The sequence below is a fragment of the Theobroma cacao genome, chromosome 3 (assembly GCF_053813885.1).
Source record: "Theobroma cacao isolate CCN51 chromosome 3, ASM5381388v1, whole genome shotgun sequence".
In the NCBI taxonomy this organism is placed as follows: Eukaryota; Viridiplantae; Streptophyta; class Magnoliopsida; order Malvales; family Malvaceae; genus Theobroma; species Theobroma cacao.
The window spans coordinates 2,615,104-2,687,018 of record NC_142641.1 but is presented as its reverse complement, the minus strand read 5'-3'; the positions used below and the strand labels follow the sequence as shown (position 1 = coordinate 2,687,018).

Below are 71,915 nucleotides of genomic sequence, written 5' to 3'. Positions count from 1 at the left end.
TTTTTTGTAAGAGAGGATTAACTTGAAAAGCTGCTATTTCTATAACTAAAAAAAAACATTGACGCTTCAAATCTAGATGTTCTGATTCTAAAAGAGGAAAACATTAGTTTTGTCTGATATGTTTTAGTGTAATCAGTTGGTTCTATATTACATATTTTCACCTCCTGCGCTACACAAGTAATGCTTTCATTTAGAATTGCTGGTCCTAACATTTTTCTCTGACTTATGCCCACAACTAGTCATAAATGCTTTCAATATATTGTTGCAAATCCAACAGGTCATTTTGATAATTTTTAGCTCTTAATTTCCAGTAGTGGGCTAATTTTATTTTCATTTTTCTTGATGCAGGTTAAACTTTTGACTGACACCTTATCTAAGACAATGGTTGAACCTCGCCGTCAATGTTTCTCTTTACCTACTGTAGATTTAAGGAAGAAGGCTGTTGGTGGTATTATATATGTGACAGTCATTTCAGCAAGTAAACTTTCTAGAAGTAGCTTGAGAGGAAGCCCAACAAGAAGGCAACCAAGTTTTGCTGTAGATGGTTTAGAAGATCACTTTGATGATAAAGATCTACAGACATTTGTTGAAGTTGAGTTAGGAGAGTTAACCAGAAGAACATATGTCAGGCCAGGCTCTAGTCCTCAATGGGATTCAACATTTAACATGGTTTTACATGATAATACAGGAACTGTTCGATTCCATCTCTATGAGCGTACTCCTGGCAGTGTGAAGTATGACTATCTAGCAAGTTGTGAGATTAAGGTATTGTCAACTTTGATACTAATTTATAAAAACTTCTAAAGCCAAAGGTTGATCTATGACTTTAGGTGGTTTTGTATGTGGTGCAAGTGAAATGCATGTAACATGTTTTGGACTTAGGGACAGCTCTGGGGAATTAAATTTACTCAATGTTAAAGATGTCAGACACTTGCTTTGTTTTGACAATGTTGCATAATTGCATTTTAATAGGAGGTCTAGATTGGATAAGTAAACTGTATTTATCTATTTTGCTTGTGTCTGATTTTCCTGTTTTCAAGCTTCCAACTTTTGAAAAATAACTAACAGATGAATGTGCCAGAGGAACATGCCATTGAGTATTGACTGTAACATATATTCATCCTACAACCTTCTAATTTTCAAGACATTTTTTATGATCATATTTTATGGCACTGGTAAGTTGATTTTTTTTTTCCTGTCCATTGAGCAGATGAAATATGTTTCAGATGATTCCACGATATTTTGGGCAATAGGCCCAGATTCTGGTGTAATAGCCAGGCATTCTGAAGTTTGTGGCAAGGAAGTTGAAATGGTTCTTCCATTTGAAGGGGTCAATGCAGGGAAGGTACAGTGCAATTTACTTTTTTACTTGTTATTTTTAATCAATAAGCATATTGCTGATACTGATATTGAATGGTAAAGGGATGGAATTCATAAGAAGAAATATGGTGATGATGGGTTATGTTTTTTTTAAAGATGTTTGCATATTGTAAGTTCATTGTGTAATGGGGATATCATGGGTGCAGGAAACCTTTGCTTGTTGCTTTGGAAACCTTGATGGTTGAGGACTCAAATTTTGCTACAATAGACATTTTTTTGAATAAATCAGCCATGAATCCCTATACTTCTGGCTGACCAACTAAGATTTGCTACTGATTGATCTAACAAGAATGACATAATTGTTGGATTTGAATTCTACTCCACCAAATCATTAGTAAATCTGTTGTTTTTATTTGTCATTATTAAGGTAGTAACAGTCGGACAATTTAGCATTCTGTCTCAGTAGGGATGTAGTTTGCTTTTCCGCACTAACAATGTGTCTTGCCAACAACTGGGTGTGTTTTTGGTTTTAATGTTGAATGAATACTATAAATAGTTCATGCATGAGGTATAACTATGAATTTCTTTAGTAGAGAATTAAAATAATGAGTTGCATGTGTGCTGACTAAAACTGTTCTCTTGTTTGTATACATTTAGCAGTTGGCAGTCAGGCTTGTGGTAAAAGAATGGCAATTTTCTGATGGTTCTCATAGCTTCAACAACTTCCGTGTTAGGTCACAACCAACGCTGAATGGGTCATCAAATTTCCTTTCAAGAACTGGAAGGAAAATTAATGTAACTGTTGTGGAAGGGAAGGATCTTGTTACAAAAGACAAATTTGGAAAGTGTAACCCCTATGTTAAATTGCAGTATGGAAAGGTAGCTTTTAATGTTCCAGTTGAGGTTACAAGTGTGATAGTGCACATGTAGTTATGATTATCCTTATCTTTGCTATGAACCTTCTTTTCAGGTTCTCCAGAAAACAAGGACAGCACACTCTTTTAATCCTATCTGGAATCAGAAGTTTGAGTTTGATGAAATAGGAGGTGGTGAATACCTGAAGATAAAATGCTACACTGAAGAGGTCTTTGGAGATGACAGCATTGGTAGTGCACGGATAAATCTCGAGGGACTGGTAGAAGGGTCAGTGAGGGATGTGTGGGTCCCTCTTGAGAAAGTGAATTCAGGAGAACTAAGGATCCAGATAGAAGCAGTTAGCATTGATGACTATGAAGGATCAAGGGTAACTTTTTATTAGTGTGAAGGGAAAGACCATTCCTGTAATTTTATTATTAAAGAAAAAAAATTAAAGTGTGCCCTTTCTACTTTACATGCTCTTTTATAAGTGCGCAAAAGTATACAAACTTACAGAAAGGAGTAAAGAAATGGGGTAGTATGAATAGCACTGGCCATAAGAACTTTACCGGGAAAAAGAATTAAATATAATATATGATGTTTGAGATATAGGCTTAATTGTCAAAAGAAACTACAAGCATATGTGTCATTGAACATGGTTATGTGCATAGTGTGAGCTGGGTCGCACTTTTGGACTTACCTGCTTGGCCTGTCTGATACTACAGTTGAAACAAGCAAATCTGACAATCTCTATGCTTACTAGTTGATGATCTTCCATCTCAAGTGTGACTGTGCTAATATGTGTTTCTCTTTTTTTTTTTCTTTTCTTCAAGGGTTCTGCATATCCAGGTAATGGCTGGATCGAACTTGTGCTTGTTGAAGCAAGAGACCTAATAGCTGCTGATCTAAGGGGGACAAGTGATCCATATGTGAGGGTGCATTATGGAAACTTGAAGAGACGAACAAAGGTTTTGAGACAACATATAACTTTTCTCTGTTATTCTCACTGTCTCTGTTTTTTTCTCTTTGGGGTGGGGGGGGGGGGGGGGGTTTGGTGTTTCTATATTAATAATAAGGTGGTTGTTGGCTAGAAGTTTTAGTGCCCTTCAGAATTTTGAAACAGTTGCTTCTTACTTTGGCTGTCTAAAAAAAAGGATTTGAATGATGCATTTTTTTTTATATTTTTCATTTTAGTTTTTCCTTTGTTTCTTTTGAATTGTGTTTTTTTTTTGTTGGTTACTGATAATTGCATGATCTTTCTCACCATTTCGCTTCTTCTCATCCTTCATTAAACAGGCTTGTATCTTTTGCTTCTTAAAATTCCTATGAAATGAATTGCAGTAACAATTGGCATGTATGGTGTTGGATATTTATATCTTGTCCATATTCTGCAAATGAATTACTTATATTATAGAATCTTGTCTGTTCACTTTCAAGTTTTTCTGTTGATCCTGTATGCTTCAATAGTTCTTAACTGTTCCATGGATTGCCTTTCAGGTTATGTACAGAACATTGAATCCTCAGTGGCATCAAACTTTGGAATTCCCTGATGATGGTAGTCCCTTGGAGTTGCATGTGAAAGACCACAATGCCTTGCTACCGACATCCAACATAGGTGATTGTGTTGTAGAATATCAGAGACTGCCTCCAAATGAGATGTCTGACAAGTGGATACCGCTTCAAGGGGTCAAAAGGGGAGAGATTCATGTTCAGGTTACGAGAAAAGTCCCAGAATTACTGAAGAGACCTAGTCTGGACCCTGAACCATCCTTAACAAAAGCACATCAAATATCAAGCCAGGTGAAAGCTGTTGTTGGTGTTGATTTATACATGGCCATATATATTATTCTATGCACAATCACGAAATTCCTTATCTAAATTAACTTTTTTTTCAAAGTTTACATGACTTCTAAAATATGGTAGAAGTATTGGACATTGTCACACTGCAAATTTTTTTTGTAAAATGAATTATGATCTGGCAAGTTCAACATCAAGTCATGATATATTGCGGTCAACACAGTATGTAAAGGCTGTTTTTCAACAGGTTTTACTTAGCAGTCTGGACTTGGAAATATTGCCACTACAAACCAATTTTCGTATGGGCAAATTGGATTTTTATTGTAGCATTCACCTGGTTAACTTTTTTCTATATGACTTGTTAATATATAAGGTAAGAATGAAAAAGCAAAGATTTAATTTATTCGTTACTAGGATTTTTTTTTTCTTTTGTAGTTTATCATTTATCACTCATGAACTATGCTTGTGAATAAATCAAACAATTTCAAACTCTGACATATATTTTATTTTAAATGAGTTTGTACAGATGAAACAAATGATGATCAAGCTTCAGTCTTCAATTGAGGATAGCAACCTTGAAGGAGTCTCAAATCCATTGAGTGAACTTGAAGCTCTTCAAGATTTGCAAGAAGAATACATGGTACAGCTTGAGACTGAGCAAATGCTTCTACTCAACAAGATAAAGGAGCTTGGTCAGGAAATTTTGAACTCATCACCTTCTAGAAGATCTTCTGGAAGTTGAGGCAAATCTTTACTACAAATAAAGATCATTTACTCTCAATATAGTTTTCCTTACCCAGAAATCCTTATAGATAAGATGGTGAATATCATGCTCAAACTAATAATCTTCACAGAACACTCCAACTCCCTCCTGTGTAATATGGTTGCATAATTCCTTATTTGGCAGCCAATCCTGAATAGGCATCACCTCCTCATAGTGCCATTCCCCCTTTTTTGAATTTCAACTTGACAACTTCTGGTCGCCAAGCATCTGCAAATGTGGATCTACCTTTCCATTTAGCCTTGCCACGTGATGGACGGTTAACCAATTCGTTAGAAGATGTCATGGTTGGTTATTTTTTGCCTCTACGATGCACATGAAGAAAGAAGAATCTCAAAAGCAAGAACATTGGATCTCGATCTTTGTGTTTAGATGTTATACTCTTCTTGCTACACTTAGTTTAACATTCCTGTCGTGTATATGTACTTGCAAGGTTTGAATGAATAATTGTCTTAACATTAAATCAGCCATGAAGAACTCTTTAGTTTCCTCCATAAACAATGATATATGGATGCTCCGTTATCCTCAAGCAATGCACCATTGGGACTGAAGCATATATCACGTATAATTGTTTCAGGAATGCATGTAATGATATTTACAATTTTGGCAGTCTAACAAGCATCAATACCAGAAATATTGGAGTCACCAAAGTTCTTGGATACGGCAGATCGATGTAGTCCTGGTGTCATGTACAGCTGAACTCTGTTGGTAAACTGTGTGGTTTTGCAGCCATGCCAATGGCATGGTATCAGTGTTTCTGGTTCAAGGTAACACAAATATATTTTCTAAGGGAATAAGGATTCCTATTCAGGGATTGCATAATGATTCTTCAAGTGGTTCAAATGCTAATAGTAGCAGGGATAACTAAATCATGAATTTGATTAATTTAGGCTCCAATTAATTGTTTTACCACTTATATTGGATTTGTTATTCACCATTATCACAATTTGTAACTAGAAATTGCATCATTAGCCAAAGTATGGCTTACTTTTAGTGCATATCAACCTTCAAATGCCAATTAGGTGTAAAAAGCCATGCTATCATCTTATGCCACTGAGGTATAAAGCCTTGTTATCATACTAGTAGGGACAAACTGACTACTAATAATGATATTAGGTTGTAATTTCATGCAAAAATAAATAAAAACTTACCCTAAATTTCATTATTGAATCACATAATATTCACATTCTTCTACAACATTTTAAAACTTGCAAATTATTGTATTTAAATCAAGTTTTATTCCTTTATTGTTATTGTATACTTAATTCACTAATCAATTAATATTTTATTAGAAGGTATCTTATTCATTGGTATACACTGTAGGCTATATAGAATCTTCATGCTAAAACCTACTGAGTTTACCTGTTGCATGCCAATTGAAAACAACAAAATAGGAGGCCATATCAATTGAAAACATAGAAATTCTTTACGAATTGTCATGGAATAACAACCAAGTCTACAGCTAACTAAAATCAAACTGGCCATCTAAATTTTCAAGTCACTACAGTTCATGCGGAAGGTATACTTTCTGGTGTCAACCAGACTGGTCTGTGACCCTGACAATACTAGATTCTTGAGAACAAAAGACAGCCCTAAGCTTAACGAATGAGATGACAAAATTCGAAATCTTTCTTAGAGAAAGCTAATTAAAGTAAAGAGTAATAGATGTTCCACTCTTGAAGGAGGCTTATATATAAAGAGAGTCTGTCCTAATTCTAGGACTTATGAACCTTCAAGGGCAAGAAAATGGAAGTAAATTACAATATTTGTACTAAACTTACATTTTATTCCCATATTAGTCATTAAATAGTTTCAGATTTGGCGAAAATTTTTTTTGATTTCTTGAAAATAATTAAATATTTTAACAAATCAATGCAGAATTTAATTGTGCATGTGTCATTAAGGTTTTTTTTTTTTATATATAAAAAAAGCATAGAGAAATTTATTAATAAAAATGAAGGAGTACAAACCACTCTAATTGCAACAACAAAAAGATGACCTCCAAGCTCAAACACAAGTATCAGAAACTGCCTGCACCACAACCACGAATAGAAGAACAATGTACAGACTCCAAGAACAGGCGCATGGAAGCTTGGAACTACCCAAGCAACAGCAATAATATAAGCTTTAAACAGCCCTACGTAACTTAGACATTGCCGCATTACTATAGAGAAATTTGACTTGAACAATGACAGAACTGGAGGAATGGACAAGACCAGAAGAGCCTGAAACACACAACCAAACATAAAAGTCAGACTCCAAGAACACCCAGCAACAATAATAGCAACAAAATCAGCAGCAAAAACACCCTCGGAACACAAGAAACATTCATCAAGCACCTTGAAATCAAAGGCAAAAGCACAACACCAAAACAAAGTCCGGAAGGTAGAATCCATCTCAACATAGTATATATGGAAACAGGCACCATCAATTCTGAAAATCAGAAACCAAACCTCCATAATGGCGCTCTTTCTTCCAATCAAGATATGACCATTCTCTCTATATTATTTTGCTATCTTTCCTGTAGAGTGTTCTCTTGAAATTTTATAATATACACATGCATTTATCAATAAATTTCTTTATCGACCATTGTTTAACCTTTTGGTTACTTTGTGTTCCCAGGGTGGCATGGAACCTTCGCAAAGAGACAGAGCATGCAGCAGCAACACCTTGTCATGACGCCCTTAATAAACCAAACGGTGTTTGCTCGATAATCTGCAAATGGTTCAATAATTTGTCGCTTTGTGCTGTTACTTTTCTTTTAAGTCTGTTGAAAAATTGAATAATTGTGCCTTATAGAAACAAACAGTTGTGTCTGTTGAAAACATACAGGTGTGTATGTTGGGAGAAGACATTTTTGCTTATAAATAAATGAAATTTTTTGTCTTTTGAACATGAATGAAAAGAAAAAAAAATTTTATAATTATTCTCTCCATTTTTTTTTCAAATTTTTCTTCCATTGCTGCAAAAGAAAATAAGAATTCTATAGAAGTTTGATTAATTTTTGTTTTTCAAGTACATTAAAAACATAAATCCTACTTTTTTTTTTTGTTGCAACCCTTCTTAAAGTGAATTTATTCCTTTTACTTGTTTTAAATTTGCAACACCCTTCTTCTTTATCTCCCACCTCTGTCAATAATTTGTCAAAACTCTTTCTTCATAAGGATAAAACGAAAACATTGAAAACCATAATGATGAATAGTTCAGACTTGTTTGACAATGCCACTAATACTGAGAAAGAGGTCGCCAATATCTTGCTAGAACTGCCTAGGTTATTTATAGAACCTATTGTTCCAAAAAGGAGATTTAGAGTAAGAAGATCAGTCCTTAAAGAAAGCCCTTCTCTTCCTATAGAAGATCATAGTGTTGCTTCACAGTTGGAAACTCCTACATGTAATGGTGAGAATGAGAATGAGAATTCAAACCGTGATACTGACGATCAACGCATCCCTTATATTGAAGAGAATTCTTCCGAAATCAAAGTTCAATCTGCAAGCCTTGAACCAACCACTTCCCAACACAAGGTTATAAAAATAAAATTTAACCCTCCTTCTGAAATTCATTATTCTCAGAAACAAATACAAATTGAAGATAAACCTCCCAAACTTAAAGCAGATATTCATCCTCAAGGTCTTATGATCATAAACAAGACTTGCAACGAAAGGGTAAGTCTATTTCTTCATTAATTTTTCACTAGTATATAGTCATGTCTATAAATGAAAGGATTTGGTTGTTGGCTGTGTTCATCAAGCTCTATAAAATGATTTTTCCTTTTCTTTTCCTTGTTCTCAGGCCAAAGATGAAATTGAAGAAGGATTGGGTAAATCAGTTGTGCCCAAAGGTCATTTACTTCGGGTAGGTTTCAAATTTCCTCTAAATATCCTCTATTTGTTCACAGCTTTTGTTTTTTTTTTGGGTTTTTAACCTTCAAATTACATCATTAATTTGTACAAAAAAAAAAATGATTAAGGGGTCCGGAAAAATCAAAGCAGAGACAAGCACAGTGCCAGAGGCTAGTAAAGTCTTCGTACCTAGTAAAAAGCGTGACAAGAGAAAGGTAATTTTCTGCTTCATTACTGCTCTCCTCTCTCTTACAAGATTAAAGATTGAGTACAAACAATCTTGTAAGTTTGATAGTAAATCTAGAGATGCCCCTTGTTGTAATCCATAAATATCTTCCAAAGTATCTCAAGAATTAAAGCAAGAAATCGAAGAGAAATGGAATTTATGAGACGAGAAAGTAATCTAAAACACTCTAAAAATATTTTTTACGATTATTTTAAAATAAGTATTTTTTAATTGTAATTAAAAAAAAAGATTTGAATTTTACAGTCGATAGAAGAATTGAAAAAAGAATTGGCATTATTGGAACAACGAAAACGTGGTCTTTTAAAAGTTTTGGAGGTATGTAAATCTTAATTTACATTTTGATTTTCATGGAATATTTAATTTATTCCTTTTCTATATTCAAAACCAACGTGTAATAACTGTTTGTAATTTCTTTGCACAACTGTTTAATCAGTCGAAAGAGAATGTAAAGGAGCACTTGGAAAAGAGAAAAGCTCTCAAGTTGCAGCAGAAGGCCGTTAAACTACAGGAAGCAAAACCATGAATAGTAAAATTACGAGACAACTTAATAATATTTTTTTTGTTTTTTGGATTATGAGGAAGACAAGATTTGGAATCGAAAACCCTAAATGATCGTATAACTGTACTGTGAAATTAGAATTTTTATTTTTATTTTTAGATATTCCAAATTCTATGTATGTAATTATATCTTCGTTCCTAGTAAAAGAGTGCCAAGAGAAAGGTAATTTCCTGCTTCACTACTGTTCTCGTCTCTCTTAATTTCCAAGTGCATAATTTCATTATTGAGCTTATGTGTTAAAATTTATATGTATAAATTCATAGCAATTATCTCAAGTTTAAAAATTAAGTTTGTCATTCATTACATTAGTCCCAAGAGGAATTAATCCAAGGTTGATTAATGAACTTTGCCCTATTATGGTTTGGAAGTATTTGCAAGATTGTATTGAATCTACTTGTAAATAGATTTAGAATGGTGATTGGGGACGTAATTGGTGACCATCAATTTGCATTCATTAGGGAAAGACAGATTACTGATTGTGCATTGATAGCTAATAAAAGATAGTTGACCCCTCTGCAGTACTTCTGAGTTCTGAGATTAATTGGAACTGTTCTACAATGTGACGCGACATCATTAGCCCCTTTCCGTACTAACAATTGGTGTTATTATCAGTAATGGGCAAAGTGTGTTTTTTTGATATGATGTGTGGCTTGAGGAGCTTATATTAAGAGAGTTTTCTTAGGATGTATGCTTTAATGGTCAACAAAAAGGAGGTGTGTGAGTATGGGAAAAGGGTAGAAAATGAGTGGGTTTGGAATATTGAATTTCGTAATAGTCTTTGGTGGGAAATGAGTCAGAGAAATCATTTTTTTTTTTGTTTATTTAGAGATTGTCCTTTGGATGAGTGTGTAAAAGATAAGTTGATAAGTTGGCATGGAAGCGAGAAACTAATTGAAAATTTTTATGGGTATGTGTGTCATTTGTAATGTGGAGTTAGCGACTGTTGAACATCTATTTTTTACATGTAGGGTAGGGAGACTTGGAAATTATGGAGATGATGGATCAGCTTATGGGGTTATAAATGGTCCTATCCGAGGGATGCTAGGAGTTTTCTTCTTGCTTGGAAAGGGATTGTCATTAAAAAGGGAGCAGAGATGGGTTTTTGAGCAAGTTTTTTTATATAGTTAAGGTTCATGTTGCTTACTGGGCTCGAGCCAGATGGCCTGGGATAGCCGATTCTACTCTTGACATTATGATTTATTCAAATTTAGCAAAAATCTCTAGTAAGTGTCCTAAAGTTTTGGGGCTGCTAGGAAGAATTCGAGGGAGGCGGGTATATGAGGACTTTGCAGAACTTAGTGCAGTAGTTATAGTTTTCTCTTTGTTAATTGTGAATGACTCTGCTAATGTAATCAAGTGGATTAGTGAACCGATTAGTGTCCATTAAAAATATAGAAAAAGGATGCTTAAAACATTATTTGATAAGATTGGAGTTTAATTATTCAAACTATGCTGTTTTGAGGTCTGCTATAGCTGCGTTTATTGCTGTGCTAAATTTAATACCCAGCTATTTCTTTTTTCTGCTACCTGACGAAGGCATGAGTCTATGCTGTTCGGAGTCATCCTTCCCTGGGGTAACTGTTTTCTTTGGCTACTCCAGAATACAATGCATTAAGTAAATTGGTAGGTGGCCTTGGTTATTAGTTGTGTTAGCATCCAGTATGAAGGAGGATAGTTTTGAGGTTGTAATATGGCTTTTATTGGGTGCTGTGAGGTTGTGTTCTTGATTTAATGTATTGTGATAAGATGTGGAACCACAGGCTTCGATTCTGTAATGGGGATATTCCAAAAGTATCTCAAGAATCAAAGCAAGACATCTGATCAGAAATGGAATTTATGAGACGAGAAAGTACTATTTCTCAATATATAGTCAAATATTATGTGTAAAAAAAAAAAAAATCTAAAAACACCCACAAAAATATTTTCTTTAATTATTTTAAGGTAAGCATTTTTAGTTATAATTAAAAAAAATGGATTTGAGTTTTGCAGTCAAGAGAAGAAATGGAAAAAGAAGTGGCATTCTTGTAATAGCCAAAACGTGATCTTTTAGAAATATGTAAATCTTAATCTATATTTTGTTGTCTACAGTATATTTAGTTTGTTTCTTTTCTATATTCAAAACCAACGTATAATAAATGTTTGTAATTTCTTTGTGAAATTAGAAATTTTATTTTTACTTTTGGATATTTCAATTTCTATGTAAATAATAAAAACATTTTTCATTCCAAATCTATATTTGTCCGTAGGATGAGTTGTGAGTGTGCCAAACTTGAGTAATAAAAAATTCATGACCGTTTTCAACATTAAACATCTCTTTTTTAATTTCAATGCTAAATTTGTATACAGATACGTATAAATCAAAATTATTTATTTTGATTAAAAGATATTATTTTTTTATCAACTAAACTAAGGATGGTTTACCGATTCAATTAGTCATTTCTTTTATATCAATGGGCGACCTTTCGCTTGAACCAAACTACCCATGTCTTAGCAACCGCAATACCAGATTCTCGAGAACAAAAGTGAAGCCTTAAGCTTAATAACTGCAACAGCTAAAAGATGACCTCCAAGTTCAAACACAAGTATAAAAAACTGCCTGCACCACAACCACATTATAGAACTAGCAACAATGTACAGCCTCCAAGAACAGGCGTATGGAAGCTTGGAAGTACCCAGCAGTAGCAATAATTCAAGCTTGAAACAGCACTATGAAACTTAGACATTACCGCATTGCCATAGAGAATTAGACTTGAACAATGACAGAACAGGAGCAAGTGGACAAGACCAGAAGAGCTTGAAACACACAACCAAACATAAAATTCAGACTCCAAGAACACCCCGAAGCAATAATAGCAACAAAATCAGTAGCAAAAACACCCTCGAACCCAAAGAAACATTCATCAAGCACCTTGAAATCAAAGGCAAAAGCACAGCACCAAAACAAAGTCCGGAAGGTAGAATTCATCTCAACATGGTATTCATCGAAATAGGCACCGTCAATTCTGAAAATCAGAAACCAAACCTCCATAATGGCACTCTTTCTTCCAGTCAATATATGACCATTCTCTCTATATTTTTTTGCTATCTTTCCTGTAGATTTTTCTCTTGAAATTTTATAATATACACACGCAATTATCAATAACTTTCTTTATCGACCATTTTTTAACCTTTGGGTTATTTTGTGTTCCTAAGATGGCATGGAAACTTAGCAAAGAGATAGAGCATGCAGCAGCAACACCTTGCCATGATGCCCCCAATAAACCAAACGATGCTTGCTTGATAATCTGCTAATGGTTCAATATTTTGTGGCTTTGTGCTGTTACTTTTCTTAAGGGTGTTAAGATCCAATATATGAATATCTTTTCTCTCTCCCTTTTAGACTTCCTCCTACATAACACAAAAAAAGTTTACAATATTCTAATCCAACTTCCAATTCCTTTAGCGGATAGAAATTAATTGTAACTTTCATTAATTATTTTCCTTTCTTATTAAAATGGTTTTATACATTAAAAACATATATTTGAAAGATAAAGATTAGAAGGTGTTTTATTAGTATCAATAAGATACAGAGTCTGATCAGAAAGATAAAGATCAACGGAGCAGCAGTTTTCAAATGCCACTCAGAGAAAGAATAGCTGCAGTAAATGCAGTTCTCAAAATAGCCAAGTCATGTCTACAGTTAACTAAGATCAAACTGGCCAGCTAAATTTTTATGTTACAGCAGTTCATGGGAAACGTCTATTCTCTGGTGCCAACCAGACTGGTCCTGGCGCCTGAGAGCATTTCAGAGGCTGGAAACTCTGTTCTCCCATCTCAAGAAAATGTCGAGCCAAGCTTTAAGAAATCAAACCCATGCCAACTCAAAAATTTGACAAAGTTTTGATATTTTGTGTAATTTTTTTGTCTAACCCCACCGAAAAATTGATTTAGCTTATGGGCTAAGGCAAGTAATTTGGCCATTGGACAACCCTTGGAAAACAAACAATTATTTTTGTTGGAAATAAGAAACATAGGAAAGGGAAATACACAATTGTGTCTAATGAAAACAGACAATTGTATCTCTAGTTGTGTCTGTTGAAAACATACAGTTGTGTATGTTGGGAGGAGGCATTTTTACTTATAAATAGGACTCTTCAGTTTCATGAAAAAAACAAACAATTAGTAATTATTCTCACCATTTTTTTCAAATTCTTCTTCCATTACTGTTAAAAAAAAGAAAAACACTCTACAGGAATTTGATAGAAATCTTACTTTTTTTTTTTATTGCAACCCTTCTCGAAGCGAAATTATTCCATTTACTCCTGTTAAATTTGCAACAGGCCTCTTCCTTGTCTCTGGCCTCAATCAATATAATCTGCCAAAATTAAAAGAGGATTAAAAACCATACTGATGAACTGTCCAAACTTGTTTGACAATGCCACTGATACTGAGAAAGAGGTCGCCAATATGTTGCTAGATCTGTCTAGTCTTTCAATAGAACCTGTAGTTCCAGGATTATAGGGATATAGACCAAAAAGATCAACCCTTAAAAAAGCCTTTCTCTTCTTATGGCTGATCATAGTGTTGCTTCACAGTTGGAAACTCCTCTATGTGATGGTGAGAATGAGAATGAGAATTCGAAGCATGGTACTGATGATCAGCATATCTCGTATATTAAAGAGAATTCTTCTGAAATCAAAGTTGAACCTCTAAACCTTGAACCAACCACTTTTTTTAATCCTCAACATAAAGTTATAAAAATAAAATTTAACCCTTTTTCTGAAATTCGTCATACTCATAAATCGATACAAATTGAAAATAAACATCCCCAGCTTGAAGCAGATATTCGTCCTAAGAGTGTTATGATCATAAAAAAGACTTACAATAAAAGGGTAAGTCTATTTTTTTCATTAATTTTCTACTAGTAAAATCATGTCTATAGGTGAAAGGATTTGGTTGTTGCCTGTGTTCATCAAGTTCTATACAATGATTTTCTCTTTTTTCCTTGTTTTCAGGCCAAAGAGGAATTTGAAAGAGGATTGGATAAGGTGGCTGTGTCCAAAGGTCATTTTGTTCGGGTAGGTCTCGAATTTCCTGTAAATATCCTTTATTTGTTTACAGTTTTTTTTTTTTTTTAGTTTTTAGCCTTCAAATTACATCATTAATTGTACTAAAAAAATGATTAAAGAGGTCCAGAAAAATCAAAGCAGAGCCAACCACAGTTCGTAAAAAGCGTGCCAAGAGAAAGGTAATTTTCTGCTTCACTGCTGTTCTCCTCTCTCTTAATTTCCAAGTGCTTAATTTCATTATCAAACAAATCATGTAACTTTTGATAGTAAATCTAGGGATGCCTGTTGTTATAATGGATTATCTTTGTATAAAGTTTATAATCTTGTTTCTATGGAATAAATATCTTTTGAAGAATCTCAATAATCAAAGCAAGACATTGAAGAAAAATAGATTTTATGAGACGCGAAAGTACAATTTTTCATTATGTAGTCAAATATTATGTATAAACAAAAATCTAAAAGCACCTATCGGGGCTAGCTTTAGCATAAAGTCACCAAAACCCTTGCTTTAGGTCTCAGAAGTCTCATAATCTTGTATAATATAATTAATTATATTAAAAACATAAAAATTAATGTAATTAATAAAATTTTTCTTAAATTAAGATCTTATTCTATTATTTCTCAATTGTTTATCTCAATTCTCCAATTATGTAAAAATTAAAATAATTAATAAAATGACATATTCTCTCACTTGTCCAATTATGTGCCTAATAAATCTCTACTTTTTATCACTTCTCAATTCCCATAATGTTAATAATTCTTAATTAATTTTTTTTTTGTTTCAATGAACATAATATGCTTTTAATGATCTTCAATTAACAGTAATTTTTTTTAATTTCAATAAAAAAGACCAAAGACCTCATTTAAATATTTAAGCACTCGATGCCTTTAAAGATATTGAACCGCCCCTAATACCCGCAAAAATGGTCTCTTTAATTATTTTAAGGTAAGCATGTTTAGCTATAACTACAAAAATGGATATGGGTTTTGCAGTCGAAAGAAGAAATAGAAAAAGAAATGATATTCTGAAAACAGCAAAAACGTGATCTTTTAAAAGTATGTAAATCTCAATTTACATTTTTTAATTTTTTCTATACCTAAACCAACTTATAATAAATGTTTGTAATTTCTTTTCCCCATGCAATGGTTTGATCAATCGATGGAGAAAGTCAATCATTACTTGGAAAATAGAAAAACTCTCAATCTGCAGCTGAAGGCCGTCAAACAACAGGTATCTCATCTGAGAAAAGCTCTCAATCTGCAGCTTTAGGCCCTCAAACTACAGGTATCTCATCTGAGAAAAGCTCTCAATCTGCAGCTCAAGGCCCTCAAACGACAGGTATCTCATCTTCTTGAGCCCTCATTTCTTTTTTCTTCTCAAAATTATTAATTAATAATAAAATTGCAAGACATCTTATTATTGGTTTTTTTTTTTTTTTGTTTTTTGGATTAGGAGGGAAGAAAAGATTTGGACTTGAAAATCCTAAATGATCATATAGCTGATATACAAATACCGTTACAAGTATTGTGAAATTAGAATATTTATGGAATAATACTCTTCATCACATATCGATATTTGTCTGTAGGATGAATTCCAAGTATGCCAAATTTGTAAATTAATAAATTCGTAACATTTTAAGCATTAAGCACCTCTTTCTTAATTCTAATGTTATATTCTGCATACGTTTTAATCAAACTCTTCCTACTAATTGTATTTTTGAGAATTAATTAGTATGAATCAAGAGAAATGGGAGTTTCTTTTTTTTTTTTTTGTCGAATCTGCTTGTTATCAGTTAATTTTAATTAAAAATTTTACTTAATGCACAACATCATTTTATCATCATTTTCACATTGATCCCATATTCCAAAATAGTAATTTAATTAAACAGAATAATTAGTAAATATTGATTAAAAGATACTATTACTCAAACCTGATTTTGCCACTTTTTAATTTATTAATATTTATAATCACGTGCAAAATAAAAATGGAAATGGAAATAAATTACATTATTTGTCAGTATTATACTTCACGTTTTATTTGTTCGACATTTAATTTTTTATTTTGGTTTTACATAGTCATAATAAAAAGCCTAACTTTAAGTGTATATCACCTTTCATATGACAATCTTATGATTTTCTTTTTCTTAATCAATATCCTGTAACTATCTTCTATTGTATCGTACTTAGACAGTTAATTTTATTTAGTAAAATTATCTAAATACTTTCAATTCAAGCTGCAACCACAAAAAATGACCTCCAAGCTCAAACACAAGTATGAGAAACTGCCTGCACCTCAAACCACATATAGAACTAGCGACAGTGTACAGACTCCAACAACAGGAACTACGCAGCAGCATCAATAATGTACGCTTTAAACAGCACTATGAAACTTAGACATTGCTGCATTGCCATAGAGATTTAGACTTGAACAATGACAGAACAGGAGAATAGAGGCGGCTTAATAATCTCAAGGACTTAAAGTTAAATATTTAAATGAGACTTTTTTTATTGAAATTAAAAAAATATATTAAAATTTTTAGTTTAATTTTTAATTCAATAAATCAACTATCATATAAAATAGATATAATATAATAATGTAATATAAACTTTAAATTAAGGTAAAAAAGTTTGCAAAGATTAGAATAATAGTACTTAATTGTTATATGCTTATTGCAAACAGTAAATAAGGCTCATGACTTTATGAAAATAATATACATAATAGACTTCTTGCGCATTTTTTGGAGAAAAATTAAAATTCAAAGAAAAAAGTGTAAATGAGAAAAGAAGAATTCAAAATTGAATATTATAAATTGAAAAAAATAATTGATTTCATATATAAAAAATAACTATTGGAGATAATTAAACACATTAATTGATTGAAAATAGAAGAAATAGTTGAGATAAAAAAAAATATTTGAGATCATTAAATACATATTAATGTTAGTTGACTGAAAATAACAAAAATAATTTAGAATTAATAGTATTGTAGGAATTGAGAAGTGATAAAAAAATTTAGATATATTAAGCACATAATTAGAAAAATGAGAGAATATCTTATTTTATTAATTATCTTGCCTATACATGAGAAATAGATATTTTGTAGGTCCAAAAGAATAGAAAAATAGATATTTTATTAATTATTTTAATTTTTATATATTTTTAATATAATTAATTATATTATTATTATAAAATTAAATACCTATAAAATTTGAAACCTAAAGCCACCGCTTTGGTGGCTTTACCCATGAACCGGCACTGCAGGAGAAATGTACAAGACCAGAAAAGCTTGAAACATTCAAACAGCCAAGCATAACATAAATAGGAGGCCATATCAATTTAAAACACAGAAATTCTTGACGAATTGTTATGAATAACAACCAAGTTTATGTTAGATAGTTTGTTAATGTTGGGAAAAGTTGTGACTAAAGACTTATAAATAATTCTTATTTGAAAAGTCATATTATGAAAAGATACAAGTTTTTTTTATTAAAAGACGTATACGTTGGTTTATTATATAAACAATGTTCTTATATTATCATTTCATAATTCTGATAAGGGTGTTAAGAACTTTGTTGTAACTTGGAGGTTGAAAAGATACTTTAACGAAAGTGATAATTCATGCTCTCGAAGTCATTCTCTTTCTTCTTCTGCTAAATTTCTAACAGTTTACAGCTAACTAAAATCAAACTGGCCATCTAGATTTTTAAGTTCATGCGGAAGGTCTATTTTCTGGTGTCAACCAGACTGGTCGTGGACACTGACAGTATTCCAGGGGCTGGAAACTCTCTTCTCCCATGTCAAATACCCCGGAATCGTGGCCACCAATGACTCCATACTTGCATGCGTCCGAATTGTCGTCCGTGAAGTAAATGCGGTCATCTTTTAATCCCTTCAAATCTTCAACTGGTAGTGCTGCTGACTCGTTCTGACCTAAGAAGAATGCCCAGTCCTCAATGCTTCCGAGATGCGTCCATTGCTCGTTTGGCTCCAGCAAGCGTACTTCAAACTTGTAAGTTTCATAGCCCACGCTAGGGTTATCATTCAAAAATCTAATAACAACGCACAATGAGTCCTCCATGCCCACAAGATAAACCTTGCTCCCCCGAAGAAGCCATGGCATTGCAATTTCCAAAACGATCGGAAGAGAACAAGGCTGACAAACCACCAGTTTTCCGTACTCATCCACAGCATAAAATTCTCCCTTGTGAAAGATAACATCGTCATAATAACGTCCAGCTTCTTGCAGCTTCGTCCAAGTTCGACTCTTTGCCTCGTAGTAAGCGAGTTCCCGTTTCTCTCCATATATAACCATGAGAACGTAATCGTATGGATTGCAATCAGGAGGGGAAGAAAGCACGGCCTTATGAACAAAGTAGTTTTGCGTGTCGATGGAATCTTTAGGCCGCAGCGAAGTTGAGACTGACGGTAACTGAAACTGATATTTTGGTAAGAGGGTCGATCATGGTAATCTGATCGCAAGTTTGATCCACCATAACAAGAAAACCTGCGGACGATCCACAGATGGTCTTTGATCCGCCAACGCCAGGGAGTTTACGATGGTAAATTTTGTTGCTTGAGACGCTCTGAAAGCTCATGGAACTACATCTCTTGTCTGATCGCTTGGGATGGTAGGGAAGGGCCAGCCATGGGCGATCTTTTGCTTGAATCAAACGCCTCATTGTCTTAGCAATCACAATACTAGATTCTTGAGAACAAAAGTGAAACCCTAAGCTTAATGAATGAGATGACAAAATTCGAAGTCTTTCTTAGAGAAAGCTAATTAAAGTAAAGAGTAATAGATGTTCCACTCTTGAGGGAGGCCTATATGTAAAGAGAGTCTGCCCTAATTCTAGCAGGACTTATGAACCTTCAAGAGCAAGAAAATGTAAATAAATTACATTATTTCCCCTAAACTTATATTTTATTCCCATTTTAGTCCTTAAATAGTTTCAGATTTTGTGAAAAAAAAGTTTGATTTCTCAAAAACAATTACATATTAAAACAAAGAGTAAATTACTCCTAACTCCCAAAGTTTTGAGAATAATTTAATCTAAATACATTAATATTGAAAATGGACATTCCGTTTCAAAAGTTTATATATTGTTAGTTCTACCGTTAGTTTATTATTAGAGTGTCTGTTTATTTGATGATGTGACATATATTTTGTAACAATTTTTACTTTTTACTTAATTAATTTTAGTGTTTCATCTTCTCCAATATTTCTGCTACAACATTCAAAGAAAACATTAATACAAAAAATTTGCCAAAATAAAAATTAAATCACAAAAGCATAGCACCCACACCTTAAAAATGAAGATATGGAAATGGAGATTTCTTTTAACAATAAAATCCAAAAAGTTCAAAATAATAATTGAAATGTTAATGTTTTCTAAACAAAATTTTCCCAAACTCTAATTTTAACCCACAATAAAAATATATAAAATCTCGTATTCACGTACGAAAAGAATTACAATAATCTAAATAACAATACGGTTAAAAAAAGTCACTCATTGTAAATAAAAGCAGAAAGTAAAGAAGTTAGTTATCTAATAAGATAATTATTCTTGAAGGAATTGAAAGTAGGGGATGTGTTGATTCCATCCTTCCTTGTCTTGCTTAAACATTGAGGAACCAACTTGAATAGGATCACAGACCCGTGACCCATAATACCCGTTACAGAACAACACAGAAATTAGAAACAAAAAACAAGGATATTCTTAAAGATAGAGAGAACGAGAGAGGGAGAGAGAGAGTTGGGCCACATGAGAGTGGAGAGAAATGGGATGGGACAGGAGACGACCAAGAGCAAGAATCAATGGGCTCTTTACATAGGGAGAGAAGACTGAGATGGATCGGTGAAGTCAATGGGAATGGGGAAGAATAGAGATATGGATATTTTAATATTTTTTAAAATTTATTAACGACGTTTAGGGTTTTGGGACGAATTGTCTATTTGCAATATTAATGAACTCTGACTTAATTATAACCAAAACTTTGGAGATTTTGAATATTTTACTGTAACTGCAACAACAAAAGGATGACCTCCAAGCTCAAACACAAGTATCAGAAACTGCTTGCACCACAACCACATATAGAAGAGCTAGCAACAATGTACAGACTCCAAGAACAGGTGCACGAAAGCTTGGAACTACCCAGCAACAGCAATAACATAAGCTTTAAACAGCACTATGAAACTTAGACATTGCCGCATTGCCTTAGAGAATTAGACTTGAACAATGACAGAACTGGAGGAATGGACAAGACCAGAAGAGCTTGAAACACACAACCAAACATAAAATTCAGACTCCAAGAACACCCAGCAGCAATAATAGCAACAAAATCAGCAGCAAAAACACCCTCGAAACCCAAGAAACATTCATCAAGCACCTTGAAATCAAAGGCAAAAGCACAACACCAAAACAAAGTCCGGAAGGTAGAAGCCATCTCAACATAGTATTCATGGAAATAGGCCCCATCAATTCTGAAAGTCAGAAACCAAACCTCCATAACGGTACTCTTTCTTCCAGTCAAGATATGACCATTCTCTCTACGTGGAAGCAGCCATATACCATCATAAATATGAAGCCTGCCGCTTTTGAAAAAACCAGCCTCCTCCTATCAGCCATACCAGATTATACACTTAAATAATGTTTGTTTCCTTGGACACTACTCAATCTTTTTCCCAATGCCAAAATCATTTCATCAAATTATTATCCAACTTTTTTTCGATACATATATATGATATTTAATATTTTGCAATACAATAAGAGGTAGTCATCTTCCATCTCATAAATCTCATCCTATTCCTGCCCCATCTCAAACATCAGAATTCGAGCCTCAAATTTTGCAATTCGAAAAATACTTTCTTCAAGTTTCAAATATCTTTTTGCTATCTTTACTGTAGATTGTTGTCCTGAAATTTTATAATATACACATGCATTTATCAATAATTTTCTTTATCGACCATTGTTTAACCTTTGGGTTATTTTGTGTTCCTAGGATGGCATGGAAACTTAGCAAAGAGACAAAGCATGTAGCAGCAACACCTTGCCATGATGCCCCCAATAAACCAAACAATGTTTGCTTGATAATCTGCAAATGGTTCAATATTTTGTTGTTTTGTATTGTTAGTATTCTCAAAGTGTTAAGATCCAAGATGTGGACATCTTTTCTCTCTCCCTTTAGACTTCCTCTTACATAACACAAAAAAGGTTTACAATATTTTAGTCTAACTTCCAATTCATTTAGCGAATAGAAATTAATTTTAACTTTTTATTAATTACTGTACTTTCTTATTGAAATGGTTTAATACATTAAAAAGATTTTGAAAGATAAGGATCAGAAGGTTATTTCTTAGTATCAATAAGATACAGAGTCTGATCAGAAAGATAAAGATCAGCAGAGCAGAAGTTTTCAAATGCCATTCAAGGAAAGAACAGCAGCAGGGCTCCAATAAACATTGAGCTTAACAGGGATACAGACAGATTCATAGAAGATAGCAGTTCCTTGGAAAAGAATCAATTATTTTTGTTGGAAACAAGGAAAATAGAAATTTGTTTCTGTTGAAAAATAAACAATTGTGGCTGTTCGAAACAAACAGTTGAGAACAGTTGTGTATGTTCGGAAGAGACATCTTGACTTATAAATAGGACTTTCTGGTTTTTAAACATGAATGAAAAAAAAAATATTGTAATTATTCTTTCCATTTTTTTAAAATTCTTCATCCATTGTTGAAAAAAAAAAAAACCCTATTGGAGATTGATAAGTTAGTGACAGTAGAATTTTCTTATTGATATCTCTTGTTCTGTCAATATATCAAAACTCTTCTTCCATAAGAAGAAAAAAGGAACATTGAAAACCATAATGATGAACAATCCAGACTTGTTTGATAATGCCACTGATACTGAGAAAGAGGTCGCCAATATCTTGTTAGAATTGTCTAATCTTTCAATAGAACCTGCATTTCCAAGATGGGGAATTAGAGCAAGAAGATCAGCAATTAAGGAAAGCCTTTCTCATCGTAGTGTTGCTTCACAGTTGGAATTCCATACTGAGAATTCGAAGCATGGTACTGATGATCAGCATGTCCCATATGTTGAAGAGAATTCTTCTGAAATCAAAGTTAAAACTCCAAGCCTTGAACTTCCAGATCATGAACCAAACACTTCTTTTAATCCCCAACACAAGGTTATAAAAATAAAAATAAAATATAACTCTCTTTCTGAAATTCGTTATGCTTAGAGACAAATACGAATTTGAAAATAAGCCTCGAAATCCTAAAGTAGATATTCATCCTAAAAGTGTCATGATGATAAAAAAAGACTTGCAATAAAAGGGAAAGTCTATTTCTTCATTAATTTTCTACAAGTACAGTCATGTCTATAAATGAAAGGATTTGTTTGTTGCCTGTGTTCATCAAGTTCTATAAAATGATTTTTCCTTTCTTCCTTGTTTTCAGGCCAACGAGGGATTTGAAGAAGGATTGGGTAAGCTAGCTGTGCCCAAAGGCCATTTTGTTCGGGTAGGTCTCGAATTTCCTGTAAATATCCTTTATTTGTTTACATTTTCTTTTTAACCTTCAAATTACATCATTAATTTGTACCCAAAAAAAATGATTAAAGGGGTCCGGAAAAATCAAAGCAGAGCCAAGCACAGTGCAAGAGGCTAATAATATCTTCGTACCTAGTAAAAAGCGTGCCGAGAGGAAGGTAATTTTCTGCTTCACTTCTGTTCTCCTCTCTCTTAATTTCCAAGTGCTTAAGTTCATTATTGGATTATGTATTAAAATTTATATGTATAAATTCAAAGCAATTATCTCAAGTTTAAGCATTAAGTACAAACAATGTAAGTTTGATAGTAAATCTAGAGTCCATGCCAAGTTTAAAAAGCATTAAGTTTATTATCTTCGTATGAAGTGTTTCAGTAAGACTATGTAATCAAATTTTATACATAAAAAAATCTATAAACACTTAAAAATATATTTTCTTTAATTATTTTAAGATAAGCATTTTTAGTTAGAACTAACAAAAATGGATTTGAATTTTGCAGTCGAAAGAAGAAATGGAAAAAGAAGTTGCTTTCTGGGAACAACAAAAACGTGACCTTTTAGAAGTATATAAATCTCAATCTATATTTTGTTTTCCACGCTTTTTTGTTTTCTTTTCTATATTAAAAACCAACGTAGAATAAATAATGTTTGAAATTTTTTTCCCCCATGCAATGGTTTAATCAGTCGATAAAGAAAGTAAAGGATTACTTGGAAAAGAGAAAAGCTCTCAATTTGCAGCTGAAGGCCCTCAAACTACAGGTATCTCGTCTTCTTGAACCCTCATTTCTTTGCAATACATTTGTTGTGATTGATGACATTCTTCGAGTAAAAGCTATTCTCACTTCAAAATTAATCATGATAATAATAAGATTGCAAGACTTCTTATTATCTTTTCTTTTTTTTTTTTTTTGTTTTTTGGATTAGATGGAAGAAAAAGTCTCGACTCGAAAACCTTAAATGATCGTATAATTGATTTACAAATACAATCACAATTACTATGAAATTAGAATTTTCCTTTTATTTTTGAATATTCCAAATTTTATATGTAATAATACTTTTCATCACAAATCTGTATTTGTCTCTGGAATGAATTGTAAGTATGCTACTAAACTTGTAAATCGATGATTTTAAATTTTGGAGATGGAAATTTGATCATAAATTAACAAAAAATTCATGATATTTTTAGCATTAAGCACCTCTTTCTTAATTTCAATTGGATACGCTTTAGTCAAACTCTCAAAATTTTACTTGATGCAAAACATCATTTTACTATCATTTTTACATTGATCCTACCTTTCAAACTAATTATTTAATTAAAAGATACTATTACTCAAACTTGATTTTGCTTTGGGTCTTAATTTGGTTATCACTTTTTAATTTATTAATATTTAATAGAAGTAAATTACATTATTTGTCAATAAACTTATACTTCATTCCCATTTCAATTTGGTGCAAAAAAAAAATTGATTTCTTGAAAACAATTAAATGAAGAAAACATGTGCAAAAAAATAATAAGAATATTACTCTGGCTAATGATGCAATTTCTATATCACCCTTATTTTATAATTAGATAAATTCCATTTATATCTTCTGTGATTTTAATTTTTTTCATATAACATGTTATGATTTTTTTTTCATTAATATCCTGTAAATATCTTTTATTGTACAAAATTTAGACTGTTAATTTTATCTAGTAAAATGATTAAAACACTTTCAACTCAAAATTAACCTATTTATTCACGCTTTAAAATATATTTGTAATTTTACTGTATAAACTCATAAGGTGTTGATTGAGAAAAAATGAACTATATAGTTTCATATTAAAAACTTTAAAGTCACAAAAATGTATGCCGAATTTATCTTTATTTAAAAAAAATAAAGTTTGTATTCATAGGTTGATAGTGCTTTGTTTTTTTATAATTTTCGAAATTAAATATATACAATAATAACACTGCCTGTTAAAATTTTAAAATTAAAAAAAAAAAAGAAAGAAAACCTGAACAATGTTAAGCCCAATTTGCAACATAAAGAATCGAAGCCCATGGGCCAAAATCAACCTATACCCATAGCACAAAATATCCAAAATATCCAAAAAAAAGAAAAAAAAAAGAAAAAGAAAATCTTATCTCTCCCTGCAACTGAAAGCGGCTTGCTTCCAAGTTTTTCAATGCTTCCACACTCTGCAACCAAAACAATGGCGAAGATTCCTCAATGACGAAACCAACCTTAAAATTCAAATAAAAAGAATGGCCTTCGCGACGACAAAATTTACGGAAATGCCACTCAGAACCTCACTCCCTTTCGCCTCTTACTCTTACTCTTACTCCTACTCTTCTTCTTCCCTTAACCTTTTCTTCTCAGCCCCAAAACTGTCATTTCGCTTCTTCAGACCTTTCTCTTCTCTCCGAACTGGAAATAGTCCTAGCTCCAAGTTCAACCGCTATTCTTACCCGTGGGACCAGGAAGCCTCCGCGCCTCCTAACTCCTCCGCCTCCTCCTCTTCGCTCCAAGCCTGGTCCTCTCCTTCCCAGAAAGTCATTCAATCGGACGGTGATGATAAGACGGATGTCGAAACTCGATATTTCGATAGAGATAAAAGCCAAAGTGCGATAGAAAGAATCGTTCTGAGGTTGCGAAACTTAGGTTTAGGATCAGACGACGAAGACGAAGGAGAAGATGAAACGGACCACTATAATTCAACGCCGGTGACGGGAGAAGAGAGGTTAGGTGATTTGTTGAAAAGAGAGTGGGTACGCCCTGATACGATGCTGATAGAGAGAGAAAAGGAGGAGGCTGTGCTGCCGTGGGAGCGAGACGAGGCGGAGGTGGAGGTGGTGAAGGAGGGGCTTTTAGGAGTGAAGAAGAGGAGAGTAAGGGCGCCGACATTGGCGGAGCTGACGATTGAGGATGAGGAGCTGAGGAGGTTGAGGAGGATGGGGATGTATTTAAGGGAAAGAATCAATGTGCCGAAGGCCGGGATTACGCAGGCGGTTTTGGAGAAGATTCATGATAAATGGAGGAAGGAGGAGTTAGTTAGGCTTAAGTTTCATGAGGTTCTGGCCACAGATATGAAGACTGCCCATGAGATTGTTGAGGTTGGTTGTTGCTTTAGTTATTGGAAATGTTGGATCGTTTTTGTGTTCTTGTTTTCTCCTGCATTTGAAATTATGTTATTCGTTTGTTAGTATCAAATTTTTTGTCTTTCGTTTAGGTGGATGACTTAAGGATTATTCATAGTCTTGGAATTAAGTTTATAGCTAAGATTTTCTGTTCTAAAGGAAAAAAAACTAGTGGTGTTATGATGGAGGTGATACAGTTATAATAAGATTTTGTTTTTGTAGAGTAGATTGGTTGATGCATTAAGCCTTTTGGTTTTACTTGGTTATAAGGGATGAGATATGGAAGAAATCTAATATTAGTGTGAATTAGATTTCTTTAGCTAAGGAATGAGATGGTACCAAAGGAATCTAGTTTAGTCTTGAATTGTTTTACACAGCAGTATTTTATATGGCTGAATCAAATGTTTGATGAACATGTCAATTGCTTATTGGACATGATAGAGAAAGTAGCTTGTCACATAAGTAATATACCATTTAGTCTTTAATGCCAAGTGGTGGATTAAATTGTTCATGTTTTTGTGTAGATTTTGAAGTAACTCAAATAGCTAAATTTTGTAATTTTATTCATCTGTGCTTGATTGATGTCACAGCTCTGAGTTCCTATTACAACCTAATATTCGCTGCTTGAATTGATGATCAGCGTCGTACAGGAGGATTAGTCTTGTGGAGATCTGGAAGTGTTATGGTAGTCTACCGTGGAAGTAACTATGAAGGTCCTTCTAGATCCCAATCTATTAATAGAGAAGGAGAAGCTCTTTTTATCCCAGATGTTTCTTCTGCTAGCAATGCAGTAAGGAGAAGCGAAACTGGCACAACTTCAACTCCAGAAAAGTGTGAACCAGTTGTGGTGAAGCCTGAACGTAGTGAGAGCATGACTGAAGAAGACGCTGAGTATAACAGCCTATTAGATGGTCTAGGACCTCGGTTTGTTGAGTGGTGGGGTACAGGAGTTCTTCCAGTTGATGCTGATTTACTTCCTCAAAAGATTCCTGGTTATAAGACACCTTTCAGGCTTCTTCCTGCTGGAATGAGACCACGGCTTACCAATGCAGAGATGACAAATTTACGGAAACTTGCTAAATCACTTCCTTGTCATTTTGCCCTGGGTATGTTCACCTTTGGTCCATGCTTTTTTATCTTACCTTGTCTGTTTGTGGCATTAAATAAAGTTTGTCTATGTAAATATTCTCACAGGGAGGAATAGGAACCACCAGGGATTGGCAGCTGCAACAATTAAACTTTGGGAGAAAAGCCTTGTTGTGAAGATTGCTGTAAAACGAGGTATTCAGAATACAAATAACAAGCTTATGGCTGAGGAGCTAAAGGTATGTCCTATTAAAACTTCAAGGCTTTGGTAACTTGTATTTAATATGTTCTTATTCTTCTGCCCATCATTTGTTTCTTAATCTAAGCCATTTTCTGAACAGAAAAATTCTAGGTGTCCTAGCAGGATGCAAAACTATGATCGCCTATGCAGAACCTTTTGCTTTTAAGAATTACTCTTAAAATCATGTTCAACATGATGCCATTGTTAAATCAGCTTATTGTCTTCCTCTGCTGCTGTGGTTCATGGCATGGTTTGTCATATCAAAGTTCAAATATATGCTTTGTTGTCATTTTAAGGATAAATCTAGTTTCAATCCCCATAATGAAAGCAGATTATTTTCACCAATTGTTGCAATCTTTTGGCTACCACACAACTTTACCTGATTCGTACTATCGGTGAATAGTTTTCAACCGGTTCTGCAATGCTCAACCCAATTCAGTTAAGCTTAAACCCCTATTTATTTGGGGTTCAACTACAAGAATTCTGTTTCTCCATTATGCTTGATTGAAGATTATATTCATAGTATGATCCAAAGATAATAGGTCTGTCGCTATGACTTCTACCTGTATGATCTTTTGGCCTACCTCTACCAATCATCAGCCCTACTTAAACTGAACGTTATTATGCTGAACCTCTTTCAACTGATCCTTCCAAAAAAATTGATTATTCCATGATATTCTTACAGGAGAATGTAGATAATTTCTCTTGAGGTTATTACTATTTTATTGTGGCCAAGAAGGCTTTGGGGGCACCTGATTATCTGCAGCATGCAGTAAGTTGAGCAAGAATACCAAACAATCAACTAGGTCAAAATATTTACTCATGAGAAGAAACTAATTGTTTCTTTTTCATGTAAACCGAACCTCATTTAATGTTAAGACATTAGAAACTTATATTAGTTGACGAGCGTACATGCAAGATAGCAAATGTTAGTTAATTTGATGATTTGTAACAGAGAAGTGTAATAATCTCATTTTGATGGAACAAGAGCCTAGAGGATGTAAAGTGAAACTTGAATGAAGAGGGACACAGGCTTTGACAAAGCTGCTTACAAGAGCATTATAACTTTCGTCCAACATTATAGAAAGCAACATTTACCACCACAGTTATGTGATGACTCACCTGTTTTCCCCCCTATATAATATCATTCCATGTGTTTCTTTGGAATCTTCGCGCCATATAAGATATGCTGTACTTTCAAAAGGAGGCAGAAAAATATACTGCTTATGCATGCTGACAATTTTGCAGAACTTAACTGGAGGTGTATTGCTGCTCAGAAATAAGTATTTCATTGTCATATACCGTGGAAAAGATTTCCTTCCAACAAGTGTTGCTGCTGCTCTGGCAGAAAGACAGGAGTTGACAAAACAGATTCAAGATGTTGAGGAGAAGGTGAGGATCAGAGCAGTTGAGCCAGCTCAATCAGGCGAAGATAAAGGAGAGGCACCTGCAGGTACTTTGTCTGAGTTTTATGAAGCTCAAGCCCGCTGGGGTAGAGAAATATCTGCAGAAGAACGTGAAAAGATGATTGAAGAAGCTTCCAAAGCTAAGCATGCTAGACTAGTAAAACGCGTCGAACATAAACTGGCTGTTGTAAGTTTAATATCCATATCCTGATGGTTGAAATGAAAATTTTTAGAAAGGAGTAGGCATTTTTGAAACTATTCACTAATGTTGTTGTTATCTTAAACCATTGAAAATCACCCATAAAACCTTCTTTTACTGTACAAGCATGTTAGCTTCTTAGAACTTTACTGCTTTGCTATCTCTTGTCTCGTATTCCAAATAAGCTTGTTTTGATTAACTGTTTTTAAAGATATGAAGGAGGCTGCTGTTTTTGGTCTTCAGTTTTGCTATTAATTCTTGAATATTATCAGTTTGCTGCTTAGTGGATCTTGGTGGTTGCTGTTTACTAAACACTTGTCCATGGTTATATCTGCTCAAAGTTCAAAGTTTGTTTTAGTTATTTTATTTATTTGTTACAATGTTAATTGAATGCTTGAATGCACAAACAGGCCCAAGCCAAAAAGCTTAGAGCAGAGAGACTATTAGCTAAAATAGAAGCCTCCATGATCCCTGCTGCTCCTGATTATGACCAAGAAACAATCACTGATGAGGAGCGGGTTATGTTTCGCAGGGTTGGTTTAAGAATGAAACCATACTTACCTCTTGGTGTGTAATCTTTTAGTTTGGTGATTGAAGTTTAGATTTCGAGTTAAAATGCTGATGGTTTGTGTAATAATATGTCAGGTATTCGTGGTGTTTTTGATGGTGTTATCGAGAATATGCATTTGCATTGGAAGCACAGAGAACTTGTGAAGCTAATAAGCAAACAAAAGACCCTTGCATTTGTTGAAGATACAGCAAGGTTATTGGAGTTTGAGAGTGGTGGGATACTGGTGGCAATTGAAAGGGTCCCCAAAGGATATGCTCTTATTTACTATCGTGGAAAGAATTACCATCGGCCCATTAGCCTGAGGCCAAGAAACCTTCTAACAAAGGCAAAGGCATTGAAGCGCTCAGTGGCAATGCAACGCCATGAGGTATGATCTCTTACATTCTGATTTTATTGTTATACTTCATAACAATGGTTCCATATAACTGTTATGTCTTACATCATACTATTTGCAGGCTCTGAGTCAGCATATTTCTGAACTAGAGAAAACCATAGAGGAAATGAAAAAGGAAATCGTAAGTGCTGCTTTTCCTGTGTATAGTCAATTACTGAGACTCTAACTTTTATGTTAGATGAATGTGCATACCCAATGCAAAAGTTATTCTTAGCAAGTGGTATGGACTTCAAGCTATTCTTGACCCCATTCATTTCTAAAATTGTTGAAACCAACTGGTTGTAAAAACTTTAGTTCCACTGAATTGAAAGCTGAGGCTACTCAGAGTTCAGTTGTCTTGTACACTTGTATTCTGGTTTCTGTTTTAGGAGTTCTGCTTGTCATAGTTAAAAGCTCCAATGACTGAGATAAATTCCCTTATAGGAGATCAGAGAAGGTACAACCTATATTGTTAAATTTAATGGTGCACTTATCCTAAATTTTGTGGTTTTTGTGCAGTGGAAATCCCATAGTGAGTAACACCAATCCAGTCCATAGGCATGATTGGTTTTCAAATATACTTGCCATGAATCTCTAAAATGGCAGAATTTCAAACAAAATGGTTCTGCCATTCTTTTTTTTCAAGAGAAGAAAAAAATGCATAAATATCTTCCATTCATAAGCATTAAGTGAATAAAAAATTGAACTAACATTGGCAAGCATTTTTAAAGCAATAATATGATTGTTAATCTACTCATGATGATGCATATTTTATGGTTTACTGGTGTGCCATATAGATTTATGTTGCTTTCCCTTACTGATGCCAATTTAAGAGAGAGTACACATGGTCTGTGGTCAAACCTATGATGAGGCTATAATGCAGGAGTTTTTTTTTTTGGTGATAATTATGGCTTATGGGATTTGTTAGAGTTGCTTTCCTTTCCTGTCAAGTGGGGAAAGGAGTTTTTTTTTTTTTGGTGATAATTATGGCTTATGGGATTTGTTAGAGTTGCTTTCCTTTCCTGTCAAGTGGGGAAAAGACTAAGTAACTCTGCTAGGTCCTGATTCTGTATGCATTTTTATACTTTTAAGCATAGATCCTGATCCATATTTTCTGTCTCATTATGCTTAAAGTAAACTAGAGAAACTTTTGTTGATTTTATAGGGTGCCTCTCAAGATGTTGAGGACGAGGATAGCCAGGTCTCAGGCGAGCATGGCCAGTTTGATCCTGTCTCAGAACTCACCCAAGTGAGATACTATATTTTGCTACTCTCCTTGTCTTGGATATTTGTTGCGCAGCATGGTTCTTTGAGTTGGGGATGGTTTTCAGTTTGAAGCTTCAGCATGGTTCTTTGAGATTGTTAATTATTTTGTTTTGGAAAAAAAGATGTTTCTTTGTAAGAAATAATTTGTCAAGTGCTCATTTGCAGAGTGAGGATGAAGCTTCATATATGGCATCTGATGGTGATGATGAATATGATGATGAGTTTGACGACGATGAAGAGGATAGTGAGTTTGATGATGATGAAGATGAGGATATCAGCATTGACTTGGAAGCTGATGAAGATTCTTTACAATCAAACTCTGAAAAAATCAATTCACGCAGACGTTTTTGATCGAGTCTCTGAAAATTTTGAAGTGAAAAGATGGTTTTTTGGTTCTCCATAGCCCTTTGAGGTAATTATCGTCTTTCATTTAATCTTTCAATTATCTGTTACCTGGTTCTTCAGGAATTATGCATCCAGAAGCTGTGAAAACATCAATGTTTTTCTGTTTTCTTTTCTTTTGTTTTTCTCAATAGAGTCAGTTGCGCATTCTTATCTACATTTATATTATATTCCTTTGACGTGAGCAGGTTGAATATTGGGATGGCTTGGGCTGGAATGTATATCATGGATGATTCTTCTTCCCAAGTTGCTCTGCTTGTCAAATGGGGCGGAAGGGCTTACATGACTGGCAATAATGCTTCAACTGCCATGAAATGGCTTTTGTCTTGTATAGAACCAGCCTCATTTTCTGCAATGATCTGTTCATTTAACCCCATCAAGAATGATGCTAATTTTTGAAAATCCGAAACTTGTTGGTAACACAGCTTCAGGTTCCGCCTGGGCAGTTTTTCCCACTCGAAACTTATCAGTCCATATTTAATAAATGTATTTCATTTTCAATTTGGGGGAATATAATTCCTCCCACTGTAAAAGCACATTGATATATTGTAACTACTGTATATTTTGGTGTTAATACAATGAAATTCCATCGTTGGTGCTGTCTATTTAGCTGAGGCCTATGTTACTTGTACACGTGTATCTTTCTCTGGGGTCGAACTTCCATACATATTACACACAAGTATATCAGGAAATAAGGAAGAGTCAAAGCAATATGGGCAAGTATAGTGCTGGGCTATAAGCAATCTGCCCAGAGGCTTCTCTGCATCATCCTAACTCTGTAACTTAAATTGCTTGAGCTCAAATCTTTTAAATTTCAAAAATGAGTTTGATTTTCAATTTCTAATTGCTAAAGCCAAAGCAACAGCAATAGAACAAAAGCCAAGACTGAAAAATGAAATGCATCTTCCCTCTGTTCAACTTACAACAAATTAAAGAAACATAACTTGGTAAGAGTCCCACAAATCTGGGCCTAACAATCAACTTACAAGAGCCACCAACCTACGTATAAAATACCAAAGGCTCAAGCGAGATTAAAATGAAATGCATCTGTATGAATCCCTGCTGCATATGCTAAATTGGCAGCTGTATCACAGCAGCAAAACAATATTCCATCATTTGTGATTTGTCTGTCAGATCAGTTATCATCTTCACTCGGTTCCTCACAGCTATGTCTGGGGAATATATCCATTGTTCTGGAGGAAGGAGATTAATCCGTTCTGCAGTGCAGCTCATGATCTGCTGGAAGTAGAGCCTCCTCATTGGCGCAGAATCTGCTGGAGCTGAAGCACTTGATTCCTTTGCTCTGGAGGCAAGAGACTAATTTGTTCTGGAGTGAGGCTCATGACCTGCTGAAGTAGTGCCTTCTCCATCTCAGGAGTCAACTATAAAGAGCCAATGGAAAATCAAACTGTCAATGGGACAATTTGAGCTATAGACACATTATTTTTGCTGAAATGAAACTCAAAGTTTAGATAATCACTGATGCAGGGCGAGGGGGCTGATTTCCTTGGCCCATCTGACTGGGAACCAATGGAGATTGTCCTTGGAGCTGTGCTAGTGTCAAATTGTCTGGTTGGCTGGACATCCAAGAAGATCCTCTATCCGCTTGCATCGAACCTCCAACCTGGTTGCCAAACTCGGATCCTAAATGCAAGCCACCTGCCTGAAAGAATACGCACAACATATTCCAAAAAACTTGTCAATTAGCATACTCAATTAGGCAATAGACCAATTATATAAGGCTTATAAAACCTGAGTCAAAGGCATATTAAACAACCCAAAGGAACAAATATTTGGTATAACCATTGACAAGGACAGTTCGAAAGGAGTTGAAAAATAATACTAAAAAGACAGCTGGAGAAAGAAAAGTGCAATAGGAACCGGCATTTTTTGTCCCTTCCCCAACATCAATAATTTCTAACTCAAAAACTTAATAGCATCTTTCCTCATTATATTATTCATAAGAATTGAAATTAAATATTGCAGTTTTATCAAAATTTTCAGAGAAGTTTAACATAGCCCAAGTTCAGTACTAACATGAAAATTAATCATGTGTTAGGCATAGGTATTTCCCATAGGATACCGTTCCATGAGAGATGGAATTTTATTTTCAATAGAAAAAAGAAAATAAAGTTTAGGAGTTTAAAATTCCATTAGGTTATTCCATTTGCTAATTTATTTTCAATATTATTTACTTTTTGCTTCCTAAAAGAGTTACTATAAAATAAAAATAACTAGTAAAAACCAAAATCATATTTGATTATTAAGGAAAAAGAAAACAAAAACAGATTTCCACAATTTCTCATGAGGCACAAAATCAATTAGCTCAACAATCATATAGCAAAGGTGCTGTTGACATGGTAAATACTAGTAGAGTAGAATAATTTCATGATTTTCAGACAAGCAAAAAGGAATCCACTATTTTGACAGCTTTTCAATTTTAAAGCACAAAAAAAAAACTACCTAACAAATCACCTAGCAGAAGGGGGATTAAGATTGACAGATTGCCCATGCCTGATAAAAAGCAATTGAATCTAGTTTAGACACAAGGTTATACTACAGAGTGTTTAGAACCATCCACTCAGTCATGCCATAAAGCATAATAAAGAAAAAATAAAACAAGCCGACTTTTGTAATCAGCCCCAAACGAATGCTTCACTTCGTGATTGAACCAATATACATCAAACATTTACTACATAATTGAGCCAATATATATCAAACATTCACTACGTGATCGAACCAATATATATCAAACATTTACTAAGTGATCGAACCAGTATATATCAAAGAACTAAAGTATTCATATACCTGATTTTGATACATCGATTGAGGTGGCGGCTGATTTGGAAGGGGTAGCTGTCCTTGTGGAAAAGAAGGTCCAAGGCCAGAAGGAGGTTTATTACCTGACTGAGCAATTCAACAGTAAGGGGAATCATTACAACATATGTTACAAGGAAGACCCCCAAGACTTGACTTCCACAATGTAACTTTTGACTTACATGGAACATTGGCTGTGAAGGATGCTGAGGAGCACCAGGGTGCTGGAAACCCACATTAGGACCCATTTGTGGAGCATACTGGTGATGGAAAGTTGGCACTGAAGTTGGTCTTGCCTGTGGTGGCATTGGTGGCTGCAGAGGCATATGAGGAATTCCGGTTGTCTGTATTGGCTGCTGCAACTGGCTGGAGGCAGTGGGCAAATGGGTTTGATGATGATGAGGGGGCTGTGAAGATGAATGAAGGGGAACTGAAGGTACATTTGGGAGTTGGGACGATTGCGGAAGGGACATTGGAGGATTCAAATGTCCCTTAGTCTGCTGTGGTGTCTGTAGGGAATGTGGTGGCATAGATTGAGACTGAAGGTTTGCTGCAGGAACAGCAGCAGATGGGATCTGTGTAACAGTTTGGTTTTGATACTGCTTCCTTATAGGCGGTTGGGTCTGAGATGCAGCAGCTAGGTCCTGCAACCCAACTTGAACTGGCAATGATTGTGCTGGCTGCAAGTTTGGCTGTGGAGGTGGTTGTGCTGATTGCTGAGAATGTTGTGGTGCAGGTGGCTGAATGGTGGGAATCTAAACACAAACAGAAATTCAGAACATTGGCACAGTCCCCAACATAAAATTACAAAGACAACAATTTCATAGAGAACAAAAGCATACCACTTGAGGGGGCTTAACCATTCCAAGCATAATCTGAGCCTGAAACAACAAGAATATTTAAAAGAAAAAAAAAAACCTGATTACGGATAGAAGCTTCTAAAGATTCAACACTACACCATCTAAAAAGATGCAATTTAAAACAAAAGAAGGGTGATTAACCAACAACCTAGGCAGCACCGCATCTAATCCATCAAGATAGATATTTCCATGATGACAGTTTCTAGCACATTGTAAGTTGCAACTAGAACTACAAGCATCCCATAATCAGAAAGCCAACTTCAAAAACCTAATTGTCCACACTAAGGCACACAAAACTACATAAAAGCCCAGGAGTTAAGACGAGAAAATACATTGAATACAAAACACAGTCACTGTCAATGCCCCTCAGGTTCTTAGTGACTAGATACTCTCAACCACTATAGGAAAAAAAAAAACCAAAAGAAACTAAGGTTCACACTTCAGCCTACAAGGAGATAATGAGATTGTAAAGATAAAGGGTCATGCAATTCCCTAACAATAGCATGCAACAATCAGATAAGGTATCAAAATTTAAACTTGTAAACAAAAATAACAATAATTTTGGAAAGGAAAACGAAAAGATATATTAAATTCGATAAAAAGAAAAAAAAAAAAAGGTAAACCTGGAAAAGGGCTTTAGTCAAGTAAGGGTTTTGGATAAGGATCTGCCTCGCCTGTTGATGGTTCTGTTCTATAAGCGCCTTCATATAACCCCCAAAAAAGAATAATCAGCAGATAAAAATTAACAATAAATGTAAATCGCCATTTAAATTTTATGGCGAAGAAAGTAGCGTTTGGAAGAAAAGAAAAGTTTTTAAATCAAATAAAACACTGAACGAGAGAGTGCCTTCATCTGGGACATAATGTCGTAAAGTTGGTTCTTTGACATTCCGGCGATGTTCGCCGGCAGGCCCTCGCCGGCCAATTGCTTTCCCGCCATTGTCTCTGTCGACACTTTCAGCGATAGAGAGAGAGATCCTAGTCTGATTTTCAGGCTTTGATCTGAGGTGTTGATTAGCAAAGTGGAATTGGAAAGGCCTTAGCCCACTAATAAAGCATTTGGGCCTCTTTTAGAGGCTTAAAAGGAGATCCAAGCCCATTCAATTTTTGACCCAATTAAGGATAAAATTTGGAGCTAGGGTTGGAGGGTTAAGCTATTGCTTAGAGCAAAGGTAAATTTGTCTATTAGCTTAATATAATGTTCGCTTGATTTTGCCTTGAATCAAATGTGGGGATTAATCCCAAAGAGGAGGGCTCAAGTTAAATCCATGTAAAAATAAATTATTTTTATATTCCTTTATAATTTTATGTACGATTAATATTTTAACAAAATATTTGTTAAATTTATCGATTTATCCATACTCATCATGCATATAAAGTTGTAAGTTAATCTTATATCGATACCATACCTATCAAGAATACTATTTTTTTAATTTTTTTTCAACATTTGAAATTTTCATGTTATCAAACGAATATTTATATATTTATATGAATGGACTATGAAATTTAACCATCGGATTAATTAAATATAAAATATATCAAAAGAGATATGAATATATAAAACTTTATCTAACTTTACACTGATATTGTAAGTAGATTCTACCTCAATTTCATATATATATATATATGTATTCTCTTCTTTACATAGAATTAGTATTTCTTAAAATTATTAAGTTTCTGTATTTACTAGTTTGTAATTGAATATTTAGAAATTCATAAAGTTTCTTGCATATGCATATTTACTAATTAGTGGAAAGTGACAAACTTCTTCCTTGTGGTCAGTATATATAGCTTTTACACCTTTTTAAACATCCACCCTATGACCTCACTACAAAGAATTTAACATTATAAACAAATTTTTTTGCATCAAACTGTTTTTATGCTGCAGAATATTTTGACTTTTTTTTTTTGAAAAAATATTATTTCAACAATGCATGGCATCTAGATAAATGTGCCCTCAACAGAATGATTTGGGGTGCAACTTACGTTCAAAGACTCGATAGTTTACAAAATTCCTTTAACCTAATAGCTTGGATTGCAACTTGCATTCAAAACTCAATGATTCACAAGATTCTGTAATAGATTATTGTAAGCTACATTTCATAGCAAGATATGTTCAAATTGTTACAAATTTGTTTTTTTTTTTTTTTTTTTTGTAACATGTAATTCTTGCAACAATTTAAATTTTGTTGCAAAAACATATTCCTGACAGTATAAGTCTTGTTTCCTTCCAAACTACATTCCATAGCAACAATATACAAAGAAACTACTACAAATAATTTTTGCATTCACAACTATCTACCTGTAGCACTTTCCAACATTATATAAAAATTTTATTGTTAAGATTTCAAATTATGTAATGCTTTATAATTAAGGGGAGCATTTGCAATTGGCCCTCATAAAAAAAAAAAAAAAAAGACAAGTGGATCCATATATATAAGAAGGCAGCAACCTGTTGCTCACTTGCTATGCATGCATGAAACAATGCAATATTGTGCTGCTAGGTTCCAATAACATTCAGACTTCTTATTAGGAATTGGAATTTATGGACATTAAGTACTTTCCAATGGAGAAGGTGTTACTAGCAACCTACCAGGGACATTCTCCTTGTAGACATATCTAGAACAGGCCAACAGAAAAATCACTATAGTATTTTGCCCCTACATTTTTTACCTACATAAACACAATTAAGATCGAAACTCCGACAAGGTTACAGCATTGGGATAAATTGTTTCATCTTAACCCTTTCAAGTTATGGAACATTGAGACAGAAAAGAAGTGTACAAGGTGTTAGTTTTTTTTCACACTAGAGATACATATATATTTATATTGTAGCTTCACCACATGGAGTCCATATTGAATGGTTGCTCCTGTTGTTGTTGTTGTTGTTGTTGTTGTTGTGGAGTAGGATCTAAAACCTTGGAAGAAGAAGCTGTTGCGGCTTGGAAATTTGGACTTAAACCTGTTCCAAATTGAGGAATCCCTTGGGACGCCGATGACAGAAGCGAGTAATCCATAGTTGTAACGTCTCTGGGTTGATAATTCCTAAGCTGCAATGCCTTGAGAAGGAGGGAATTCATGGAAAGATTAGGGCTTAGAATGCTAGAAGGCCATGTGAGCGAGGACGGAACGCTTGCTGCAGCAAAATCCACGTTCAAGTTCATGTTCAAGTGACCATGATTAACAGTACTATTATTATAACCTGGTGTTGCAATGTTGCTGAACCCGGTACTTGATGGATTGGCGTTGATGTTCAAGTTTGGTAGCTCAACGTCTCCAAACTCATTGACAATTGAATTTGCATCACATGGAGATCCCATAGATGGTTGTGAGGATGAGGTTGGCTGCGGTTTCTTCACTGCAGCACTCTTTTGGAAAACCCTACAAACCACCCATTCCTCCTGTAAAAATCAAGGGAAAAAAATAACAAAAACAACCAAATTAAATCATTAGAATTCCTTCAAGCTACATCAATGAGAGGAAACAAATTTGAAGTATGAGAAAATATATATATACCTTTGTGGTTCTGAAAGGATGTTTGTTTTCAAGCCTATATTCATGCATGACCCAGTTACTTTTCTCACCCTTGGGGGCTCTCCCCTTGTAGAAAACTAGGGTTTTCTTCATCCCAACAAGAATGCCAGCCCGGAAGATTTCCTTGTCTTTGCCTGTGGTTTTCCAATAGCCTGCTTCAGTGGCTCGGTTGGTTCGAAGTCCTGTTGGGTATTTTCGGTCTCTCAAGCTAAAGAAATACCATTCTTTCTCCCCCATGGATGCCTTGGCTGCATCACATATTGATCTCAACATCAGTCTTTTGTTAGGCCACCAGAAAGTGGGGGAACAAACAGTCATGATTGGCCTAGAGATCTTAAATAGAATTAATTTACCAATCCTAAGCATTTGTCCTTTCAACATAATTAAACCTTAGTTAGTTTACATTAGTAAGTTTTTCCAAAGAGAAGTTTTCATTCTCAAATTTCAGAAGAAAAGACTAAAAAAGAGAACAAAACTTAACTGCTTTGATTAAACATTTATCATAAACAGGAATTAAGAAAATCAAGGGCAAAGAAACTAGAGGTTCAATCTCTATGAAAAAATATCATATATGGTATTTCTAGCTGTGTATAATTGTCTATTAAACAAAGTATATGATAATTAAATCTTCTCTGAACACAGACATGCAGAAACAAAGACAACCCCATCAAGGTATATAAATTTTCGTTTGGGGTTCGAAAAGTTTTAAGTAGATTTTTTGCCAAAAGATCAAAGCATGAGGATTTCTATCTATCTATCTATCTATCTATATATATATATATATATAAAGACTTGACATGGACAACAAAGTGATGCTCCAGATGCTATGGAATGTAATCAGAAAAGAAGCATGAAGATTTCCATATATATCTAATCTATCAATAGAGACTTGACAAGGAAAGCCAAGTGATGCTCCAGATGATATGGAATGTAATCAGAAAAAACGAAGTAAAAAAAGTTAGAATTAGTTTGAAACAAATCAAAGACTCAAGCTACCTGGAAGGTCCCAGGGTTCACATTTATTGAGATCAACATCAACAATAGCCTTGGACGTGAAGCTGACATCGGAGACCTTGTGGGAAAGATAATAAGTGATGAGTTCTTCATCTGTTGGATGGAATCTGAACCCTGGAGGAAGGTTCTCCTCCATATTTTTTCTTTCTTGAAAAAAGCTTGAATAAAAGGCCAAGGCAAAAAAGAGCAACCGAGTTCCAAAATACGGCTGACGCTATGAAAAGAGCTTATAACAGCAATTTAGAGAAGATTGGGAATCGGTAGCGTGTACTTTATGTTCTATAACTTCCCCTGATCTTGAAGAAGAAGCAGCCATGGCTAGCCTTTTTTAAATCATGATAATTACAGCTAACACTTTGACAAAACATGGTGCAAAGAAAAATGATACACTTGGTTAAGAAATTGACGACAATGCCACTACAGTGAATGGGCTAGAGCTATGATGGATTTGCTAAATTACCACCAAAGTTTTCCAATTATTACTGAAAAGTCAAGCAGTTGCAGGCATTGACTATGAGGGATTGGGTTTATTTTTTCTTTGGTTTTCTGTTTCAAAGCTGAATTTTTTGTGGGGAGAGGGAATGACAAAGAGTTTGTGCACGAGGGGTTGAGTTTTTGATACACAAGAATTAAGATTTAGAGATTTTAGTGTGTGTGTTTTTCTTCTCTGATCCTGCCCAACCACCTTCACCCAATTCTACCCACCCAAATCCCAGTCTAATGGGAACATAGCTTAACACTATAGTCATCAATATTTTATTGACACTTGTGGGATCCTATATTGTCATCAATCTGTCCCTCTCACACGCGCAAATGACTAGGGTGTTCTAATTAATCAATTAATGGGTTGTTTCTAATCTATTTGTTAATAAAATTTATTTATGATCATTGCAAATGATAGATAGTACAAATTAAAATTTTATCATTGATGTTTGACGAGTAATATCTAGTATGCTCAGATTTTTTCTTAAATTTCTCTAGAAATTATTTTTAAATTTTTAAAAAAGAAAATCAGGGTCTGTAATATTGCCGATCACAATATATGTGCAAGTATTTGAAATAAACTTGTTTTTTTTTTTTTTTCCTTTTGGAGACATAATTTAAGTTGGGATTAATTATGGGATTTCTATTTTGAAAATCTCTTCCAAACAATAGGATGTGGCTAGCTTCTTGACCATGTGTGCAAATAGTGTAGTCATATAATTAAACTACAATTAGTGTGATATTTTCTAAAATCTCCATAGTTTCTACAATTTGAAAGACTAGATGTACCTGTCAATATCAATATTAAATGCCTCGATAATCAAAGTCATTAATTAATCTTTATATATGGATATGAGTTGTTTCATTCATAGTCAGATATAAAAGATGTTTTGGTAAGAATAGGGATGACATAGAATAATTGATAATTGACACTCGAGGATCTATCATGGCTGCTCACAAAGTTTAATTTTCCATTAAACAAATGTTGGGAAAACTAAGATTACTAAGAGTGGTTAAAAGGGTCACCAACCCACACGACTGTACCTATGGTTAAGCATTTCTGTTTGGACCTTTCCTTCTTTCTTCCCATTTGCCCACCACAAATGTCAATCCTAACGACAACTTTTACATGCACTACATCTTTTTTTTTCCAGTTGGGTTTCTAGAAACACAAATTCATTTATGTTTCATGCACAAGACTCTCTCTCTTTAATTTCTGTTTTTTTGTTTTTTTTAATGAAACTTTAATTCGCTTTTGATACTCATTGATTAAGAGGTAAAAAGAAGTAAACCCAGGATTAGGAGTGAGTAAAATTGGACTAAATTAATGATTCAATCAAACCGAATGCAATTTGGATAAAACGATTCAATTTAATTGGTTCAATTAATTTATTTGGTCAATTCTTAGTTTAAAATTTTTAAACCGAACCAATCAAAAAACCAAACTAATATTATATATATATATATATATTATGTATACATATTAGAATTTTGAGGTTAAAACTCTTGAATTATAATTTGATGGTTTATATGAAAGTACATAATTATGTGAGTGAAAAGACAAATATTATGACTTTTTTATGTTTAGATTATTTATATATTTTATAATTATGAATAAAGTTTATAAATTTCAATGTTGTAATTGTAAAAGATAAAAGTGATAAATTTAGGTTCTTTTGATCCAAAATACTACCAATCGAACCAATTTGATATTTGATCGATTTAATCTTTTTTTAAATTTGATCAATTCTATTCAATTTTTGAAAATTATTTAATTAATTTAGTTCTTGATTATAACGGACCGAATTGATCAATTGTTCATCCCTACCCAAGATTGGTTAAATTTGTAACTAACTTTATATGCATTAATTATGCATTGTCGGCAAGTTGTTGCCCTAATATCTTTACTTTGTTTAACAATATGGTGGTCATTTCCTCAACCCAAATGTGAACCAAATCTAAATGAAAAGATTGGCATAAACTAGAAATGGTACCATATATTTGTCCACATTCATGTGAAGGCCGAAAATCAAGTAACCAAAACAAAAAAAGAATTAGGTACATTAAACGTAGTTAAAGCAGCTCCTTCATCATCAATAGAAGAAGAAGACGATATGATTAGTGAACCTAACTATAATTCGACTATAAAATTAACAGTTAAGTAATTATTTGACTTGAATTGCATTGCATGCATGGTCAATAGATGAAAAATCAACAAGAATCCATGTTAATGTCATCAAATTGTCCTACACCTCCCCGGCAAAAACGCTCTTTTTGCCGCGTGAGTCAAGAGCTTTAACTTTTTATCGTTTACTCATTCAAAATTTACCCAAAATTATATATATAATTAGCTGCCTTTCCCATTGAAGATTTGGCTTGCACAATTACATATGTAATTAGCGAAGCAAAAGCTATAGACGACCTATGTTTAATTCAATTTGTTCTCCACATGATGCAGCCTTATCTTTAATGCTAAGGAGGAATTTGGGGACTTTCTAAGTTTAAGTTTAAGTTTTTTCTGGCTCACATGACAATCAGAATCCAAAATTGCCAATTGTCAACCTCCAATTGCATACTGTTGCCGAATCATAAAATAAAAAAAAAATTCGATTCTTCTACTTTTCTTTATATATATATATATATATATATATATATATATATATATATATATATATATATTTGGGGAAAGGAGATTCGAACTTTATTTTTTTTTAGAAGGAGATTATACACCAATTAATGAGTTAAATGCTCGGATATCAAAAAAAAAATTGCACACTACTATATTATTGGGTTTATTTTCTCTTTCTTTTTGTTTGAGTAGTTTTTTGAAAAATCTCCTCCTCAATCTTAGATCTTTGGATTTTTTTGAGATTTAGAGAAAAATGATAAAATTTTCAAAAAACTATTTTGATTAAAGGAAAGAAGAGAATGAGAGGCCTTGAAAAATTATTTTTTTTATTCTGACGCTATTAGCCAATCAATGACCAATGATGATCGATCGACAATTCTGGTTCTAGTTCTACCATATAATCACATCACCAAGCCACATCATATATCATACGGACAAAAAGTACCAATTAGCATTGGGTTTGACAATAGTTAATTTTTGTTAAGGTTAAGAGTTTGTTTGACTCAAAATAAAAATTTAAAGACTCGTTTGAATGTAATAAAAAATGAAAAACTTAATTGAATAAATGGATATAATCCAAGAGCATTTTTAGGATTTACATATAATATGAAAATTCATAATTATAAATATATTACCTTCTTGAAAGTAAAATCTCATACAAATTTCCTTTTGTGCTCTCTAAATCTCTTTCTATTCATAAGGTTCAAGTCCTCTCTTTTACCATAAAAAATTGAGTTAATATTAACTATGAATTTGACTTAAAATTTGTCAAATTCATGTAAATTTGAGACAAGATTCAAATTTGTCATTTTATATCGAAAGATGGATCAAACTTATCACTAAATTTTGAACGAGTGATCTACTATATATCGTATTTTGTAATTTGATTTCAAAGTTAACATTAAAAGAATATTCCATTAGAAAATAAAAAAATTTGAATTTTCAAATTCATTTAATATTTATAATTAGAATAAAATTTAAATTTACCACTTTATTTTGACTAATGATCAAACCTATCATTAATTTTTGAACAGTTATAATTTTATCATTGTACTTTGTCACTCGATTAAAAAAAATTCAAAAAGTCAACTATTAAAAACTATTCCGTTAGAATTTTTTTTTTTTGATAAATTCAGTTAGAATATTTTATTTTTGAACCAAATGAAAAGTACAATAGTAAAATTACACTCATACAAAGAAAATCGATAAATTTAAACTATCGCTTCAACAAAAGTAGTAAATTAAAATCTTAATACATTATAATTTATTTTGTTTAAAATCTCTCAACCTGATGATCTTGGACATGATGTTTAGATAAATAAATTTTCTTAAAGGAGTAATACTATACTTTCTTCAACTTTCAATCGTTCAATTATTTACAAATGACTTATCTGAAATCAATAATAAGTTTATAAATATTTACATTTTGAAAATAGTTAAAACCATCAAATTATCCAGCATTCTAATTTTTTTTTTTATAATAATGAAGGAGCAACCTCAATTACAAACTTAATCGAAACCTTTTTTTTACGAATTAATTTAATTTCTTTTATATAAAAATTAATGCTTTTCTTTTCAACAAAACCTGAAAACTGAACCCCCGTTGCTCAAGGCCAGATCGCTTTATCCGAACATGAGAATAAGCCCATAGGCCATTACTACAAACAATGGGGAAACCATTGAATCATGGACCAAACATATAGTCTGGCCCATATCTTTCCGGCATACCTTTTACAACATGTGGCAAATATTACCCCAAGGGCCAAGGCCATACCCAACTATTGAAATTTTTAAATTAAAATCTTGAACAGAATTACTTTTTATTAAATAATTTAAAATTTTTTATTATAAAAAAGAAATACGAAATATTTAAAAATTTACATTTGATATATTGTCAAACTAATGAATTTCTCAATTATTTTGATTCGATTCGGTTTCGGTTTTTTAAAAGAAGAGTTCAATTTTTTTGATTTTGAGATTTTCAAAATCAATTTCACTGAATTAACTATTTGCATACTCATCGGTATGTCAATGTTTAATACTTATATACAATCAGTTAATTACATAAATTTATTTCATAAATATGTAAAAATAATAGTTCAAAATTTTAAATTTATATATTAAATAAGATGATAATAATTAATTTATTAATATTATAAATTGATAATGTATCAAATATAAATTCAATACTTTAACACGAAACATGTAATATAAGACACAAAACCATTAAAGATGTGCAAGGCCTTATTATTTATTAATTAATGGCTTAAATATTCTAACATAAACTCAACATAACAGGAACAGCTAATTAAGGTTCTTGTTGGACAAATATTCCAGATGGGAAAAGTAAAGAGGCAGAGTCCCACCGGAATTCTGGAAGGAATCTTTAGCCACAAGCAGAGCCCGGGCTTTATGGGTTGGGGCTTGACCACAATTTCTACTTTGTCTAAGTTGTTGTGTATTTTAATAAAAGTTTAAAATAAATTTATCATAAAAAATTGAAATAAAAAGGTATAGTGCTAAAAAAAAACTTTTAACTTATTTAAAATATTTAAATAAATTTTTATTCTTTTATTACGTTCAATCAAGTTTTTATATTTTTATTTTGAATCAAATAAACTCTTATAACTAATGCAACTTGTCATTTTATATTTATAAAAAATTGACACGATGTTAATGTGAAGAGTAAAAAATATCACTTGATTATGTTATCATGTCAAATTAACATATCATATTGTCATCAATTATAATATATCAACATATCGATATTAGTGTCACGTGGTTTCTTATGCCTTGAGACTTACCTTGCTTTTCAAGAACACCAAAAATCAACCGGTCATGGATTTTAAGCTTATTTGACTTAGCTTTTTTTTAACTGTAAAGCTAATATGAAGTTTTTATAAAAAAATAATAGTTTTTAAATTTACTTTTATAAACTCTTTTTTTATAGATAAGCTGTTTGGCAAAACAATATAAATTCTAATTTTGATTAAAATTATTATAAAAATACTTAATAAATAACTTTCTATTAATCACAAATTCTTTTGTTCACAATGGAAAAAAGTTGATTTTAATTTTTTTATTTATTTAAAACAAATTTTTAGAAATATAAAAAGTATTTTTATATAACATAAAATTTATAATTAATAATAAATCATATAAAAATGAAAACAGATAATGTTAGAATTATTTTTAATAGGTGAGGATATTTTTGAAGCAAAAAAAAATATTTGTTTAAAAAAGAGAAGTGTTTTTTAAAAAAAGAAAAGAAAAATTCCTTTCTAAAGCTTTTCTTGATTTTTTTTAAATTTTATTCTTTAATTTCTTGAAATTTTTTAAAAGTTTTTCAAAATTCTTGTTTTGTCTATCTTTTGCTTTTAAAAGATAAATAAATTGAAAAAAAGTGAAGTCAACCAAACACTTCACCTCCGAAAATCTCCATTTCTCATGTCCTAAGTTAATTAATTAATTAATTTTTTTACTATGAAAAGCAATAAGTAACCGGAAATGTGTGAGACAAAATCCTAAGGAGACAGCATTATGTGCAGAAACCTTTGGTTCCAAGTTAAGGACATGGAGCAAATCAGAAATTTCCCTGGACAAATCCCCCAAAAGACAGCCCCACTCTCTCCTTTTAAAGGGCTTTCCATAATCAAGGGGCAAAGAATATCTCAAGCAATAAAGTCTCTCCACTATCGAATTAACATAAAACAAAGAATAAAAAAAGACCCCAAAATTATTTATATTGGATTATGTTACACGATTCTAGCATATATTATTAATTCTTTTATAAAGCAAAAAAGCCATACTTGTTTACAGATGCGTGTGGGCAGGTTTTTGGTCCTTGGTCTCTTCTTTTCATCTTTGTTGTTATTTAGGATTTTGAGGTAAGATATAGGGCCTTTTGATCATAGACTAGGATTTTCTCTGCTTTTGAATACGACTACTTGTGTACTTAGATTAATACAAGGTTTCTATGCTTTTAATGCCCGAGAGTATTCCAAGTGATTCCTCTTGCTTTGTTTTTTTTTTTTACGCAGTTGCAAGAACAACACCATGACCCCCCATGGATTCACTACCTCTTCATAGAGTTTTTGTGTATTGCAAAACCAATTAATCCTTACAAATTGTTATAATTTGCAAAATCATTAATTTGTCAAATCGTATGATCAACAAAGTTTTAATGTAAAAAAATCTGATTCTCAATATCATATCAACACTTTTCGTAACTAAATCTGATTATGAAAGCATCAATGTCTCCCTCATCAGTCTTCGTGTCCTTCGGTGATAGAAGAAATTTAAATAGAGAAAGAGACAAATAAATGAGTAAAGAGAGAAATTTTGAAAAATGAAAAAACAGTTTCCTTTATATATATATATATATATATATAAGATTTTGATGTTTAAAATTGGGTATGATATTTTTGTTCAATAATTTTTTTAGTCTATTCTTGCATGCTCAGATTGCCTATTATTTAGGAGAATTCGGTATTAATTTTTTTTTTGGAAAGAGAGTTTGGTATCAATTATTTTGTGTTTTTAAGAAATAGCCATTTTTAAGAATGGTTATTCTTTAATACAAAGACAAATCAAACAAAATAATAACGGTCACTTAAGAATAAGCCAGTCTTTCTAACCAAACCGAGCCGACAGCGTGTTATTCTCATGCGAAATTAACAAGGAATTGATTGAAATGTTTTAACATGAATAGTACAATAATGTACATAATTAAATATTATAAAATGATAAATACATTGAGATTAATCAAGAAATTCCTTCCTACCTAAGTTCTAACCAAATTTTCTAGGATTTATCCCCTCCCTAACACCATAAAAACAAAAAGAAAAAGAAAATTAAAATATGCTCGCTTGATGTCTTAATTTGATAACTATCCAAAAAAAAAAATGGTTGGCAATAATTTGATGACGAATTTGCCCTCCCTATTTGCAATTGATGATTTGAAAATGATTTGAGGTAAAATTGACATTGCAGGACAGATTAGACATTTTAAGAAAGAAGGAATGGGACACCACTTTAGTCCAATTTGGAAGATATGATATGAAACATTTCTTTTAACCAAGACTTCACTTTGCTTTTGAGTAGGAGTTGCTGGCAGCTCATTTTTGCAGCACCAAAGGCAAGAAAATATGCCATGTTCAGAGCAAGCTCTAGTTAGATTGTTTTACAATCTCTCAAGCTCCTCCCTGCTCCTCCTCCTCTTCCTGTACTTCTCATCCATTTTGCTTGCCAGGCTCTTCTACTTCATTGGAAGTTATCCCCTCATCCAAAGGTCTAGTATCATGCAGCAATTCTCTTCCTGTTTTTCTTAACTTAAAATTGTTTTCCTTGCTTTACATTGATGTTGATGTTGTTCCTTTCCTTTGCAGAAATCAAAATGGATATGACTACAGTATGTTCTCTGAGGAAGAGGAGGCGCAAGAAGAAGAAGAAGAAGAATATGCTGACAGGTTTTATAGGGTGAACTGCATGGAAAAAGATCACCTGGTGGCAGACATAATTCATGGGGGTGAATCACTTTTATTCCTGCCAGACAACAGCTTTCAAACGATTCAAAATGATGGTGCTGAGGAATCCAATAACCCCCCTGATCATCAGCTGACAAGTGAAGATCAAGAAAACGCAAGTTATACTACTGAACAGTTTTCTGCTCATGACTCATCACCTTGTTCAGATTCTGAGCATGATAATGGTGATACAGAGTTGCTGGATGGAGAGATCCCAACAAAAGATGCTGATTCACTTTGTAATTCTGATGTAAATGATCAAGATGGTCCCACTCCCATCGTCTCACCAATACTCACGGAACAGGACAAAAGTGATCAGGTGGACAATGATAAAGATGGTGTTGGTATGTGCATTTATGCTTAGTATCACATGCTGTACTTTATTTGTTTCTGCTGATCATGACATCTTGTGCTTTTCGTTTTAATGCTGTCACTCGACCTGATATTGTTTATGCTGGAACAGAAATTTGCCGTAATAAAAAAATCAGACATGGGGTGGTAACAGATTTTTCAAGAAATGACAAGTTTTTTGTTATTGAACCAACAAAATTGGAGTCTAAGAAGTTACTAGTTCATGAGAAGGATGATGAAGAAATCTATGGCGACTCTTGCACTATTGGCTCTACTTCTAAGAGCTCCTCTGAGTGGAGAAGCTCAATAAACTGTAGAGATTCAGGGACTGATGATCCATTTTCTTCTTCCTCAAGAAGAAGTTGTCCCAAGTGGGAGTCCTACACAGTGTTTCAAAAATATGATGAAGAGATGATGTTCCTAGACAGAATTAGTGCACAGAAGCTCCAGGAAACAGGTAATATGATTTTTTTTTTCCAACAAACTTCAATGCATTTTGATGTACTACTTGTTTGAAACTTGGTAAATTTCTACAGCAATGCACTTCTTTCTTGATTGGTTTGACGTTGTTTCAGAGTCACTGAGGTCCATCCAAGCTTGTCCAAGGTCAATATCAGAGAGATTAGTCCACAAGTTTGCCACAATGAACAAGAAGCCATCGGATATCAGACACAATCCATATCATGAACTAGAAGCAGCATATGTAGCTCAAATTTGCTTAACTTGGGAAGCTCTGAACTGGAATTACAAGAACTTCGAACGTAAAAGAGCTGCACGCAAAGATTTTGACTGTCCTGCCAGCATTGCTCAGCAGTTTCAGCAATTCCAAGTTCTTTTACAAAGATACATCGAAAATGAGCCTTATGAGCAAGGCCGGAGACCCGAGGTGTATGCCAGGATGAGGCTTTTGGCACCAAAGTTGCTTCTGGTTCCTGAATATCGAGGTATTCATTAAACTATCCTGGAAAGAGCAAAAGATTATAAAGGACTGAAGATTTGTTAATATTGTTTGATTTTTTAAGCAAAATGAATCTACATTTATACCTATAACATTCTTTTATTCCATTTTTTAATATGAAGATTATGAGGATGATCAAAGGGATGAAGGTTTTGGCTCAAGAATTTCAGCAGATTCATTTCTGGTGATAATGGAAGATGGAATTCAGACCTTCATGAATTTTCTCAAGGCAGACAAGGAGAAACCATACCAAATCATTAAAGCATTCTTTGGGAGGAAGAGACGAGGTTCAGTTGACCCAACACTTCTCCAACTCATGAAAAAAGTTAATGCTAAAGTAAGTTCAAATTAAAATTCCCTTACATTTTGGCTTTTATATATTTATCCCAATGATGAGTAGCAATCAGATTTTGCCTTTGCTTTTGTTTTAATTGCAGAAAAAGATGAAGCTCAAAGACCTCCGCCGGGCTCACAAATGCATAAGGAAAAGAAAACTGAAGGTGGAGAAAGAGATGGAGATATTGATGGGTCTAATTGACCTAAAAGTGGTGTCTAGGGTGTTGAGAATGAGTGATCTAAGCGAAGAACAATTGCATTGGTGTGAAGAGAAGATGAGCAAAGTCAGGATTTTGGAAGGGGAACTGCAAAGAGATTCCTCACCACTTTTTTTCCCTGCACACTGACCCACCACCATTATATGCTAATATTTTTGCTTTGATGACTAGATTATGAATGTGCATCACTGCACAAAATGAATATCCTGGGCAAGCTTTTGTAAATACTCTTAAGAAAAGAAAGAAACTATATGGAGGAAGGGTCCTACAAATCAAAGTTAACTGCATGTGGGGTGACTCGGAATTTGGAGATTTGGGAATTCCATGAAATGAAAGAAGAGTAAAGCATGGTAGGCTAAGTGAACTTTGAAAGTGAAAAGACCAGAGGCAAAGCAAGGAACATGAAGATAGATACAATGGTAGCTTTATTAGTTTGCTTTCCCTCTTTTTTAAATTTGGGTTTATCTGTATGGATTTGAGAGCTGAATCAAAAGAAGAGATGAAGTAAGCAAAGGCCTGTTTACACATGCAGAGCAAAGAATAAAAAGGTAGCACATGGTACACTCAAAGGATGGTATATCAGAATCAGAGTAGCCTCATGTTGACCCCACTTTGGCTGGGGTTAGTATAAATAAAAGCATTGGGAAAAGGAAGTCTTGTAGTACTATATGCCTATATGATGAGTTCTGAATAGCATTGACTCATAGAAAAATAGCAACGGAACAAGTTAGGGCAGCCTCAAAGATGTTACATCAGCTTAATAAGTAAAAAACATTCTCCTCTTATGCATAGTGTTCTCTCCTTTTTTTTCTTTTTTTTCTTCTTTTTACCTGTTTAAATTTCATTCGTAAACCCTAGCTTTGTTCCCCTATGACTAGCGTAGTTAGCTTGCCATTGATGTGATGTTTCAGTTTATTTAATACAAGAAAAGAAATTATCATATAAGATCTTAAAGATTAACCTTTTTTATGGAATTATGACCAAATTCTGTCGAAATTAATTTTTTCATATTTCTATAGATTTTCAAAGAAATTTTCACTGAAAATTATTTTGTAGCAAAACCATAAGACAAAGTTAAAAATTTAAATATATTGATTGACTCGTAATTAAAAATTATTACAGAATCACGTTTAAGTCTACACTTTTTATCATTAAAAAAGGTCTATATATTAATATATGCACATTGGATTAAGAAACCTATGACTACATAGCTGAAATCAAGAGTCAAGACCAACTCATTTGTTAATTACTGGACACTAAGTCGTCATGCAACCAGGGCTATCCTCTAAACAGGGCCCGCTGAGCCTTTTTTATGAGCAAACAGCAGCATGCATGTTCCACGACGGAAAAACAGCTGGTCAAAACTTGTGGATGCAGAGATTGTCTTCTTTTTCTTTTTCTTTTTTCTTTCCTTTTTCTGCCTTGGAGAAAAGAAGAAGGATTAGGAGGTAGACAGGTGGAAGGAGGGACAAACACCCCTTTAGCCTTTCTACTTGTGACTGTGACTTTTAGAGGATTCACACTAGGTTAATTTAAATAATAAAAAAAACTAAGTTAAAGGATGGATTTGATGTGATTGGGTTTGGTTTGATTTTATTTCTCCTTTTTTATAAGCTAGGCAAACCCACAATCAAAGTATCAATTACATATCATTAAGAAATATATCTGTTATTTATAGTCTATTTATCTCTATTATATATATATATATATGCACGGATATTAATAAAATTTTTTATTAACAAAAATTAATGTTTTTGTTTATTATATTTTTAGATTATTTGTTTTAATAATTTTTAATTATTATAAATTTAATAAAATTTATCCAATTTATAAAGAAGAATTCTAATTGTATTTAATAATTTTCAATTAAATACATTTTAACTTGGTTAAGTTTTTCTTTTTTTGCATGTTAGCATATGCTGCATTACTCATTAAAGAAATCATGTTAGCATATGCTGCATTACTCATTAAAGAAATCATGTTAGCATATACAGTATATATTACTCACAAAAAAATTGGATATATGTTATTCATGTTAGCAAAGTTCTAAAATAATTTAATTATTTAAGCTATCTACAATTCTAATCATTCTTAGAAATTAGAATTCTAAGAGTTTCTTATTACTTAATGTCATCACTATTATAATTTCTTCTCAATGCAGATTTACTTTTTTTTCTTAATCATGATTGTCTTTCCTTTCTTTTATTATGCAAGTGGATTGCTACAGTTAAATTTAACATAATTATTTTTGTGGTCTATAGATTCGTAGTGTTATCATCCAATAAGAGGTTCCCTATCTCACAAAAATTTTATAATTTTATATAATTATAATTAATATTGACGTAGGTTTTTCCTTCAGTTTTTAATAGTTTTTTTATAGATAAGAGATTTTAAGTTATCAATGTAATTTTTGTGCATGTCAATGTAATAGACATATCAAATCACATGTAAGATTGGAATTTCAGGCATTGGAATTTCTCGAAATCTCTCTTTATTTATTTATTTATTTATTTGACAAGTAAAAACGCACCTCAAAATTCATGAATATAAAATCAAGCATTGCTTGACGGATCCTATACTTAAATCCCACATAAGAATTTTGGAAATAAAAAAAAATGAAAAATAATAAATCCCTCCTATGGGCCTGACTTGCATGATACACAATATTAATTTCAGATTAACAGATGACCAGATAAATGCAAGTGAACCGAGAATAAGGGCCATGCAATTCTTTCTACAAGCTTATCTGTTTTGCAGCCATCTGCCTCTGATCTCATATAAAACCACAAAAAAATTTATAAAAGCCTGTAGGGAAAAACAAACAATTAACAACGTAGCCGCTAGCTACAATCTCATGAATGGAATCACTAACAGCTTCATCCTCACATCTAACAGCAAGTTTCATTGCTACATCCTTTGGACCATCAATGCCAAATTGCAACCTCACGAGCACCTTCACATTGCCAATGTATACACCACATAGTAGACAAGTGTGTTGACCTTGAATTGCTAGGGACAACCTCCATGCCCTCACAGGGTTGCATGCCAAGCAGATTTATGACAGCATTAACCGCTTCAGCCAGGCTATCCCTTGGGCCAAGGCCATATTCATCCACACGCTCACAATCTGCACCCATGCTTTCCCATGCATTCCTGAAATTAGAGACGCCCACCTTCAACATGTAATCAGCTGCGACAACTTCAAGATCCTCCAGTTGGTACTCCTCCTCCAGTCCATCTTCCTCAGCCTCACCAGTACTTGGATCAACCTCTTTTGCAATGAATCTCAGCACATTTGAAAACTTTCCAACGGCAGGGACCCCCTCTGGCTTCTCAAATGCCACAAAGGTCTGTCCAGGTGAATCATATGGAAGTGATATTAAAGGCTTTGTAGCTACTTCAGCAAATTCCTCAGCCTCTGAAGCATCCACAATAACAGTGGCATTCTCCAATAATTGTTCTGGAATAGTATTGGTGCAGTTGTACTGAAACACAACATGACCATCAAAAATATGTTTGACAACATTAACTGCATACTCTGTTTCTGCTCCTGTCAGCTCAACAGGTGCAGAGGACTTGAAAAGCTTGCCAAAGTTTGCAAACTCAGGAATGGATGAAAGCAGCCTCTCATAAGCATCAACAGTTGATGGCGGGCCAGTAGGAGGAGCACTAAGACCAGTTTCCATCTCATAAACATCAAACTGCCGAGTACAATGGCTGCCATTGGTCAAGATAAGATGCAGGCGGCCTCCAAGCTCTCTAAAGTATCTGCACTTGGGCTGTTGGCCCCAATCATCAGGAATTTCAGGCATTGGAATTTCTCGAAATCTCTCTTTATTTATTTATTTATTTGACAAGTAAAAACGCACCTTATAATTCATGAATATAAAATCACATAGACCATTCTGCTCAAGCCTATATCCCTTGATTGAAAGAGCTTTGTACCAGCAAAGAAAACTTCTGTTGCTTCAACCTTAGTGAATGTTTCTCCTTGGTTCAGTAGATAAAGAAGCTTTGTGATAACCTGAGAGCATCTACGCGGATCAAGCTGAGGGTCATTGAAAACCCTAGCCTCTTGCAGAACCGCACCCTTCTCAATCCCCAAAAATGGAGAGTAGTCCGCTTCATCGTCGCGATCGTCGTCTTTCTTCACCAAAGGCTGTGCCATCGCTAATTGAAAGCTTGCACCTTCGAGATCTAAGGCGAGTTATATAATTTCTCTTCTTTTTATGTTTGCAGGCGAGTGAGTGTTTCCCTCTTTTATCTCTTTCTCTCTCTCGCTCGCTCGCTCGCTCTGTCTCGTGTTCTTCTAAACGCTTTGGTTTTTGAAGAAGAGAGGGGTCTTGAAATCTCTGTTTATCAACATCAAAACAAAGGAAATTCCTAGAGTAACTCATCCAATAAATGGCACCACAACAATACGCCCATCGACTGTAATTAACCTTGGGAATTTCACTAGAGAAACTCCAAAGTTGAGTTTCAGATGAGTATATCTCCAACCGGTAAAGATGAGGAGATGACCTTGAGCTCCGAACAAAAACAACTTTGTAATAGCTCGATCTCGAGGGATCAAAAGTAAAACAACACAAAATATAGTGCTGTAGAGAATCGGAGGATTATCAAAGCAAAAATAACCAGAAAAACAGAGAACGAAGAAAAAGGGTTTTTAATATTTGAATTGCAAGAGACAATTTATTCATTTTCAGCTGAGTATTTATACAAACATTTGAAATTCAAAAGACTACTTTTAGTTTAAATGTAGCCTCGGGATCTATACATAACAAATTCAGCTGACATTGCTAAAATCAGAGAAGCTCAACATTCCAGACAACGGTAAACATAGATGCTGAACCAAAACAACAAATTTACAAGTCATTTAGAACCAAGAAACTAAACGACAAAGATTCAAGTCGTATAGAAACTAAGAAAAGAAACATTAACATAAAATGACTCTTGACTCATGCGTTTCACAATTCTTGATTTAATGATTGTGAAATGATGATGTTTTGACTTTCTACGTAAAACTCCTTCAACAAGCCATTGCTTCCTTCTCAGCCCCCAGCTGCTTTAACTTGCTTCAACCAATTTCATATCATTCTTTCAACACACCTCCTTGATCTAAAATCTGGTGAACTCCCAACATTGCTCAAAGTAACTCAAACCTTCTCTTGTTAAGACCCTTAGTAAATATATCTGCTAATTGATCACTGGTCTAATAGTAAACAAGTTCAATTTCTTGATTCTTAACAGACACTCTAATATAATGAAACTTTACTTGAATGTGCTTAGTACAACCATGATGAACAGGGTTCTTTGCTATCACAATAGCTGACTAATTGTCCACATGTATAACAGTTCCCTTCCTTTGAATGAATCCCATATCTAACAACACCTTCCTTAACCACTTAGCTTGATTAGCAGCTGCTGAAACTGTTATATACTCAGCCTCAGCAAAGGACTGAGCTATAATTTCTTGCTTCTTTGAAGCCTAAATAAAAACAGCACTTCCTAATGAAAAATAGAAACCTTCTGTACTCTTAGAATCATCCACAGACGTTGCCCAATCACTATTAGTATACCTTTGAAGACCATTACTCTTATCCTTCAAGTGAATCAATCCAAAATCAAAAGTGCCTTTCACATACCTTAAGATCTGTTTTGCAGCTTTAAAGTGAATCACTGAAGGATCTTGCATGAATCTAGACACCAAACAAGTAGCAAGCATAATATCTGGTCTTGTTGCTAACAAATACAACAAAGAACCAATAATACTCTTATATAATGAACTTTCTGCCTTAGTTGAACTATCAACCTTCTTAACTGAATTCCAACAGTTAATGGAGTGTCTACAGCTTTACAACCCTTCATATTGAACTTCTTTAGTAAATCTCTAACATATTTCGACTGATGCAGACAAATTTGCCCTGGTTCTTATAGAACCTCCATGCTCAAAAAGTAAGACATTTCCCCTAAATCTATAATCTCAAACACCAACATCATCTGTGCTTTGAATTCTTGTAAACACACTGCATCTGGACCTGTAATCAACAGATCATCCATATATAAGTCCACTATCAACTGAACTGAATCACTAGTGTTCTTGACATATAAAGTAGGCTTTGTAAGACTTCTATTGAAACCATGGTTTCTGAAATACTCATCTGTCCTTTCGTATCAGGCTTTAGAAGCCTGTTTAAGTCCATATAAAGCTTTGACAAGCTTGCAAACTTTATGTTCAGAACCTTGCACTTCATAACCTTCAGGCTGAGAAATGTGGATATCTTCCGTCAATATTCCATTTAAAAAGGCTTATTTGACATCTAAATGAAATATTCTCTAAGTTTCCCTAACTGATAAAGCTACTAAAAGTCTGATTATATCAAGCCTGACCACCAGAGCAAAGGTTTCAAAGAAATTAGTACCATAGGTCTATGCGTACCCTTTTACTACTAATCTTGCGTTATATTTGTTAATTGAGCCATCAGGATTTAACTTGGTCTTGAAAACCCACCTAACTCCAATTACATTCTATCCACTTGGTTTGTCAACCAACTTCCAAGTTCCATTCTTCAAAATCATGTTCATTTTTGAATCCACAGCTTTTCTCCAGTTTTCATCAAATTGAGCTTCTGCAAAGCTAACAAGATCAGTAAAGGCTAAATTGCATCTTTCATAGATGTCTGCAAGTGATCTAGTCCCTCTTGCAGCCAAACTTTCATCCTCCAGGTCAAGTGTTTCATCATCACCTCCTTGCTTATGCTCATCAACATCAGCAAATACAACATTAGAATCTTGCACAGTTCTACTATCCCAATTCCACTTTTGCCCTTCACCAAACTTCACATCTTTGTTGATAAAAATCTTTTCTGACTTCACATCATAAAGCCCATAACCTTTCAACAAATCACTGTAACCAATCAAAATAGCTAGAGCAGACCTAGGATCAAGCTTTGACCTTTTTTGATTTGGTACTTTGGCATAACATACAGAACCAAAAACCCTAATATGTGAAACATTAGGCTTCTGTTCATACCACAGTTCATATGCTGTTATATTAGGTAGTACCCTTGAGTAAGTCAAATTCAAAATATAATTTGCTGTATTCACAGCTTCTGCCCAAAAAACTTTAGGCATATCTTTCTAAAACATCAAACATCTAGCCATTTCCATCAGGGTTCTATTCTTTTTCTCTAAAACTCCATTTTGATGAGGATTATAAGCTACAGTTAGCTGATGCTTCACCCCGAGCTTAGCTAGTAAATTTTCAAACTCAAAAGTTGTATACTTAGAACCATTGTCAATTTTAAGTATCTTAATTCTCTTCTTAGAAAATTTTTTTGCCTGAGCCTTAAATCGTAGAAATTTACTCAGTGCTTTTGACTTCATTTTCAGAAAATAAACACAACTGAACTTAGTCAGATCATCTATAAACATTATATAGTATCTACTATGACTTAGTGAAGGTGTTCTCATAGGACCACATAAATCTGTATGTACCAGCTCAAGTTTTTGTTTTGCCAACTAGCTTCTATGCTTGGGATAAGATCCTCTGCTCTGCTTTTCGAGCTGACAAATCTAACATAGCTTCTCTACTTTGCTAACATCAGATAAGCCTTCAAGTAGTTTGTTATCAGCCATCCTCATGAGTGACTTATAGTTAATATGGCTTAACCTTTTATGCCATAATTCAGCAACATTATCATCACTTACCAAAGCACCATGCTCAACATTCATCAGGTTTAGAGGATAACAGTTATTTTTCATTTTAACAGTCAACAATTCATCACCAAATGGATCAAACACAATGCATAACTCATCTTTGAAAAACAAAGCATAGTGTTTCTTTGCTAACTGGCCAACACTAAGTAAATTTTGATATGATTCAGGAACTAAATAAACATCGTTGATGTATCTCATACCTAAGAGTGTTTCAACAGCAGCAGTTCCTTTCCTAAGTATTTTCAGGAGTGCTCCATTCCTTATCTTGATCTGAGTTGGAAAACTTCGATCAATCTCTAAAAATAGTTCTTCATTACTAATAAGATGTTGTGAGCATCCACTGTCTAGTAACCACACACTTTTCTCTGTTGACTCAACTTTTAAGTTAGCCATGATTACTACTTCATCAGCTTTCTTAGTCTGCTCAGCCACTGCTGCTTTTTTTTCATTGCCTTTCTTGACTTTACAGACCTTTTGAACATGACCAAGCTGATCACATAGTTTGTACTTCACATTAGGCCTAAATCAGCAGTATTTATGAGTGTGATTAGTCTTTTTACAGTGAGGATAAGGAGAAAACTTCTCCTGCTTCATTCCCTGCTTTTCTTCACCAGAATTGTTCCCTTTTCCTTTGAGTTTCTTTGCACTCTCATCTTTCACCCTTCAACCTTTGGTTTTTGCAATCAAAGCATTTTTAAGGGTTTCATTACTCCAAAATGCTCTTCTCTACTCTAGAGCAAGTAAAGCACTCAACAGTTCATTGACAATGATCTTAGTTAGATCCTTGGAATCTTCTGGAGATGATATTTTAGCTTCAAATCTCTTTGGAATACTCATAAGAATCTTATTCACCATTTTTTTATCACTAACCTCTTCTCCCAACTGCTTGAGCTAATTCACAAGATTAATCAGCTTATCAATATCTCTTAAATGTTTTCATCCTCTTTCATCTTCATTAACTTAAATTGTCCGAAAATATTCAACACACATATGGCTCTGGTTTTATCACTGTCTTGATATTCCTCCTTTAGGCTATCCCACACTTGCTTAAGATCTTCATAATTCATAATTTTCGCAAAGATTGTCTCTGAAACTACTAATTGAAGGCAGATCAAAGCCTTACATCTCTTAGCAACCTCTTCACTATGCTACTTGATCTGAGCTAAGGTCGGATTAGCATGTCGTTGTACTGAAATCTCACCCGTCTCAACCACATCTTAGAGATTAAAAGCCTTGAGATACGATCTCATTTTGACTACCCAAAAAGGATAGTTAATTCCAAAGAAAATCGATGGAGCTGTAGCACTGAAGCCTGTAGTAGCCATCTTGATGTTTGAAAGAAACAATCACAACAACCAAGAGCTAAATCACAGGTCCCTTAAGATTAAGAGCTCTGATACCATATAGAGAATCGGAGGATTATCAAAGCAAAATAACTAGAAAAATAGATAATGAAGAAAATGGGTTTTTAGTATTTGAACTGTAATAGACAATTTATTCATTTTCAACTGAATATTTATACAAACATTTGAAATTCAAAAGACTACCTTCAGCTTAGATGTAGCCTCGAGATCTACACATAACAAACTCAGCTGACATTGTTGAAATCGAAAAAGCTCAACATTCCAGACAACGGTCACAACAAAAATATAGATGCTGAACCAAAATAACAAGTTTGCAAGTCATTTAGAACCAAGAAACTAAACGACAAATACTTAAGTCATATAGAAACTAAGAAAAGAAACATTAACATAAAAAGACTCTTGACTCATGCATTTCACAATTCTTGGTTTAATGATTGTGAAACGATGATGGTTTGACTTTTTACTTAAAACTCCTTCAACTAGCCGTTGCTTCCTTCTCAGCCCCCAACTGCTTTGACCTGCTTCAACCAATTTCAGATCATTCTTTCAACAAGTGTTTGAAATTCTATTGCCAGGCTAAGGAAGGATAGTGTATTTGTTGATTGTGGGATTGTAAATGTAATAGTTCCAATCATATTCTCCAGGTCGGCGGTTGCTGTAGCACAACAATAAGCCATTGCAAGATTGTAAAATATTGATGCTTGCAGAGTCATCAGCAAAAGTGAGAGATCTGATTGGATCACGAATTGGGTTTTCATTTAGTGAAAAGAAGTGATATTTAAGCTTGTTTGAAGAAGGCGGCACTCGCAAGAAGAGGACAGAAGAAAATTTTGAGCTCCCATTAATGAGAATATCGTCTTCATTGCTTATCATCTCTGCTGGTTTGGTGCGTGAGTTTTGAACTTCTTGTCTTTTCATGGAGATCATTTCTTATAAAGCTTCAGATGTAATCTTGCAAGTTCATTTCGTTTATAATGTTTTCTGTGGCTTGAATTCTTGTTGAGTTGCTTAGAATATTAATATGAGAAAAGTCATTGGAAGTTGTTCTGCAATTGCCAAGCACTTGTTACTTGGAAGATTGCACAGCACCTTGGTAGGCATTAAAAAAAATCAGTATCTAGGATCCTTTGACCAGTAGATTCTTACATGAAAATCGACAGAAATTTCAGCATTTATTTTTAGTTATTTAAGTTTATGTTTGAGATCTTCGTTTTGATTATTTAAATTTAAATTTTATTATTTGTGTGTTTTTATTAATTTAATTAGTAGTTAATTATATGAAATATGTAAGAGAAATATTGTTGTATATGGATACGGGTTCGGATAATTAGATACCTATGAAGAGCATTTTAATAATTTTTTTACATATCGGGTTTATAAACAAGTTAGACTAATTATAGGGTAGTGGGATATATTAGGGTTAGGGCTAGGTTTGTAATTTTTAAAAATATTCAACTAGTTAATAGGGTTCAAGTTCTTGATTTTTTATAGGGTTAGGGTTCGGGTACCTCAAAATTAACGAGTATCTTAACCGTTGACAATCCTAACAACAAATCTATCAATTTGTTAAATAATCAATAGATAATAATGAATGGCAAATGATATTTGTGTATAGACATGGAGGTATAGGAAAAACTTACTTATGGAATGTAATCATATCAAGTGTTAGATCAATAAGAAAAATAGTGTTAGTTGTTGCCTCTTTTAGCATAGCTTCTTTGTTATTACTTGAAGGTCGAACTGCCCACTCTAGGTTCAAAATACCTCTTGATATTAATGAATGTTCAACCTGTCAAATTAAAAAAGGAACATAGCTAGCTAGGCTAATTCAAGCTTGTAGTTTGACAGTATAGGATGAGGTACCTATGATTCGTAGATACTGCTTTGAAGCTATAGACAAGACTTTAAGAGACATTTTCAACCAAGATTGTGATGAAACAATTGACAAACCCTTTATAGGAAAATCCATTTTGTAAGGGGGAGACTTCAGGCAAATTTTACATGTTGTAGAATCTGGCCACAAAATAAATATTATCAATGCTCTTATAAATTAGTTAATTTTATGGTCTAAGTGTAAGGTTTTTAGGTTGAAAACTAACATGAGATTATTGAGGTCTAACTTAACTGAAGAATAAAAAAAAAGAAATTGAAACATTTGCATAGTAGTTATTAGATGTAAGTGATGGAAACTTCACTCATCAATAATAGAATATGATGACGATGAATATGATTGCATATCATTACCAAATGATTTATTAGTACCTATCATAAATAATCCTATCAAAGACATTGTTTATGCCGTTTACAATGGTTTTGAAAAATACTATGCAGACTCATATTACTTTAAGCCAAACAAAATAGTTGATGTGATAAACACATGTGCATCAAATTTAATTCCAATAACCCCAAAAACATACTTTAGCAGTGACTCAATAACCCAATCACCCGATCAGGTATCAGATCATCAACTATTATACCTAAATTAGAAATATAAACCAAAAACATTTGAAAATCGATGTTGTTATTATGTTACTTGGAAATATAAACCAAAATTGTGGACAATGTAATGGAACAAGACTCATAATCACAGAATTAGCCTTTAATATTATTAAAGAACAAATTATTTCTTTAAGTGGAACAAGTAACAAACATTTCATACCAAAGATACTTCTAACAACAAAACATCACAAATGGCCATTTTTCTTCACTAGAAAACAATTTCCAATTAAGTTATCTTATGATATGACTATCAACAAAAGCTAAGGGCAAACACTCAAAAAATTGACATATACCTTCCTAAGCCTATTTTCACGCACGACCAATTATACGTAGCTTTCTCGAAAGTGACGTCTCAAAAGGGATTGTGTATTTTAGCAACAGATGAGATTGGCTTACTTGTCACTAAAACAAAAAAATATAGTTTTGTCGAGAAATATTTGATAATTTGCTTTCAAGTTTGTCAAGAAGTTTATGTGCAACCCTATTTTAATATTGAATCTAAAATTTATTATCATCTTTGTTTCATAGATTATATACAATCACACTCTACTTTTTTTCCTTTTTTATTAAACAATTATCACATGTTAGCCTTGCACACCAGATATTGCTAAAGCTCTTGTAATTCCTATATTAATCACAATTCGTATCTCATTAATTCTCAATGTAGCATAACAAAGCCAAAACAATTTCTTCGAGACTTGTGCCCATTTCAACAAAGGACATCAATCAAGGTGAGGATAGTGTGTATATGGCAATCCATAGACTCTTCTAACCAAACACATTGCTGAGCCTCAACTTTCTTGCTACTAATACTGAGGTAAATCCATTTTATGCATCACAAAAATCAACTGTATGTTAAAAATAGGCCACTAAACATTTCTATCAATTTATCACTCAATGTTTACAAAATGCATAACACATGAAGCCATTTAGTTTTAAATGAAATTTGCATGAGTATTTAGTTTCAATCTTTACATTTTAGTTTAATTTACAGTTAACAATCAAGAGTATTTCTGTTATATATTTAAACTCTTCATCTTATATCTCTTATAGTCAATTTCAAGAATATTTTTATTATTTGCTCATCATTTACGTTCTAAATGTTATTGCTAAGAATGAAAAGAAAAATATAATGCATTTCATGATTCGTAGTTCAAATGCACTGAACTTTCAACCTCAACTAAAAGAAAGATGTATTTATCATATTAGAAGATTTCAAATAAATGACAAGAAAACCTCCTTCAACCCTATTCCCTTAATTATATAAGCATGTTTACAAAAAGTACTATCATCTACCCAATCTAAGAAGATTTGAATCCCTATCCAACATAATTCTTTAATTTTACGTCCATCGATTAAATCAATATTTGAATCCGTAACGACACAGTTCTAATAGGTAACCTGTATTCCTATAATACTCATCCTTATTTCCAATTTACAACCTATATAATTACTAATATTGTTTTCTTATATACTTTTATTATTACAAAACTTTATTCGAGCCTTTAAAGTACTGTCATCTATCTAATTTAGGAAGATTGGAATCCCTATCGAACATGCTTCTTTAATTTCGTATCCATCGATCAAATCAATAGTTGAATCCGTAACGACAAAGTTCTGATAAATGACTTGTATTCCTATAATACTCATTCTTATTTCCAATTTTACAACCTATTTAATTATAGATATTGTTTTCTTATATAAATTTATTATTACAAGACTTTATTGGAGCCCTTAGATTGATGAAAACCATAAAGAAGATGCACCTGTAAAATCAAACAAATGAAGTCAAGAAACAAAATCTTTATATTGAAGACCTCAAGTATAAAAAAAACCCTACATCTGATTTACTTGCAAAACAACTCATAATTACATTACATCTTAGAATGCTTAATTCAATTCATAGTGGAAACACATAAAAAGTTATTCTCTACGTAGATAAAGCTGAAACAATAAATCAAAATTACCTATTTGATGATATAATCAATCCAATCATCATTGTGGTTGTAATGACAATCAAAAAATATATGAGTAAGTATAAAACACAAACCAACAATTGAATTCATTCATTTCAATCAATATTTTTCTCAAAATGAATTGTTTATTTTGTTACCCTTTACCTAGCCTCTTACTCAGCCACTAAAATTTATATAAGATCTTAACACACCAATAACTCTGCTTCATAAACAAAGGTAATATTTGTAACTCAAATATTTCAAGTTATATTATAAATAGATTACAACATAACAACAAATAAACATGCAAGTATGAGAAAGAGCCATTCAATGTCTAAATTATTAACATTCAGTTGTTGCCCCACCGACTGGCAACAAAATCAAATGAAATCAAACACACAACCATAACAGAAATTAATACTACAAATCCAACCAAAGTGCGAGTAAACAAACTATACCTTCTATGATTAACAACAAAATTGTCATATCAAAATATGTTAATAACTCAAACACATTTCAGGAAAATAAATTCAAAATCAGAGCAACAATTGTTGGCATTGATTGCTATAATGGATGGTACTATAATTCTTGTAATGAATGTAAAACTACATTGTGATTTTATGCTAGAAAGTACTGAAGCATGAAACATAAAAAGAAAAACCCTACCAACGTAAGCAAACCAACTACCTTTTATATATATTGTTTATATCATATAATAAGTCACCATTACACTCAATAACTGCATTAACTATATATTTTTTTCTAATCCTCTCAAAATAATTATTTTTATTATTTTCTTCGTTAAGATTTAGGCAATCAATTCGTGATCAATTGGTATTTTTGTGGTTGAGAAAATTTTTTACTTTTTTGTCCTTCGATTTTGTTTTGCCATTGTCTAAACTATTTTAAAGCAAGCATGCTTCAAAACTTCACTCACATATTCTTGATTATCAACCATGATAATTACTACTATTGACAAAGAATAAACATTATATTTGTTTGGTTTTAGGTTGTCACGACCCGGAACTCCCCATCGGGCCCGTGACAACCGCCGCGAGGCCTCAACAGACATTCTTCACCCCGAATGCTGATTGAAACCCCGCAAGGCTTAGCATCAACTTCCTCATCTCCCCGGTGAGCAACAGTTATTAAATCTTGCATTTCAAAAAAATCATAAGTCATTTTCAAATAAGAACAATAAAATATTATTTTCTGGCTCACAGGGGCATTTTCGTCATTTTTTTTTTGAAATTTCGAAATCCGAAAAAATGTAATATGTAAGTGGAAACACATATTTCATGATTTAAATTAAATTTTGAAGTCTAAAACATTCGTTTAAAGTAAAATTATAGCTATTTGAATATAATAAAAACATTAAATAAAATATTCTATTTTCTTAAAACACAATATTTTCAAAGTCTTCCTAAAATAACTTTTGTAGCGTAAGAGTAAAATAAATTTATTCATATAGTAATAAAGATAATTAAAGTATGAAATTTCGTTTACAGTGACACGTGGGCCCCCAACTAACCAAGAAGGTGTAGAGCTACGAACCCTTACTTCCTATGATGCAACTTCGAGATTAATTCTCGTCTTAATCAACTATCAACAAACTATCCTGAGCCTGAAAAATGGATAGGAAGAGGGGTGAGATTAAATAATCCTAGTGAGTAAACAATTACCATCAAAAGCATCTAAAGCCGAGTAGATGGAGACAATATAAAAACGTTATATCTCAATAATGTTCATAACACAAAATTCGTTTCAATCTATACCAAATAATTTCTTTTCATCAAAATTTCCCCGACTTATGAATTTCTTAAACTTGGCCCCTGCCAATATCATTCTCGAGGGTATCTTCGTCAAGGTATCCCACTGAGACCGCCAAGGCTGTTCAATGACCCATACCCATAAACATGTTTTCACATCTGACACATAGCCGTTCCTTGGCGTTGGCTGAGTCTCACTCTCACGTGATGGCCCGAACGTGAGGTGCACTCAAATCATACCTCAAGAGATACTTCACCCAACATCTCCCCCCGGAGGTAAGTATATAATTGAGTTACCGTGCCCCTCTCATAGGCAGTCCACGGAAACCCCCACCACTGCAGTGACCGTTTAATATACCACCAGACCCATAAAATTTCCAGTAGCTTAATATGGCGAATAAAATTTAATCCAGTCTACCGAAACCAATCCAAAATTGTTCATATATTTCATGCCAACCCCAAAAATTTAGCCATCATGCTACCATAGTGTCATAAGCCCCAATTTCAATAACATATAAAATCATAAATTTCAACACAGTCTCCATATACTCAATTTTTCCAAAATAATATTTGATTTCAAAACCAATATAAATCTCATTTTTATTAAAAAATTATTTTAATTGGAAAACATAATATTTTATAATTTAAGCTCACCATTCAATAAAAGCATCAAACAAGTATAATAACTCTAGATATTTAAGACGATAAATTGTCCACTCACAGTTTTAGGAGTCGATGTACTCCTAATCCCAGTCTTCAAGCACAATTTTGATACTTTTACCAGTGTAATTTGCTCACCACCTATCCACAATGTACAATACATAATTCGCCACATCAATGCTTGACCATTATAAAATCAATTCAGGCTCGTTATATATGCATGATATGACATGCAACTTATCCGACTACCGCTTAAATGCGGTGCTAAACTAATTCGGCCTATTACCCGATTAAATTACTAACGCGTCCGTTTAAACTCCAAATTAATTTTTTTCAGTTTCTATACCTCAATTGCACCCAAATTGACTTAATGTCCCTCAGTGTGGTGCAAATTATCAGTCCCGATAACAAATTACGAAAATACCCCTAATGGGTAAAAATTCATATTTTTGCTCCGAAAATTTCCATTATTTTTCTAGACTCATAATTCATCATTATTCATCATAATTGCTCAAGTAAACATCAAGATCATCAGCCAATATTCCCCTAGAAAATTCAGCCAATAATGGTAATGGAGGAAAATAAATTCTTTTCTTGTTGTTTTGTTCCTAAATATGCTAAACTAACTTAAAACACTAACATAACTTAAAATCAAATTAATCTAACAAGTTTCTCTCTCCTAACCCATTTTTCCAGAATTGAATTCATCCTCAAATCACATGATTCAACCATGGAAAATGATGAGAAATGCATGAAAATGATAAATCTTAAGCTAAGCTTGAAAAATCATACCTTTAAACACTTGATTCCTTGAAAAATCACATTTTTTCTTTGAATTTTCTCACTCTAGGGTTTGTTCTTATTTCTCTCTCTCTCCTGCTGGTTTTGGCTGACCCTCCAAATGAAGAATTCTGGAATTTGCAAGCCTTTTAATAGACTTAATAAAATATTATTATTTTATTTATTTTTTGAATATTTTATTATTTTATTTTTTTTCTAGCCATCTTTTTGACTTTCTTTTTCCACCACTCAATACTCTTCACTTATCCATGTCTTCCATGAAATTTCTAGACTTTTCCAAAGTTTTGGTGGAGCAAATTTTTAAAAATTACACTTTTACCCCCGTAAAGTGAAAAATTACATTTTTGCCCCAAAAATTGAAAAATTACCAAAATGCATAATTTTCACTCCTTATACTCATATCATGCTCCATTTAATCAAATTTGATCTAAATTCTCTCGAAAAATTCAATTTTGTCCTCGGGTGGTAAAATTACGATTTTACCCCTAGATAGTGAAAATTCTGGTTTGACTCCGAATTGATCCTCGAACTCCGAATTACCATTTTGAGTCATCCCTGAACTGTGAAACTCTTAATTTCACCTTAAAATTCCTATTTGAACTAGTTCGAGGCTTAATCGACTCAATGATACCATTAGGGGCAATATCGTCTTTTAACGATTTCTCGAACTTCCTAAATATACAAACATTCTATCGAGCATGTGAATGACATTATAATTATTTTACAAAGCAGGGTTTGACATAGGTACTGCATAATGGAAGATCATACTACACAGATGGATTCAGTGGCATTTGGTATACCAGTAGAAAAATTGATTAGTGCAACAATTGCAAAATTAGTAGCACTACAAACTATTAATCACATGACACTGTTAGGACCTGTCAGGATTTTGGTAAAACAAATAAGAATGTTTACTGTGGGCTTAACAACCAAGGCAATCCAAATAGGAATTGCCAACTATAAAATGTTTGACTCTGATGAACACCAAGTTCTAAAATGGCATGCTTCAAATTTTGCAAGTGCCTTAGCATCCCCAACACCAACACCAACAATACAACTAGAAGAACAAGCTCTGCCATCACCAATTAAAAGCCAAGTGGCCAAAGAGCGTTTCCTAGAGTCTACACCACAGAAACAAGCCACAACCAGCCAAGTAAAAGATTCAAACAGCCAACTTTTAATGGAGTTTACATCACAGAAGAAACCCACCACCAATAAAAAGGAAGAATCACCCACCAAGAAATACAAAACTAGGTACAATCGATAAATTCCTCCATTTCTCATCTGCTATAATCATTCCAATAACTAAATTATAGGTTTGCTTTTAATACCTTTAGGAAAAATTACATAAACCTATATTTTTAGAAACATTTTTGGATTTTTGCTCAATACCAATCAATTTATTGTGTATTCATAAACCTGATTACCATCAACTCAAAGCATTACATGTCTATTCATTGTTAGTTCATCATTTTTTATATTCTACTATGTACACATAATTTGTAATATTCACTTTACAACCATTGGCAACTATGCTATATTTTGATCAAATTACTATCACAACTACGTTAAGTTATCCATACTTTCCCATGCAGCTGAATATATTATCTAATGAACTTATCACTAACCAAATTTCTTATTCCTTTTTTATTCATGCAAAATTGCCTCTAGAGCTACCCAAACACCCAAAAACAATGCTAGTGAACAATCTTTTTGACCTCTTAATAGCAACAGAATCTGGAACTACATAAACAATTATGCCCAACAGTGCCTTATATTTTTGTTAGCAGGCACCATCATCGATGAAAAACAATCATGTTAATTTTGTAACTTTGTATATACACAAAAATGTACAAAAGCAGGGCATGGGATCATAAGCTTAATTTTGATCAACGACATTCACTTTTTGTTCACTTGGTGGAAAAGAGTGTATAATTATAAACACTATCTTAATTTTTTTTGTTCATAGGTAGAATGACAAACTCAGCACTATGTTGCTAACTTTTGTATGAACACAACAATATGCAAAAACACAAAAGTAGTATGTGATATTTCTACTATTATTTACCCTTTAGGTCGTGCTGCCATCCTATTTTTCATATTTAGTTTTACTGTGCCTCTTTTTTATATAGATTGTTATCTTAGTTATTCAATTTAATGTTAATCATAACTATTCACTAGATATTAACTTGAAAAAAATTAAATGTGTATAATTATTAACAAATATCATATGGTATTCCATTTTCTAATAAAAATTATAACACTTTATTTCCATACAATTTTTCTTATCAAAACTTCATTCAATATTTTTTATTTCTCTTGAGTGCATTGCACTAGGCACAATCTAGTAAAGAAATAAAACAAGGATTGAAGATTGATATGTCTCAAAATCCAAATCTCCATCAAATTCCATTTAGATTTAAATCCCAACAAACTTATATCATCTTAAATATAATAATCAATCAAATCAGACAGCTAATGTCCACTGATTTGACATCACATCATTTTCAATTGCCCACATTTATCCTCCTCTTCCCCTCACTCTCTCTTTCTTTACTCTCTTTCTATGAATACTCAACCCAATCCCTTTGTGGCACTATTGGTACACAAGATGGAATAGAATTAAATAAAATAATTATTTTATAAAAATAGAATAAGGAATGAATAGAATAGAATTATTATACGTAGTTTGGTTCATGGAATGGAATAGGGTAAGAATTGTCATTATGACTTATTCTAATATTTGGCTAGTAAGAATAACTTTGAAATAATCAAAAAATAAATGATAAAATAATAAAATTACCCTTAATTATAATAAAATTTATTTTCATCAAAAATAAAAATAAATTCTATTTTTGTTAAGCATCAATAATTTATTATTAGATTACTAATATAAATTATTAATATTTTTAATTTATTATTAAATTATTAAATTAGTAATATAAATTTTTATATTAATTATTTGAATCATTTTTCTTTATTTGTATTTTTTATTTTTTAATCTTCTAGTTTCTATTTTCATTAAACATCAATAATTTATTATTAAATTATTAATATAAATTTTAATTTTAATTTCTTTTTTTTATTTTTTTATTTTCTTCCTTTGTTTCCTTTTCTCAAATGAAAATCAAAACAAATAGCCATGGCTGGACTCACATCTAACAGATCAACAATATGATACTCAACACCAAAATAAATGAATTGCTTTCTAATGAAGGAAAAAAGTTCTTTACTACTTATAATGAGGTCTATGAGAGATTTGGTAAAATGGGTTTGCAAGAAAACCTTCTAAGGCATCTATACTTATGGGTTTGAGATACCATCTGCTATTCAACAGATTGAGAAACTCATGCATGCCCTTTGGTGGTTATTTTGGAGTAAAATAATATTTATGTGTTGATGGGACGATGTTCGGATCCTTGTTGGTGGTGTTCATGTTGTTGTTGGTACTCCTAATAGTGTTTTTTGCCGTGCTTTTAGCCAAATTGATGCTCTTAAAACGTTGGCCATTTCTCCATTGTTAATGACAAAGGACTTGGTAGTGTTGACAATGATTGTGGAGGAGGACGACTGGATGAAGCTTTCTTAGAGATAAAAGGGGTGAGAGATAGAAGAAAGCCAAACAGAAAAAAGGAAATGAAAAAAAAAAAACCTTTTATAGTGTAGGGTTAGTAATTTTTTAAAATAAATAAAGATATTTTTGTCTAAAATATTTTAAACTTTATTACCTAGAACTCAGAATTGTTATTACCATGAGGGAGGTGGTAATATGTATTCCGCGATTTGAAGGAATAGTCATTCCTAAAGAATGGCTATTTTCCGCTTAAAAAGTAACCAAATAAAAGAACAAGTATTCTAAAGAAATACATTCGGAATGGAATGCCGTTCCATTGTACCAAACATGTCACTACTTTTCTCTTTTTTCCCTTTCCCAAAAATCTCAAACAAAATGTAATTTCCTTTTTCTACTTTCGTGTATCTATATATTTTTTAAAAAATATTTACTTTTCTCTTTAGATCTCTTAACTCAATATAAAAATTTTATTATCTTTTTAGTGAAACTTATAAGAGTCTTATTGTAATTTTTTAGTGAAAATTGAATATTGTTATTTTCGTGAAACTGTTATAAAGCATAAAGTTTTATATATTGAAAAATGTCATTCCACATATTTATGTGAAGTTTACGTTTTTATAGGTGTTTTGTTATTCAAATATTAATCTTTATCTTTTCATGCATGAATAACAAGTGTTTAGTGATTATAAATAACACAAGTGTCCACTAAATATGAATAACAAGTGTCTGCTAAATAGCAAAGAATACAATCAAATGAATTAGGCACCAAAGCACTAAAAAGTTTTTTAAAAAAATACATTAGAATACTCATTTATATCTTTTTTTGAATAAACTGAAAAATACTCTAATATAATATATAAATGTATTTAAGTAAATAATTTTCTCTTTTGAAATATTTGAGTTGTTTTATAATTGTTAAAATTGTTTACATTAAATTTTGGTTATTTATTTAAAATGGTTAAGAAAGGAATGAATTGCAAACCAAATCAACCTAAAAAATTTCATTTCAAATTTTACAAAACCATATATTTCTATTTTGATTTCAAAGTAACTCAACCACATCAATTATTAAGAGTGTTTAAAACTCTAACTTTGAGTTTAGTTTAGAAAAGAGCAGTAGTCAATCAAAATCGAATAAATTGACTGAATCTATTGAATTCAATCAATTCAATTTGGTTTGTTTGACTGC

The 71,915-nt window shown here is 33.0% G+C and overlaps 5 protein-coding genes and 2 pseudogenes across 9 annotated transcripts in view; 3 read left to right on the top strand and 4 right to left on the bottom strand.

Annotated features, from left to right (window-relative positions):
* The window catches only part of ATSYTF (C2 domain-containing protein), a 10,299-nt gene extending 5,017 nt beyond the window's left edge, over positions 1-5,282 (top strand). For 2 of the 4 annotated variants that reach the window (XM_018118257.2, XM_018118259.2), the window contains 7 exons: positions 349-765; positions 1,211-1,345; positions 1,978-2,199; positions 2,291-2,563; positions 3,009-3,143; positions 3,673-3,975; positions 4,499-5,282. In XM_018118257.2, the coding sequence (XP_017973746.2) occupies positions 349-765; positions 1,211-1,345; positions 1,978-2,199; positions 2,291-2,563; positions 3,009-3,143; positions 3,673-3,975; positions 4,499-4,714 (1,701 nt within the window). In that variant the 3' untranslated portion in view covers positions 4,715-5,282. The remainder of the gene's footprint in view (positions 1-348; positions 766-1,210; positions 1,346-1,977; positions 2,200-2,290; positions 2,564-3,008; positions 3,144-3,672; positions 3,976-4,498) is intronic. The other 2 variants (XR_001927242.2, XM_018118258.2) reach the window with 2 other exon arrangements.
* Positions 5,283-18,158: 12,876 nt separating this feature from the next.
* LOC18604132 (putative F-box protein At5g55150) lies at positions 18,159-19,128 on the bottom strand (annotated as a pseudogene).
* A 5,984-nt stretch (positions 19,129-25,112) lies between these two features.
* On the top strand, positions 25,113-32,265 carry EMB1865 (CRS1 / YhbY (CRM) domain-containing protein). The gene is made up of 10 exons (XM_007036471.3): positions 25,113-26,092; positions 26,757-27,222; positions 27,311-27,441; positions 28,692-29,036; positions 29,459-29,615; positions 29,694-29,986; positions 30,075-30,134; positions 31,158-31,241; positions 31,424-31,670; positions 31,849-32,265. The coding sequence occupies exons 1-9, from the start codon at positions 25,244-25,246 to the stop codon at positions 31,607-31,609; spliced, it is 2,571 nt and encodes an 856-aa protein (XP_007036533.3). The 5' UTR covers positions 25,113-25,243; the 3' UTR covers positions 31,610-31,670; positions 31,849-32,265.
* A 281-nt stretch (positions 32,266-32,546) lies between these two features.
* Positions 32,547-36,338, bottom strand: ESP1 (hydroxyproline-rich glycoprotein family protein). The gene is made up of 7 exons (XM_007036469.3): positions 36,185-36,338; positions 35,961-36,038; positions 35,320-35,358; positions 34,660-35,232; positions 34,469-34,567; positions 33,141-33,323; positions 32,547-33,042 (listed from the first exon to the last, which is right to left on the bottom strand). The coding sequence occupies exons 1-7, from the start codon at positions 36,275-36,277 to the stop codon at positions 32,917-32,919; spliced, it is 1,191 nt and encodes a 396-aa protein (XP_007036531.3). The 5' UTR covers positions 36,278-36,338; the 3' UTR covers positions 32,547-32,916.
* A 1,504-nt stretch (positions 36,339-37,842) lies between these two features.
* On the bottom strand, positions 37,843-40,190 carry NAC058 (NAC domain containing protein 58). Its single transcript, XM_007036468.3, has 3 exons — positions 39,868-40,190; positions 38,854-39,119; positions 37,843-38,738 (listed from the first exon to the last, which is right to left on the bottom strand). The coding sequence occupies exons 1-3, from the start codon at positions 40,019-40,021 to the stop codon at positions 38,175-38,177; spliced, it is 984 nt and encodes a 327-aa protein (XP_007036530.3). The 5' UTR covers positions 40,022-40,190; the 3' UTR covers positions 37,843-38,174.
* A 7,900-nt stretch (positions 40,191-48,090) lies between these two features.
* LOC18604127 (DNA ligase (DUF1666)) lies at positions 48,091-51,170 on the top strand. The gene is made up of 6 exons (XM_007036466.3): positions 48,091-48,287; positions 48,385-48,866; positions 48,986-49,330; positions 49,449-49,817; positions 49,954-50,168; positions 50,269-51,170. The coding sequence occupies exons 1-6, from the start codon at positions 48,145-48,147 to the stop codon at positions 50,512-50,514; spliced, it is 1,800 nt and encodes a 599-aa protein (XP_007036528.3). The 5' UTR covers positions 48,091-48,144; the 3' UTR covers positions 50,515-51,170.
* Positions 51,171-53,055: 1,885 nt separating this feature from the next.
* On the bottom strand, positions 53,056-55,063 carry LOC18604126 (coatomer subunit gamma-2-like; annotated as a pseudogene). The gene is made up of 2 exons (XR_016025133.1): positions 54,255-55,063; positions 53,056-54,164 (listed from the first exon to the last, which is right to left on the bottom strand). The product of XR_016025133.1 is annotated as a coatomer subunit gamma-2-like (transcript).
* Between the last annotated feature and the right edge of the window lie 16,852 nt (positions 55,064-71,915).

What these genes read in the sequence shown, in the direction of transcription:
- NAC058 (XM_007036468.3), bottom strand. Translation starts at nt 40,021, where the DNA reads ATGGAGGAGAACCTTCCTCCAGGGTTCAGATTCCATCCAACAGATGAA. An exon ending in TGAACCCTGGGACCTTCCAG is followed by an intron (nt 39,120 to 39,867) that starts GTAGCTTGAGTC and finishes TATGTGATGCAG; the next exon opens with CCAAGGCATCCATGGGGGAG. An exon ending in ATCCTTTCAGAACCACAAAG is followed by an intron (nt 38,739 to 38,853) that starts GTATATATATAT and finishes TGATTTTTACAG; the next exon opens with GAGGAATGGGTGGTTTGTAG.
- ESP1 (XM_007036469.3), bottom strand. Translation starts at nt 36,277, where the DNA reads ATGGCGGGAAAGCAATTGGCCGGCGAGGGCCTGCCGGCGAACATCGCC. An exon ending in CTTCACAGCCAATGTTCCAT is followed by an intron (nt 34,568 to 34,659) that starts GTAAGTCAAAAG and finishes TGAATTGCTCAG; the next exon opens with TCAGGTAATAAACCTCCTTC. An exon ending in AATCGATGTATCAAAATCAG is followed by an intron (nt 33,324 to 34,468) that starts GTATATGAATAC and finishes GTATTCTTTCAG; the next exon opens with GCAGGTGGCTTGCATTTAGG.
- EMB1865 (XM_007036471.3), top strand. Translation starts at nt 25,244, where the DNA reads ATGGCCTTCGCGACGACAAAATTTACGGAAATGCCACTCAGAACCTCA. An exon ending in TCGAACATAAACTGGCTGTT is followed by an intron (nt 29,037 to 29,458) that starts GTAAGTTTAATA and finishes ATGCACAAACAG; the next exon opens with GCCCAAGCCAAAAAGCTTAG. An exon ending in AGGAAATGAAAAAGGAAATC is followed by an intron (nt 30,135 to 31,157) that starts GTAAGTGCTGCT and finishes TTGATTTTATAG; the next exon opens with GGTGCCTCTCAAGATGTTGA.
- LOC18604127 (XM_007036466.3), top strand. Translation starts at nt 48,145, where the DNA reads ATGCCATGTTCAGAGCAAGCTCTAGTTAGATTGTTTTACAATCTCTCA. An exon ending in ACAGAAGCTCCAGGAAACAG is followed by an intron (nt 49,331 to 49,448) that starts GTAATATGATTT and finishes ACGTTGTTTCAG; the next exon opens with AGTCACTGAGGTCCATCCAA. An exon ending in TGAAAAAAGTTAATGCTAAA is followed by an intron (nt 50,169 to 50,268) that starts GTAAGTTCAAAT and finishes TTTTAATTGCAG; the next exon opens with AAAAAGATGAAGCTCAAAGA.